General features: G+C 39.0%; 1 protein-coding gene across 1 annotated transcript; it reads right to left on the bottom strand.

The window, feature by feature from the left end:
* Positions 1-46,468: 46,468 nt before the first annotated feature.
* Positions 46,469-67,553, bottom strand: LOC127122090 (uncharacterized). The gene is made up of 3 exons (XM_051052496.1): positions 67,241-67,553; positions 64,254-67,123; positions 46,469-46,603 (listed from the first exon to the last, which is right to left on the bottom strand). The coding sequence occupies exons 1-3, from the start codon at positions 67,551-67,553 to the stop codon at positions 46,469-46,471; spliced, it is 3,318 nt and encodes a 1,105-aa protein (XP_050908453.1).
* Between the last annotated feature and the right edge of the window lie 4,536 nt (positions 67,554-72,089).

Here is a 72,089-nt window from a genome sequence, read left to right as displayed (position 1 = left end):
TTCAAAACAAAAAGAGTTAGTGACATATTTTTTTGTGCTTTTGGTTAGTAAACAAATAAGAAAAGAAATAATATACAATACAAGAATGCTTGGTGGTCTCAAACCATTCACACAAGTCCCAACCCTAGGGTTAAGGAACCAAGCATGTTATGATCCTTGAGGCAATGCACTCAGCAATGATATGATGCCATGAGGGATCTTAGGGTCCAAATTAGGGTCTTACAGATGCCCCTATTTAAGGTCATTCTAGCCGGAGATATGAAGGTTAAAATCTTCATCTCGACGGGGTAGAATAGGCTTAAATAATAACAAAGAGATGAATTTTGGTCCCTAAGAGACTTCATGATGCAAATGTATGTATGCAAAAACAATAAAATCTTCATGGTGAATAATTGCCATAAAGGAAAAGAAATCGGGAGAAACTGAAAAGTCCAATAGGAGTAATACACTCACTAAGGAGACAGAGACTCTGCGGGGAAATAAGGTAAGAATGCGTGAGCACGTCACGACTTGAAAGCTTGCTGGGAGACACGAAGGGATTCCACGAAAACAAATCGACGGGAAGACTCGAGCTGACACAAAGATGCATGTATTGGGGCATATGCCAATACAGCAAGACTACCCGCAAAGGATAACTTGGATAAAACATCCGGTCTCAGACGGGGATGTCCACAAAGGACTCAGCTGAGGAAGAAACAACGAGATATTATCGGTTACTGGGTAATAAACTCAAAGAGAGCCATGTTGTCCAAAACACCGGTTACTAGGTGAGAGAACAGTACGCTCAGGGAGAAAGATTATCTAAGACCGGTATAAGGGTGAAAGATATCAATCATCCGAAACACCTGAGGAGGACCTAAAAGGCACATCTCAACTAAGGAAAATCTGACTCCATAAGGGACAAAAACTCATAATAGGGAGTAGAAGGAAGGAACACCAGGGATACCGGTTACTGGGTATATAATAGGTGATCAACCAGGCGTGAATTCGGAACAAATCTGAGACACTCATCATCCGAAGGGAGGGCTGGAAAAGAAAACTCGACTTACAGGATAGGAATTCAACTCCGCAAGGAAATGCGAATCTTACTCGACTGTGGAAGTAAAAGACTTCAACTTAAGAGTGCGTGAGATATATTATCTATTACCGTCATAACGTAGACAACATACTCGCATGGAAGATTATCCATAATCGGTTACTGGGTTAATAAAGGATAAATTAACCACAAAGAAAGGACATCGGGATACCGGTTACCGAGTATAAAATGATGACCAATCAGAAGGCGAAACAACCATTACCAAACAAGGGTATATGAAAGATGACTCACCGAGGATAAATTGCCTAATAAAAGCAATTATCCAAGAGATATATCACCGGTTAATGGGTGAAATACTAGAAAATGAAGGAGTAGCAATACCGGATACTGGGTAAAGATAACCAACAACGAGGGGATTGCATCTACCGGCTTTTGGGTAGAAAACCACAGAAGTAGGACTTACAACTACCAGTTACTGGGTAGAAGGCCTTAGATGTCCGCTAGGGAAAAAGATGAACAATTACTGGTTACTGAGCAATTGAACAATTGAACCACAGGGAACTGAAGGGGAAAATAAGAGAAGAAGTCAATCCAGGGTCAAACTAGAAAGACACAATCAAACAAGACTGAACCCAATGAGGATATATCTCAGGGGAGTAATTCCATCCCGATACACAACTGGGGAGGAAACTGAAACAATAATCATCCACGAGGACATAACTCAGTGGGGAAGAAAGAAGAAAAGATAAACATTTTCCTGCTTATGGGGCTGACTCTATATGGAGAGAACAGGCACCAACATTCGCTTGGGGAAGAACATTTCACCAACAGCAGAAGATAACAAACAAAGATATATGGCAAAGAATGCAACATGAATATCTGAATGCTATGATTATGTGCGTATATGCATGATTTAGGTATGATTAATGCTGACAGACAGACATATCTAACACAAACAGGTCCAAGAATTTGCGAACGGACACCCGACATAACATCTCAACAAGAAGGGAAAAGCCTACTGGAGAACTCAGCTTGGGAACAACCCGAGCAGGATGAAAATAAATCATCGAGGATATCAGACCCTTCCCCATAGCTACGCCCGTTGAGGATACAAAGAAGATGTATTCAGGAGCAGTGAAAGAAAAGACCAAACAGAGAACTCAACTCCGGTGGGGATTATCTCTGGAAGAAGAAACACGAGAAGACGTCAGTCACAACTAGGGGCAGGCAAAGTCAAAGCTTCCAACTGCCGGGGATCTTCCATCAATTTTCTGGGGGTCAGGCTGCTGAATATCAATAAGATCCTCCGGAGAAGAAAACTCTACTAGGGAAGCTTATCAAGGAATGGGAAGGGTTTACGCACCCAAAACATCCTTAGTACTCTAAGGGAACCCTTTTTGCAATATGTGTTATAGGTTGGTATTTTGTGAAAATATTTGTACAAAATATTGGGGGGATGAGAAGAGAATAGATTATATTTACATATTTTATTTTTGAATGGATGAACCCATTGCCTACGTACCATCACAAAGGAGGATCAAAACCCCATAGTTCGGGGTAAAAATCTCAAAGATTGGTGAATTGATTTGATCAAAAGCCTTAAGGTATTTTCTTATCAAAGGGAGAAAACTCAACCTAAACCAACAATTCACCATGTGAGGATGGCTTCAACATACTAGTGAGGGGTTAACCCTATAATAAGTATGTGTAGCGGGGTAATCGTTACCATTACATATATTTACTAAATCTAAGGTAAACCATACAAGTCGAGTCGCCACCGCACTTCTATTTATCCAAAGGAATGGTTAGAAAGCGAACAAAAACCTAAAAGTTTTATCGAATCAAAAACTAGTAAAAGAGAGTCAGAGATCTGGGTAAGGGGGTTGGTTATGCAATGGGAAGGTGTTAGGCACCCAAAACATCCTAGGTACTCCTAGGGAGCCCTTTTCATACTTGTTGTAAGGTTTGTATTTTGTGAAAAATTATTGTGCAAACATGATTGAAGAGATGAGAAGAGAATATACAAGTTTATTTACATTTTGTGTTTGGATGGATAAACCCATTGCCTACGTACCATCTTAAAAAGATTAGGATCAAAACCTCGTAGTTCGGGGTAAAAATCTCAAAATGAGTGAGTGGATTGATTGGTCCAAAAGCCTTAAGGTTTTTTGTTATCCAAGGGAGAAAACTCAACCTAAAACCGCAAATCCACCATGTAAGGATAGCTTCAACATGCTAGTGAAGGGTTAACCCTATAATAAGCATGGAAGACTCATTGTCCATCACTAAGGATATAGGAGAGTATTACATCTACCTCAAGGATAACTCAAACCTAATAGCTAAAGGTTATGAAAAAGTGATTTAAGAAAGTGGCCATTGAAACCACAAAACCATTTGAATGGGTTATATTTACCAATGAAAAGTATTTGTAAAAATGGTCGAAGTTGACTTAGAAGTTCAATTCAACATAAGTATTATGAAAAGAGAGTTTGAAAATAAAAAGCATAAGGCTTAGGTTTCTAATGTTGAAAACAAGTGTTAGATGTTTGCACAAAAGTTTTGGTTTGGGTTAGAGTGGAGGGAAGAAGAAGAATGGCTAGAGTCCTAAACATGCAAAGAGGTGAGGAATAAGAAACAAAACCACAAATGGAGTTCCTCTCTTGAGATCATATTGATGATCCAAGTAGCTCCCATCCTTTGGAATAAGCAATCACATAAGCATACACTCAAGCAATCAACAATCAAATGAACTCTTGGAAAGCTCCTCAATGTATCTTGGATCCCTCTCCCTTAGACGTTCATGGTAATGGTTCCTCAATTGGCTCAATGTTAGAGTCCCTAGCACAAAGACAACACACATCAAAAGGTTCTATTAACAATCAAAGAATAAACAAGAGGGAGTTTAGAATATGGTCCTTTCAATGTTCATCTTCAAGTTTTAAGCATTCTAAAAGCATGAGGCCTAGTTGCTCTTTAACTCCATTAGCTTGGGTAAAGTCCTAAAATCTAAGTCCATTTTGTCCAATTCTTTGCATTTGGTTCCCAACAAACAAACAAACACAAGCACAAAAGATATATACATAATTATATGCTCAAGTGAGCAAAAGGCAAATGGCATTAGCATAAACATGTGCTCAAGTGAGCAAAGGGAAAAGCAATAGAATAAGATGTACAAGAATGGTAAATTACATAAAAGTAAAGTGCAAAAAGTAAATGTTAATGGTCAATGATTAGTGTTAGTAGTTAGTGTGCCATAAGGCAAATTTAGCGCTATGTTAAGTAATCGTAATTGGACTTATGTAGAAGTCACAACTATCTGAGGCCAGTCAATAATAATCTAGGCAACAAACACAAGTTAGAAGTCTTGATTAGTGAACCAAGTTCCAACAACTTGCCATGCCAAAAGAAAAAGAGAATTGATCTTGTATTGATTTAAGTCCTTTGCATGATTTAGAAAACAACCTATCCTTAATGTAAAGCCATTCACTTGATCAATTGATCAAGATGAATTAGATTTGAATCAAGGAAGATTAAGTCTCCCTAATCAATGCTAACTTATCAACCTTCAACTCATTGATCAAAAAGAAAAAGAAAAAAAAAGAAGAAGAAAGAGATGATTAATAAAAAAGGAAAATGGAAAGAATAAAGTGCATAAGGTGAAATAAAATGTACCAATCCATGTGTGTTGACCAAATGACATTGAAAGTCAAAGTCAAACCACGAGAAACCAGAAATGGGATGAAGATTGGAGGTCAAATAATAAGCAAAATATTTTTTTAATATCAAAATAAACATAAATTAAAAATAAAAGAAAGGTCAAACTTCAAAATTACTTCAAATCAACCTTGAAAGGTCCAAGTGATTTATCCCAAGTTCAACAATGTAAAACAAAGTTTGACAAAAAATTTCAGCATTTTTAAAAGTCAGAAACTATTTTTAACCAATTAAAAATAACCTAATTGAACTAAAATCTCAAATAAATCTCAAATGAATTAAAAAATTGATGTTAATATTTTTCATAGATCCATCATCATTCAAATAGGTTAGGAAAATATTTTTGTATTTTTTGAATATCAAAAACTATTTAAAATGAATTAAAAATAACCAGAAAAGAGAAAATTCACAAAAAATATCAAATGACAAAATAAAACATATTAAAAATCAAAATTAGAAACTAGAAATTATTTGGAGAAGAATGCAATTGGTCCCATATTTTTTGGATTAAAAATGAAGAAGTTATGAAGTTTTGAAAATAAAGGAAATAAAAGAAATTAAAACAGAAATTAGAAAATTCAAAAAAACAAGTAGCGTTTGATCAAGCCTCATTAATTGACGTGGCTGATCAAACGCTCCAGATGCGCGCTTCCATTGTAGGCTTTAGTCTACGTGTAACACAATGAATTATTAAAAGTCATAAGATCCAAAGGCTGGGATACAAACTAGAGATTATATCCAATGGTCCACAATCCATCTAGCAAAGGGACGGTGGTCAGAGCCACCGTCTTCTCCGGTGAACATGAAGATTCCGGTGACATTTGCAGGTTTCAAAAGCTTAACCAAAATACATGATCCATACATCATTGGAAAGCTGGGGTGATGTACATCACCCCTGTACCATTGGTTTCTCCTCTTGATCCTCATAGAGAGAGAAATCAGAGAGAGAAAATCATGGTGTTGATACTGAACTTCATGGATTTCAACAATTGAGCACTCAAAACAATTGCCTCTATGAAGAGGACTTCAGCCAACACAATATCCAAGCAAATAGGTCAAGAAATAGTGCGTTTCGAAGAAAAAACCAGTTGGAGAGAAACTTTGAATTGTGGTGATCTGAGCTTGCTTCCTTGCTTCCTTTGGCCAAACAGAAGTACTACGGACTATAGGATGAAGGTCTAGGATCTTTAGATCTAGAAAATCAACAAGATTTAGTTGAATTTCAGATCTGAAAAATTTGAATGAAAATGAAATAGTTCCTTTGGTAAGAGGTTTGGTTTTCAATTCAATAGCATTTCAGGTTGATTCATGGATCATTTCAAGTGAAGCAAGCAAGTGTATTTATAGTGGAAGCTGATGCAAGGAGGTGGAAAATCCGTGTGCATGGCAAGAGGATATTCATTGCATGGGCTTGCATGATCATGTAGAAGGCCCAAATCCAATTCCAAAAGCAATCTGAAGTATAATTGAGCTGAAATAGACGTGTAGTTGGCAATGCATAGGCTTGTGTAATGAGTTTCAACATGTTATGCACAATTATGCCTAAAACTTCTCCTCTTCGAAAATGCCATTTGCCAAATCCAAACATGAGCATTTGAGTAATGGTTGGAAAGGTCTTGATGTAAGGAACAAATGTTATGTTGGGCAAAAAACCATTTGAAGTGTGGAAATTAGTGGATTTTGAGTTTAAAGTGTAGGGTGCAAAGCATGCAAAGGTGAGGTTTCCAAATTTGGCCAATGTTCAAGCCCCTCTGTTTTAATGATGCAGGCCTCAAATGAAAAAACACCAACATCAAAGTTGTAGATCTTCTCAAGACAATCAAAATGGACTTACATTTTGCATCATTTGGATTTTTGATGAAAGAGTTATGGGCACTTGAAGTTGGACTTTTTTGCCTTTCAATGCATTTGGTCCAAAGTGACCTATAATGTTTTGCATTATCACATGTATTTCCTTTGAGATTTTGAAATTTTGTTCAACATAACATTTGACGTAGACATCTTAAGCTTTCCAATTCATTTGATTCCACCTCAAAATCATAAAAAATGAATGAGTTATGTTCTTGGGAAGTTAACCCAAAATTAGGGTTTCAGTCAAAATGAACTATAATGTCTTGGAATGGATGATGACCTTCCAAGCTTCAAATCAATTTTTGATGAGCATGAAATTTGTTATTATTGTCCTTAAGAAAATATTTGCTTTTGGGATCATCTCCATTTGACCAAGACATAAAAAGTTAGGTCTTAGTACATTTCAAAATGGTCAGATGAATTGACTGATCACCTTCTCAAGTCCATGACTCATATCTTGATGAATTGATGATTGAGGACACTCAAATAAGTTCAAATATGCATGAAATTATGAGTTAAAGAAGTTACCTTGATTGTATTTGATCATGGGCTGAGGTTGCTTCAAGAGCAAGGCACTGTGGATGATCAGTTGAACTAGGGTTTCCTTGAGGAGCAAACCTCAAACTCTTTGACTTGATTTGATAAAAATTGTTGAATTGAGATGCTAAATGTAGCGGTGTATTCGTCACTTTATGATTTATTGACTAAATCAAAAGCAAAGCATACAAAGATAGAGTCGCCACCGCACTTTTATTTATCCAAAGGAATGGCTAAAAAGCGAACAAAAGCCTAAGAAGTTTTACCCATAGAAAACTAATGAAAGGTCAGAGATATGGGTAAGGGGGTAATTATGCAAAGGGAAGGTGTTAGGCACCCAATGCATCCTAGGTACTCATAGGGAACCCTTTTCACAAATTGTTGCAAAAGATATTGTTTATGAACATATTTATTGTGCAAACATTGATTGGGAGGATGAGAAAAGAATATACAATTTTTATTATTTTTTGTGTTTGGATGGATAACCATTGCCTACGTACCTTTACAGGATCAAAACCTCGTAGTTCGGCTAAAAGATTTCCAAAAAGTAAGTGGAGTGATTTAAACAAAAGCCTTAAGGTCTTTCATTATCCACGGGAGAAAACTCAACCTATACAACCACAAGTCCACCATGTGAGAAAAGCTTCAACTTGCTAGTGAGGGACCATGCCCTATAATAAGCAAAGAAGTCTTACAATTCAATCACTAAGGACAAAAGGTGAGATTCACATCAACCACTAAGATAATTGAGATCTATGGCTAATGTATGAAAACTTATTAAGAATGGACAAAGCCACAAAAACAATTGAATGAGTGAAATTAACCATTTAGGTTTATTCACAAAAATGAATTCAAAGTATGATTAGAATTCAATTCAAAAGAAGTATTATGAAAATGAAGTTTGAAAATCAAAGGCTTAAGGCCTAGGTTTCTAATTTGAAAACAGGTGAAAATGTTTGCACAATATTTTTCTGGTTTGAGTTGACATGCAAATGGAGGTTTAAGGAACAAAAAGGGTGAGATGTTAAGGGATGTAAAACTTCTTAGATGTTCACCTCTTGAGATCATATGTAGATGATCCAAGTGATTCCTTTGGAAAAGGCAATAAGCAAATAACAAATAAACAACATAAATGGATACCGGATGCCAATCGATGGACTTACACCAATCTCACAAAACAAAGATGGATACCAGATGCCAATCAATGGACTTACACCATTCTCACAAAACAAAAATGGATACCGGATGCCAATCAATGGACTTACACTAGTCTCACAAAGCAAAGAAAACAAATGCAATAAGCAAGAGGAAACAACTTGCCAATAAATGGTCTTACACTCGACTCCAAGGAAATGGTATGCCAATCAATGGTCTTAGTCCCAACTCGTACACGATCATAGGAAACAACTGCCAATAAATGGACTTACAATTGACCCCTCAATGGACAAAACAAACAAGGAAACAGGTAACCAATCTATGGACTTACACCTGACTCCACAACAAATGATCATAGGAAACAGATAACCAATCAATGGCCTTACATCTGACACCTCACATACACAAACATGCTATGAAAAGCAAAAAGCAAGCACATGGAATGATGCAAGTAGATATGCAAAAGCAAACATGTAAGATGCACAATTAAGCAATCAAGCAATTAGTTAGCACACACTATACACAATCAAGAGGCTCAATCAAGGTTGGGCTTTAAACAAGCCAACTGGAATGGGGTGTTTTGAGCTCTTAACCCTAACATTGAGAGTTAGGGTGAAGCAGATGAAATGGAGATGAGGGGTGTGCCACATAGCTCTTATCCCTGGCCTGGGAGAGCTTTAATCAATAGAAAGTGTGGGAGTTCAGAATGAAGGAACTCTTCTCCACAAGTGATTGACTCTATAAGATCTTGGGTTCTTATTCACAATGCATCAACACATGGTGTGAGCAAAGTGAATGACACAACTGAATATCAGGGGATGGATTACACATCCCTTTTATCTGCCAATTGCCTCTTAAGAGGACTTTACCTGCTTGGCACAAATATTAAACAAACAAAAACATGGGCTCTTAAGGAGGGCTTCAGACAGGTGCCTGCCGAAGTAACATGACAGGTCTTCTAGACTACATGAAGATTAGGGTTATACCTAAGTGGTATGCCAACCACAAGCAAAAGCAAAGCAAAGTTCAAATGAACTTAAAGCAACTTAGGTACCTGTGTAAACAACTAAACAAATCAGTACAATACTCAGACAAACAGACAGTCAATAACAAACAGACAATCCCAATGTACAAAGTACAAGCCATGAGGCAAACTCAAGTGAGCTATCATCAACCTACAAAACAGCAAATTGTTAGCAATCAAAAGCAAATATCAACATTCAAATGATGAAGCAACATTAACCATGGAATTTGGATGCTTGAACCTGAAATTCAAAGCTCACATGTAAGTACAAATCACTAGGTCAAAGCCTAGGGTCAAAGGTGAAGAAAAAATTCAAAACAGGAGCTGAAATTCAACATAATGCAACTTTAAACACATATTAACATGTCCTAAAAAGGATCAAAGCAAAATCATCAAGCATGGCCATGTATCAAGCAAGAGAAGCCAAAGACAATTTCAAAGGTCATATATGATCATCATGAATGAAAATTCCAAATAAAAACAGAAATGATTCAAATAATTCTGGAAAATATCAGGAGCATTCAACACATCCAACATGATCATCATACAAAAAATCAGAAGCATCCAAGATCATTTGGTATGGAAATTAAATGGCACAAGTTGATCAACCAAATGTGTGACACAAAGTGTCACACCATGCAAACACATACATAAAACAGAAATGGTAAATGGGAAAAATACCAAATCAAGCCTACAACATCCAGCAATGTCCATTGGATTAAAATCCAGCATTTCATGATAGAAAGAGCAAGGCAAGGTCATAAATGCACACATGATCACATATTATAGCTCAAACAAAAATCCAGCCAAGCACAATTTCTGAAATTATCATGATAAAAAACTAGACATTCTAAGGAGCAAATAGAAAAAAACCAGGTATTTTTTGGATCAATTTTCAATTTGTTATGATTTTTACAAGTTAGCATACAAAATGAAATTCAAACATGAACAAGGCATGGCAAAGTGGAGGGAAAAGGTTAAAATAGAATGGATTTGAAAAAAGAGGCTTCGGCCAGAATCGAACCGAGGGAGAATTCAAAATGAAGCGCGCTACAAGAAACGCACGTGTTTTGCTCAAAAGCCCTAGTAAACCCAGGTCCGTCGCTAATTGGACGAATCCGTCGCTAATTCTGGAAAACAGCAAGATCTTCATCTTCTTCATGAAGATGAAGATGAACATCACATGAACCTCATCCAAATTTCCAGAAATGTCCAGAATTCAAAAAAAATTATATCACTCAAATCCTTATTCCATGTACATCATAGATCAACAAATATCTAGACTTAATTCATCATAACAAGTGAGAATCGAGCAAGAACATTTTTGGATGCAAAACTTCAATCATACATAACTTAGTGAATAATGCATCATTTCACATGAATTTTAGCTCAGAATCATCAGGAAAACAAGATCTACCAGAATATGTACATGAATTTCAAAATTAAGAGGTTCGAAAGTTGACCTCTTGAAGAACAGAATCTTGAAATTGCACGATCCTCAGCTCCAAATGATCCAAATCCAGTCCAGAATGCTTGTGATGATGTTTGATGAAGAAAAGGAAGCTTGAACACGTGTACATCTAGCTCAAAACAGAAATTCCATCTTCATCTTCATGAGCTTGCTATGCATAATTCTTGCACGAATTCAACAATCTAACACTTGATCTGCACTAAATCAAAGCTAGGGAACAAGAATATGAAGTAAAATTGCAATGCTATTTGAAGAAAATTTGAATTATGAATGGAAGCAAATTTTGGAGGGAGAGAGAATTTTTGGATCTAGAAATGTGAATTGTGATTAACCTCCTCCAATTCTGTTATGATTAGAGTATTTATATCCTTTCCTAATCACCTTGCTAATCCATGTTTAATTTGGTTAATGAAAATAAGGTGTTTTGCAAAATTTTGAAAATGCATGGTGCATGGGATAATTACACGTGAACAGTACCAATCCCTTGATCATTTTCACTTAAAATCCTTTTTTAAACTCAATGGCAATGGTAGAAAGTCCATACAATGCACCATTTTTGAATTTTGCAATTTCCCTCCAAAAAAGGCATGGATATGCAAGTGATTATGTGATAACAATTCATGCAATGTGACGATTGTTTTGGAAAGCTTATGTCATGACAAGAAAAATACAAGAAGAGCCACCAAAATTGGAGTTATGAATCAAAAGATATGGCCATTTGAAGTTCCATGTACACTTGGCAATGATTGGGTCATATCTCTTCAACCATTCATCAGATGCTCTTGATCATGGACTTTTGGAAATGTGAGAGGGAGATCTTCAACTTTCATGTTGGACAAAATTTCATTTGAAGCTTATTTGATATTGGAAAGTTGAGTTGAAGTTGGATCAAAAACTTGCCATTTTTGGAAAGTTGAAATTATAGGTCACTTTCCATTTTTGGAAACTTTTGACTTGACTTCAAATTCTTTAACCTTGATCTTTGAAATGATGAATAAGCATGATTTGGACATGAATGGGATGAAGAAACTCAATTTCCACACTCAAAACTCACAATTGACTTTTCAGTTGACAACATTGGTCCTTAGATGACCTGAAAATGTTCTGATGAATTTGGGGCCTTTGCCACTTGGGAACTTGCTCCAAAATGAACCTATAGCTCAAATAAGCTCCATAAAATGATCACATGATCCATATCTCATGAAAATACCATCTGCTCTTTGTACCATGAATTCATCTGATGCCTTGACTGTTTATTGCTTAAGCTGCAAGTAACAAAGGTTAATGACATATTTTTGTACATTTTTGGTTAGTGATTAAAAGAAAAGCAATGATATAAAAATGCAAGCCATGCTGGGTGATCAAGAACCACTCTCAAAGGATATCCCACCCATAGGGAAGGAAGCAAGGTGTCCAATGATCCTTGAGGCAATGCAATGGAATGATATGATGCCATGAGGGATCTTAGGGACAAAATTGGGGTCTTACAGATGCCCCTATTTAAGGTCATTCTAGCCGGAGAAGTGAAGATTAAAATCTTCATCTCGACGCGGTAGAATGGGCTTAAATAACAGTAATGAGACAAATTTTTGGTCCCTAAGAGACCTCATGATGCAAAATGTATGAATGCAAAGGAAACAAACTTTGTGGTGAATATGGGTCCACAAAGAAGAAAAGACGATCCATCGGAGTAATACACTCACCAGGAACAGAGACTCTAACAGGACTCTCATGGGGATAAGAACAAGAAAAAGAATGTGTGAGCAGGACACGACTCTGAATTAGGGGAAACTAACGTTGCGTGAGCAAGACACGACTGGACTGGAGACTTCACTAGGGAGTAAAGGACTCAAACTAGGGAAAAGAAGAAGTTTCTAAAGGGAACACATCCATTGGAAAGACTAAAGCTGACTCACACTATCCACAAAGGATACTTCGGATGAAAATCCGGACTCGGACTGGGGGAAAGATTCACACAGAACCTCCCTGCCGGGAAAAATTGCATATATTGGGGAAAACGCCAATACAGCAAAAGGGTAAAATCACAACAGTAACTCCACCGGGGAATGTCTAACAAAGACTCTCTAGGGGAAAATCTGCAAGATAAGGTGTTACCGGTTACTGGGTAACAAACTCAAAGAGACATGTGATTTGAACACCGGCTACTGGGTGAAAGAACAGCAAGCTCAGGAAGAATGAATATGTAAGACCGGTATAAGGGTGAGAGATATCAATCAACCAACATCTGAGAAAGACCTGAAAAAGGTACATCGACTCAGAAAAATCTGACTCCACAGAGGACCAAGGTCATAATAGGGAGCATAAAGGAAGGAACACCAGGGATACCGGTTACTAGGTATATAATAGGTGACCGACCAAAGCGTGAATTGGTATATATGCCAAAACACTCATCATCCGAAATGAGGGCTTGAAAAAGCAAATCGACTTACAAGATGGACATTCAACTCCGCGACGGGAAAACGAATCTTACTCAAGTGGGGAAGGACAAAAAGACTTCAGCCAAAGAGTGCATGAGATGTAATATCCATTACCGTCAGAACGTGGATAGTTCACTCGCATGAGATATATTATCTATTACCGTCAGAACGTAGATAATATACTCGAAAGGAAGAATCACCAGGGATACCGGTTACTGGGCATATAATAGGTGATCAACCGAGACGTGAATTGGTTTTACTGCCAAAACACTTATCATCCTGAAGAGAGCAAAACGCAAACTTGTTTATAGGATGGATATTCGATTCCACAAGGAATGCGAATCTTACTCTGCTGGAGAAAAAATCAAAAGATTTGACCCAAAGAGTGCATGAGATATATTATCTATTACCGTCAGAACGTAGATAATATGCTCGCATGGAAGGAACACCAGGGATACCGGTTACTGGGTATATAATAGGTGACCGACCGAAAACGTGACTTGGTTTTTACTGCGAAGACACTCATCATCTTGAAGGAAGCAAAACGCGCACTTATTAAAGGATGGATATTGGTTCTACAAAGAATACGAACCTTACTCAATTGGGGAAGATGAACAAAAGACTCCAACCAAAGAGCGCATGAGATATATTATTCATTACTGTCAGAACGTGAATAATATACTCGAAAAAGGAAGAGACACCAGAGATACCGGTTACTGGGTATATAATAGGTGACCAACCAAAAAGAGAAACAATCGTTACCAACAATAACAGGGTAGACGAAAGATAACTCACTGGGGATAGATTGCAAGCATACGACAATTATCCATGAGACATATCACCAGTTACTGGGAGATACGCTCAAAAAAAGGGGAAACAATGAACATTCGATTCCGTAAAAGGAAATACGAAACTTACTCGACTGGGGAAACACAAAAGGCTTCGGCTGAAGAGTGCATGAGATATATTATCCATTACCGTCAAAACGTGGATAGTATACTCGCATGGAAGATTATCCACAACCGGTTACTGGGTTAATAAAGGATAAATCGACCGAAAAGAAAGGCATCAGGATACCAAAACTAGGTATATAAAGATGACCGATCAAAGGGAGCAACAATCATTACCAACAAAAGGGTAGATGAAAGAGAACTCACCAGGGATACATTGATAAACATCAATGACCCGGGGAACAATATCACTGGCAAACGGTGAAAGGACCCGCTGAGGATAAAATTGCTAGCATACAGCAATTATCCACAAAAAGGCTTGCTGGGAAATACAATTGCTTACTCAGAGCAATTACCCAAAAGCAAGGAGGGAATATCAACATCGAATACTGGATATTGATAACCAAAAAGATGGGATTATATCTACAGAATACTGGGTAGAAAACCACGGACGAGTAACCGTCATCGGTTAGGATGAACAACAAGGTTAACTCTGCAAAGGGGAGAACAAAGGATTTACAACTACCGAATACTGGGTAGAAGACCAAAGATTCTGGCTGAGGAAACAATAGGTTTACCACTACCGACTACTGGGTAGAAAACCAAAGACTCAGCTGAGGATAAAATTGCTAGCATACGACAATTATCCACAAGAAAGCACGGACTCCACTAGGGAGACAACAACAATATAGGATTTACAACTACCGAATACTGGGTAGAAGACCGCAAAATCCACCATCAACCAGAATGGACCACAAAGGTTACCTCTGCTAAGGGGAAAGAGATAGGACTTACAAATACCGGCTACTGGGTAGAAGCCACAACTCTGATGAGGATACAAAAGATAGGGTTTACATCCAACGAATACGGGGTAGAATACCAAAGCCTCTGCGTGGGGAGTGAAAGGATCACAACTCCGCACGGGGAACAACAAATAGGGTTTATAACTACCAGCTACCGGGTAGAAAACCACAAACTCTGCTGGAGAGCAAGAAAATAGGATTTACAACTACAGAATACTGGGTAGAAAACCAACGACTCTTGCTGAGGAACAAAAAGTTCACAAATACAAATTCCACAAAAGGGAAAAAGGTATACAGGATTTACAACTACCGATTACTGGGTAGAAAACCGTAAAGATAGGACTTATAACTACCGGTTACTGGGTAGAAGGCCCAAACTCCGCTGGGGATAAAATGAACTATTGCCGGTTACTGGGCAATTTATTCATTTATTCCACAAGGAAGCACAAGAGACAGTTGCAAAAGGCCAATTCAGGATCAAACCAAAAAGGCAAACTGAATCAAGACTCGTCCTAATGAGGATATAACTCAATAAGGAAAACCCATCCCAATATATGTGTTGGGAGGAAACGGAAACAACCGTCATCCATGAGGATATATCTCAGTGGGGAACTGCAGAAGGAAAGACAGACACTTTCTGCTTATAGGGCTGACTCTATATTGAGAGATTAAACACCCGACATCTGCTTGGGGAGATCTACTGGAAAGATCTATATCACCAATCAGCAGGAGACAACAAACAAAAGATATATGGCAAAGAATGCAACATGAATATCTGAATGTTGAAAGTATGCATGAATATGCGTGATTTATGTCTGATGAATGCTGACAAAACAGACATTTCTAACACAAACAGGTCCAGGGACCAAAAGTACGGTACTACACTTCTAGAGGAAAAAGCAAGAAATCCAACTAGAAAGCCAATCTGCTGGAGATCTGAATGCTAAAAAGCAAAGATCTGCTGGGAAAAATCAGAGATATCAGAAAATCACAAAATCTCTGAGTGATGGATCATCAATCAACCCGACTGGGGAACATAAGTTCACAACAGGCAGAAACTGCCACGAAAGCAACTCTGTTGGGGAAATGGAGACATCACAAGATTTCTGCAAGGGGATCATCATCCTTAATTGAGAAACAGGAGTTCGCTGCACAAGCAAGAACTGCTGAAGAGAACAGAACTCACGAGTAGAATCTAGCCGCATAAGCAATTCTACCGGGAATACTGTCAGCAACTCCAATGGGATAAATCCACTGAGGGAAAATAGATCACACAAGTAGATTCTGCCACAAGCCACTCTACTGGGGATCAAAAGCATCAGGAAATCAACCAAATCTCTGCAGGGGAGAAAACCACTCACAGGTACAATCCACCACCACCAATCTACTGGGGATTTATCTGAGCCAGAGAAGGAGAGCTAGGGATCAACCACCAAAAACGGAACCTTCCAAAAGGAACCACAATTGCTGAGGAGGCAAGAATCACTGCTCTGCTGAAGGGAAAAGAGGTATAAACCTCAACAAGCACCCTAATGAGGAGAGGCAGCATAGATGAAGTACATCATACCAACAACTCCGATGGCGACTTTACTGAGGAGAGGACATTGTATCGGGATGTCAACCCACCAACTACTGAATCTTCCAAAAGGAAAGCAACCACGTTGGGGAGAGAATGCTGCAAGAGAGGAAACTGAAGTTTTCAACAAGCGCTCTGATCTGGGAACACAAGATCTCAACAAAAGCTCTGTTTGGGGAACAACCCCAACAACAATCTGGAGAAAGAGGATACAAACATGCCAGGAATATGAACAAATGTCTTACTCTGTTGGAAATCATGCCACCCTTGGGAGAGCACTGAGAAATTCTTAAGTATCCTTTTATCATTGTGAATGTTCACTTTTTTTAAAAATAATTTTGAAAAATTTGTTTGTTTAAAACAATGACATTTTATCAATTAAAACATGCAAAACATTTGTTGAATTGAAACAGATAAGAGTGCAAATAATTGGATAAAAGCTCAAATTTATTTGATGGAATGGTAGCCTGCAAATGGCAAGACTCCATAGATCTGTACAAATTTGAAATCGATGATATATATTGGAAGAGGGCTACATTGAACATAATGACCATTTCTCTACCAATTTGAATCTGATGTATTTGAAGCTTCAGTTGACGACGACTGAGCGAGAATCTCTGACGAAAAGACAGCTGCGGAACAGAAAGTCTTGTCAGGATGCAGTTACTTGCCAAATCCCTAATTTTTGCCTAGATTGCCCCAGGGTGAGGTACTCAATCTAGCGGGATGCAAATATTCTTTTTCTCAAGTCTCTAACTTTTGCCTGGATCGCCATTTTGGGTTCTCCACCGAGACACTCATTTTTGCCTAAGCCGCCCTTTCGGGTTTTCAACTTAGCGAGCTATTCTGTTTTTCTTTTTAGGCGAAGTATTTCTTGACTGCATCTGAATTCACAGGACGAGTGAAATCCTCCCCATCCATAGTTGTGAGCATCAAAGCACCGCCTGAAAAGGCTCTCTTGACAACATATAGACCTTCATATTTTGGAGTCCACTTGCCCCTGGAATCGGGCGCGAAAGACAAGACTTTCTTGAGCACAAGGTCACTTTCTCGAAACACACGAGGCTTGACCATCTTATCAAATGCTTTCTTCATTCTCTGTTGATATAACTGACCATGGCACATGGCAGTCAATCGCTTCTCTTCAATCAAATTCAGCTGGTCATAACGACTATGAATCCATTCAGCATCAGTCAACATGGCTTCCATCAAGACTCTCATTGATGGGATCTCCACCTCTACTGGGAGAACAGCCTCCATGCCGTAAACAAGAGAGAAAGGGGTTTCCCCTGTTGAAGTGCGGACAGACGTACGATAACCATGCAAAGCAAATGGCAACATCTCATGCCAATCTTTGTACGTGACTGTCATCTTCTGGATAATCTTCTTGATATTCTTGTTAGCAGCTTTAACAGCCCCATTCATGTTGGGTCTGTAAGGTGAGGAATTATGGTGTGCAATCTTGAACTCAGCGCACAACTCCTCCATCATCTTATTATTCAAATTAGATCCATTATCAGTATTGATCTTATCAGGCACACCATAACGGCATATCAGCTGATTCTTGACAAACTTCACGACCACCTGCCTGGTCACATTAGCATATGACGCGGCTTCAACCCATTTGGTGAAGTAGTCAATTGCTACGAGAATAAACCTGTGTACGTTGGACGCTTTCGGTTCAATCATGCCGATCATGTCGATTCCCCACATAGAGAAGGCCATGGTGATGAAATCACATTCAGAAGTGTCGGAGGAATATGAATCTTATCCGCATAAATCTGACACTTGTGGCATTTCTTCACATATTTGCAGCAGTCAGACTCCATTGTCAGCCAATAGTAGCCTGCTCTCAGCATCTTTCTAGCCATGGCATGTCCATTGGAATGAGTACCAAATGAACCCTCATGGACCTCAATCATTAACAGGTTTGCTTCGTGTCTATCCACGCATCTGAGCAAAACCATGTCAAAATTCCTCTATATACAACACTTCACCACTGAGGTAGAAACTGCCTGACAACCTTCTCAAAGTTTTCCTATCTTTCACAGATGCCCCAGGCGGGTAAACCTGGTTCTTGAGGAAATTCTTGATATCATAATACCAAGGCTTGTCATCATTCACTTCTTCAACTGCAAACACGTGAGCTGGTCTATCCAAGCGCATCACGGTAATATTGGGAACTTCATTCCAATATTTGACCACAATCATTGAAGCAAGCGTAGCAAGAGCATCTTCCATCCGATTATCCTCTCGAGGAATATGATGAAAGTCAACTTCTGTAAAGAACGTTGAAATCCCCCTCGCATAATCTCTGTACGGAATGAGACTGGGTTGATTCGTCTCCCACTCACCCTTGATTTGATTGACAACAAGGGCCGAATCACCATACACATCAAGATGCTTGATCCTCAGATCGATGCATTCTTCCAATCCCATAATGCAGGCTTCATACTCAGCCATATTATTCGTGCATTTGAAAGTTAGCCTTGCTGTAAATGGAATATGTGTGCCCTGAGGAGTAATGATTACTGCCCCAATTCCATTTCCGTACTGATTTACAGCGCCATCAAACACCATTGTCCATCTAGAACCAGGTTCCGGAGCTTCATCAAGTGTAGGCTCATCACAATCTTTCATTTTCAAATACAGAATCTCCTCATCTGGGAAGTCATACTGAACAGACTGATGATCTTCAATCGGCTGATGGGCCAAATGGTCAGCCAAGATACTACCTTTGATAGCTTTCTAAGCTCGATACTCGATATCATACTCAGATAACAACATCTGCCAACGGGCTATCCTCCCGGTTAAAGCAGGCTTCTCGAAGATATATTTGATTGGATCCATTCTGGATATCAACCAAGCTGTATGATTTATCATGTACTGGCGTAAACGCTTAGCAGCCCAAGCCAAAGCACAACACGTCTTCTCAAGCATAGAGTATCGAGACTCACAATCAATGACCTTCTTACTCAGGTAGTAGATAGCAGATTCTTTCTTTCCCGATTCGTCTTGCTGACCAAGGACACAACCCATGGAATCTTCAAGAACAATCAGATACATGATCAGAGGTCTTCCTTCTACAGGCGGAGACAAGATCGGAGGTTCAGACAGATACTCTTTGATACTGTCGAAAGCTTTCTGGAAATCCTCGGTCCAATCATGAGATTGATCTTTCCGGAGGAGCTTGAATATCGGTGCATATATGGCAGTCATGTGGGAAATAAATCTAGAAATATAGTTCAAGCAGCCAAGAAAACCTCGGACTTGCTTTTCGGTTTTGGGTGCAGGCATCTCTTGTATTGCTTTCACCTTTGCAGGATCAACCTCAATACCTCTCTCGCTGACAACAAAACCCAATAACTTGCCAGAACGGACTCCAAATGTACATTTGTTAGGATTCAGACAAAGTCTAACCTTCCTCAAACGCTGAAAAAGCTTCAACAAATGCTCAACATGTTCAACTTCCGTTCGTGACTTAGAAATCATGTCATCTACATAGACCTCTATCTCCTTGTGCATCATATCATGAAACAAGGTAGTCATAGCTCGTTGATACGTGGCTCCGGCGTTCTTCAGACCGAAGGGCATCACTCGATAACAGAATGTTCCCCGAAGGGCATCACTTGATTTGATTATATCCAGAAAATCCGTCCATAAATGAGAACACTTTGAATTTAGCTGTATTGTCTGCCAACATGTCAATGTGTGGTAAAGGGAAATCATCTTTCGGACTAGCTTTATTCAAATCTCTATAATCAACAAACATACGGACTTTTCCGTCTTTCTTAGGCACAGGCACAATATTGGCCACCCATTGAGGATATGTAGAAGTCACCAGAAACCCCGCATCAATTTGCTTCTGAACTTCCTCTTTGATCTTCACTGCCATATCTGGATGAGTTCTTCTGAGCTTCTGCTTCACAGGCACGCACTCAGGCTTCAAAGGCAGGAAATGTTGCACAATATCTGTAACTAGACCCGGCATATCTTCGTATGACCATGCAAAGATATCGGAATATTCTCGTAGCAAACTGATTAACCCCTTCTTGACAGACTCTTCAAGAAGTGCCCCAATCTTCACCAGTCGAACACAATCTTCAGACCCCAAGTTGACTGTTTCCAGATTCTCAAGATGCGGCTGAATGATCTTCTCTTCGTGCTCAAGAAGACGGGTAATCTCATCAGGAATCTTTTCAACATCATCTTCCTCTGCCTTAAATACAAGGAATTCAAAATTGGGAGATGGCGTTGGATCATTATGTTCAATGGGTTTTAGAATCAACCTGCATAACGATTTTGGATAATAAAAACTTTAGAATTTAAACAAATAAATCATTATGCAGATGAAACAATTGCTTTTATTCTTGTTTTTAGGGTTTTTTGTGATCACCGATTTCATGCAAAAAAACAAAAAGTGAAAACAATTGGAAAAACAAATGTTTAACATGAATTTATTGAATGAAATATCATTGTATATATGCTGCCAACAATGTCATCACTTCTCCTTTTGGCATGGGAGAAGGGTTTTTAAACAAAGTGAGCATATTACGCTGATCTATGAATGACTGTAGGAACATCTACAGCGACCCAATTGTGGCAGATCCCACCAGGGATGACAAAGTTGCCAGTATCCTCTGCATCCACTTCCAAGATAGCAGCAGCTTCCTCAGCTTGATCGGCATGGATGAAACCTACACTCTTGAACAACCCTTCTTTGTTGAAGACTCCATAAGAATAGCCAATGCCAGTCCGGGACTTATTATCTTCAAGCTCAATCATCTTTCCTAAACCAGCAACTGCATCATATTCGATGGCCAGTTTCGCATCACGATAGGAAGCAAATGAAGGAGACTTCTTCTCAATCGACTCAGCTATAGACAAAGCTTGGAAAGGTGTTCCAACTTCATCCTCAGCATCAATATATGAGAAAGAAGACAAGTGGCTAACCAGGAGAGCCTTTTCTCCCCCTACCACGACCAGTTTCTTGTTCTTAACGAATTTCAGCTTCTGGTGTAGGGTGGATGTCACGACACCAGCCTCGTGAATCCATGGTCTACCAAGGAGACAGCTATAAGATGGGTGGATATCCATAACCTGAAAGGTAACTTGGAAATCACTTGGTCCAATCTTGATTGGGAGATCAACTTCCCCAATCACAGTCTTACGTGACCCATCGAAAGCTTTCACAACAATACCACTCTGTCTCATAGGAGGCCCTTGATATGACAATCTCAAAAGAGTGGTCTTCGGAAATACATTCAGAGATGACCCAGTGTCCACCAGCACGTTGGACATGGCGTCGTTCTTGCAATTCATGGATATATGTAAAGCCATGTTATGGTCTCTTCCCTCCTCAGGGAGATCAGCGTCACAGAAACTCAAAGTGTTGCAAGCAATGATGTTTGCAACAATACTGTCAAACTGTTCAATTGTGACGTCGTGATCAACATAAGCCACGTCCAAAACTCTCTGCAGAGCCTCCCTATGGGGTTCTAAATTTAGAAGCAAAGATAGCACGGAGATCTTGGATGGCGTTTGTAGAAGCTGGTCTACAACATTGTACTCACTCTTCTTGATGAGCCTCAGCATCTTATCACAGTCTTAATTTACAGTGCCACTCGGGCCAACAGAAGAAGTAGGAGTCTTTTGTACAGAGGAGGGTTTAGCAACAGCAAGTGTCGGGTTCAGAGGATTAACAACATTCCCCATCGGACGCTCAACAGAGTCAGCCTTAGCCTGAGGCTTTGGCACTGAAAACACACGACCACTACGGGTCAACCCGCTCACATCAGCAATATTCACAACAGAGGATGAAGGAAATGACACTTCTTTCCCATCTTCCACAGCAACAGGGTTATAGCGGAAGGGAACTGCTCTATATGAAGAATAAGGCACATGGCCTGCAGGCTTAATCACGAAAGAAGGAGAGACCTTTTGCTTTCTACCATCATAACGGATGACAACAGGCTCAGGAATTTTGAACACAGGGGAAATCACATTCACCTCTGGTTCATCTTCATCAACATTTCTGTTTTGAAGAATCTCAATGGTACCATCATCAAGCAACTCTTGCAGCTCTCTGCGCACTTGGCGACAACCCAGACGATTGACAGAGCAGATACGACATTTGTCATGGTCGTGCTCCATATGACTGTAATCACACAGTAGACGATGCAACTCAACCAATGACTGTCAAATATGGCTTACATATTTGACTTTATATTTGCCAGGGTAACCCTGGACCATGTTAACCGACTTCCCATGCTCGGGCAATGGGTTCTTCGTAACATTGGGGCCTGAGTCCTCAAAGCTCAAAATGCCGCATCTCATAAGGTCTTGCACCTTAGTCTTCAACGGATAGCAGTTTTCTACATTGTGACCGGAAGCACCGGAATGGTAAACACAATGTTGATCAGGCTTATACCACCACTAAGGGTTAGCAGGTACAGTCGGAGGATCCCTAGGAGTAATCAATTTCCGCTCTATTAAAGAGGGATACAGCTCTGCATATGATACAGGAATCAGATCGAAAGTGATCTTCTTCCTTTCATAACTCGGACCAGCTGGATTACTGTTGCGAGGCTGGTAAGCCTGTTGCTGAGGACGATGTTGCTGTTGATACTGTTGAGATTGTTGCTGATTATGATGCTGATTGTCACGAAAGACAGGTGCTATGTGAGCCACCTGATGCTGATTGCTGGCATGATGCACAGGCTTCCTCTTGGCAGAGGGTCTTCTGGATTTAGCATGGGATTTCACAGCATGTGCCTCCCCATCTTTCTTCTTAGCAAACGCCCCATACCGCTTGCTAGAAGAGCCTTCATCCTTGGAGAACCGTCCTTCCCGGACTCCTTCCTCCAATCGCATCCCCATATTCACCATCTCGGTGAAATCAGAGGGAGCACTAGCGATCATCCGCACATAATAAAATGAGCTCAAAGTCTTCAGGAAGGTTTTGGTCATTTCCTTCACTTCCAGCGGAGGAGTAATCTGAGCTGCCAGCTCTCGCCACCTCTGGGCGTACTCTTTAAATGTATCTTTGTCCTTCTGGGACATGGCTCTGAGTTGATCATGGTTAGGAGCCATATCCATATTATATTTGTACTGCTTGACGAAAGCTTCGCCAAGATCATTGAAGGAATGGATGTTTGCACTATCTAGGCTCATATACCACCGCAGAGCTGCACCAGACAAACTATCCTGAAAATAATGAATCAGCAGCTGATCATTATCTGTTTGAGTAGACATTTTCCTGGCATACATAAACAGGTGACTGAGTGGGCAGGTGTTCCCCTTGTACTTCTCAAAGTCAGGGACTTTGAATTTGACGGATATCTTAACACCGGGAACCAAACATAATTCGGCTGCAGATTTGCCGAACAAATCCTTCCCTCTAAGGGTCTTCAATTCCTTGCAGACTTTAAGAAATTGGTCGTTCATTGCATCCATCTTCTCATTAACATCTGGGCCCTCAGACGGCTCAGAATGATAGATGGTGTCGTCTACCCTGGGAACGGTATGCACGACAGGAGGAGGCATTGCAAGGACCGGGCTAGATGCCGGCATGGAAGCAAAGGTAGGAGATGGAAGATCAGGCATAAAAACTGGAGGCATACCCCACGGAAACCCGCCTGGCATGGCTGGCATGAAATGGGCACTGGCAGCTGGCACTGTCGAGGAAGCAACCTCGGATATAACAGTCCTCTGGGGAGGAGTTGCAGGTGGTGAAGACGGTTGATTCTGGGCAGATAGAATCTGCTCCATCAGAGCGCTCAGTCTGGCAACTTCTTCCTTCAGCTCTCGGTTCTCTTGTTCGAGTTGATCCATCACTCTTGCAGAGTTGGCTCGGGTTTAGTATTGATGAGTCAGCTTGTCTTTAAAATAAATGAAGAGCACAGAGTTAGGCCACAGATAAGAAGACCAGAACAACACCTGCTTATGCAAAATGATGCATGCAATGCTCGTGCAGATGATTTATTTTTATTTTTGAAGGAACTTTTAGGGTATTATTTGCAAATTTTTGAATATTTATCATTTTAATCGCATATGGAAAATATCTCATCAAATATATTTGAGCAAAGAAGTACAGCATTGTCAAATATTATTAGAGAGAAGGAAAATAAACATCCTATGTATTCCTAGAAACTCGGGATGCCGGAAGATAAGCTGCACGAAGCTTCTTGATCTCTCTCTCATATGCTGCTTCCATATCCGCCTTATCTTTGGTGAGTCTGTCATACCTCCTTTTCCAGATCTTGGAAGACTGAGGAAGTAGAGAAGTCCAAGTATCATCAGGATCATCAATGACCTGATGCTCGAGAAACTCGATCAGAGCATCCTTCTCCTTAAGCTGTTGAAGCAACTCTTCTATTTCACGGATCCAGGCACGTGAAAGGTCTTCTTCTCTCAACTCCTCTACGCCTTGGTTAGGGAGGGTTGAAGGCCCAGCCACAACCAACGGTGTAGGTCTCGGATAATCATAATGCATGAGATACTCGGATGCTCTCTTCCTTACCCAAGTCGTGTATGGCTCCAAAGCTATGCAGTTCTTCGGACCCAATTCACTTCTACCCTTCTTGTGAATCTTGCGCCAAGCGCGGACCATCCTGGCTTTCAGGCCTTGGGGATCTTTACCCTCCTGAAAGAACACACCTTCTAACAGAATGTTATTAGGTTTATCCTTTAGGGGAAACCCAAGCTGACGTCGTGCTAACACAGGGTTGTAGCTAATCCCACCACATGTACCAAGAAGAGGCACATTGGAGAACTCACCACAAGAATCAATAATCTGGACACCGTCATATACACGATCATACCAAGAGATATCATCATTATGAGCCTCCTAGACCACCGTAGACATCCCTTGTTCTCCTTGAAAGCGACCATCTGAGGTAAGTGAGAAATAAACCACTTATACAACAGAGGCAAATAGCACACAATAGCGCCACCACCCTTTGCATTCCTCGGGTGCAAAGAGAAATAGGCATCACCCAACAGAGTCGGAACGGGATTAAGAACAGAAAATATCCTAATGGCGTTCACATCCACAAATTTGTCGATGTTGGGGAACAATACCAGTCCATAGATGAGAAGCACGAATATGGCCTCAAAGGCATCCTCACTCATGGCCTTCCCATACACGGTAGCTTGAGTGATGAGGAACTCGGAAGGGAGACCTTGAATTCCACCTTTGGCAGTCATATGCGCTTTAACCAAGGATTCATCTATGTGCAACAAGTCTGCGATCTCTCGACAAGTCGGAATACTCTCCAAGCCACTGAACGGCACCTGATCCAGAATCGGAATACCCATAAGATGCGCATACTCCTCAAGGGTAGGCAATAGCTGAAAGTCTGGAAAAGAGAAGCAGTGATACAGAGGATCATAGAACTGCGCCAAAGTATTCATCAACCCTTCGTCAACCTGAGTAGTCAGCAGAGGCAAAAGCTTCCCATAACGAGCTTTGAAACCCAAGGGATCTAATACATAAGATGTCAGATTCGTTAACTCTTTCAGATCGGGTTGTCTAAAGCTGTACTTCTTTGTATGCCTTTTTGGTCTTTCCATACCTGAAAATTTTGCAAATAAACCCCTTAAGTTCCTTGAAAATTTTCTTTTTATCTGATGATATGGATGCAAATGAATGCATGAATGCATGAATGCAACAATCACACTCAAGGATCAAGCAAAGCACACCAGACAAAGGTCATGGGAAAGCTCATAGCATTCTTAATATCAATCATCCATTTTGGTGGATTATGGTTTTCACCTTATCGACACCCAAGTTCCATTGATATTAACGATACATGAACCGGCTCAATCATTCTTAATATCAATCATCCATTTTGGTGGATTATGGTTTTCACCTTATCGACACCCAAGTTCCATTGATATTAAGGATGTCTGAACGACTCGACCATGAATCACGGGTTTGTTGCGAGTCACGAGCATGGAGTATCGGTTAAGAACCACCCAAAGGGAGTGTACTATGGTTTAAACCTGCCGAACATGTTCTACCAGAGGTTCCCATAGTCATCATCCCATCTTTCGAATATTATCGGAGGAACGCATACTCGTATTCCAAAAATATTCTCAAGAGAGACTCTTATGAGTGTAGTATCGCGTAACAATCGCATCAGATCTTACATCTGAACGACCTCTGCACTACGTTCTAAAAATAGGCCAAGATGGGCTTGGTAAACTAAGGTCCTTGGCTTCTACGGCACATATTGAAAGAATAATGCCTAACCACAAATAACTTGTGTGACATCATTAATCCAACATGACCTCCACCAAGTGAATGGACTCGCAAGTCAACTTGCTAAGGAATAACTCCACACAAGTCGATGAGACTATGCCATTCTCCTATCATAATATGCACTCGAGTTCGGGTATAGAACTCATCTCACAGAGATCACCAAACAAGCAAGCAATTGATATATCTAGCAAATCAAGCATTACAAACAATACAGTAATCCCAAATTGTACAAAAATATGTCATAAACAATATATCACAATAATTGTGAAAAGTTGGCAAACCCACTAGGAAGATATTCCCCAGTGGAGTCGCCACTTTTCTGTAGCGGTGTATTCGTCACTTTATGATTTATTGACTAAATCAAAAGCAAAGCATACAAAGATAGAGTCGCCACCGCACTTTTATTTATCCAAAGGAATGGCTAAAAAGCGAACAAAAGCCTAAGAAGTTTTACACATAGAAAACTAATGAAAGGTCAGAGATCTGGGTAAGGGGGTAATTATGCAAAGGGAAGGTGTTAGGCACCCAATGCATCCTAGGTACTCCTAGGGAACCCTTTTCACAAATTGTTGCAAAAGATATTGTTTATGAACATATTTATTGTGCAAACATTGATTGGGAGGATGAGAAAATAATATACAATTTTTATTATTTTTTGTGTTTGGATGGATAACCATTGCCTACGTACCTTTACAGGATCAAAACCTCGTAGTTCGGCTAAAAGATTTCCAAAAAGTAAGTGGATTGATTTAAACAAAAGCCTTAAGGTCTTTCATTATCCACGGGAGAAAACTCAACCTATACAACCACAAGTCCACCATGTGAGAAAAGCTTCAACTTGCTAGTGAGGGACCATGCCCTATAATAAGTGTCGCGGCGGGATTTTTCACAAGATTAAGTATTGATTGAACTTAACCCGTTTGAAAAATATTTTAAATGCAAGAGTCGCCACCGTCTTTTATTTTATCCAAAAAGAGGAAGGGAAAAATAACGATAAATCCCTTTAGAGTTACGGGTTCGGGGGTTGGTTATGCAAAGGGAAGGTATTAGCACCCTCTACATCTGTGGTACTCCACAAGAACCTTTTTGCTTATGTTTATGTGAATGCTTTGCTTTTTTCGCTTTGATCGTTTGATTGGGGAGATGAGAAAAGAACTTGATTTTATTGCTTTTGGACTCGATAAAGTCGTAGACTTCATGCCTACGTATCTCCAAGGCGCAATGGAGAAATCAGAATCCACGTAGTTCTCCCAAAAGAAAAGGAGAAAGTCTGTTTTGTTGATTTTAGATTGGCGTGTCTTGCCATCTCTTGCTCGACCTAGGCGGGAGGCTTCGAGACTGACACGTCCTTTTGAAAATGTTTTTAAACTGAAAAGCCAAAGCTGGCAAAAGTTTTGAATGAGCCTAAACCCTGAAACAATAAATAAATGGGCTCATTATAAGGAAGCCCAAGAGTAAGCTTGTGAGTGTGTGAAAAGGGTTTCTTAAACGGCGACCGTTGGAATCGCATCGGGTTTCTCTTTTTTGGATTTTTCGATTTTTTAACATAAAACGTGAACAATACAATTAAACACACAATACAGAACATAAAAAATGCGAGAAAGTAAATTATTACAACACAGTTAGCTATGAATAGTTAGTATTACGAATAGTTAGTGGAGTTAATCGAGCTGAAACTGAAACGAAACGGTTAGTAACAATATAACAAATATAAAAAAACAATATAAATATTTACTTTAGACAAAATAAACATTTGATATAAATAAACATTTAATTAAAATAAACATTTAAACAAATAATAATTTAACTAACATTTAAATAAAACATATATGCAAAATAGTAATAAAAGATAAACAATATTTAGTAAACAAAAGTAATATATATATATATAATATATATATATATATATATATATATATATATATATATATATATATATATATATATATATATATATATATATATATAGACAAATAATATATAATAGACAAAAAATATATATATATATATATATATATATATATATATATATATATATATAGACAAATAATATATAATATACAAAGAATAATATATATATATATATATATATATATATATATATATATATTTATTTAGATATATAATAGACAAAAATAATATATATATATATATAAATATATATATATATATATATATATATATATATTTAGATAAATAATATATTAAAACACATGTCGGCAAGCCGTAACTTTGCCGATTTCAGAGATAAGTGAAGAATATTACCTTGTGTGAAGAGGATGAACTTCTGATCGTCCAAATGATCGACCGAAAGCTGGAAACCGTCACCGACGCAGTGCTGGCTGCCTTCGTGAGTACCTGACTTCAACGTCGCTTTTGATCGGTGAAACGACGCCGGAATGAAATGAACCTTGGATATTTGTGACCTGGACTGAACGAACTTCAAAGATATGAAATCAGTTTTGTGTTTCGGTGAATAATCGGGACGATTTTGGATTACCGAAAATGAAGAACAAGTGAAATACCGTAATGCTTTTGGAAAAATATTTCTTTTCAATTCTTTGTTTCTCTCACCACACGTTTTTTCCTTACTGATCCACCTTCTTCCTTTTTCTTACTAACAACATCTATATATATATATTTAGATTACTTAAACAATAGGAAACCTAAAAAATATCTAACATAAATTAATAATATATATTTAGATTACTTAAACAATAGGAAACCTAAAAAATATCTAACATAAATTAATAATATATATTTAGATTACTTAAACAATAGGAAACCTAAAAAAATATCTAACATAAATTAATAATATAATTTAGATTACTTAAACAATAGGAAACCTAAAAAAATATCTAACATAAATTAATAATATAATTTATATATTATATAATAATAATAATAATAAACTAATATAATATTAATCCTAATTAAATAAACTAGTTAACAACTAAACACAATTAATATTAAGCACAAATAATATTAAACGGCACACGATTAAAATACGATAAAATCGAGCGACACGAACGCGATAAAAATGATGACAATTTGCACAGCAAAACAGACAAATTGATAAAACCAATAAACCAGTAAACCGGTAAACCAGTAAAATCAACAACACGACTTAAACAGACTCGATTAAATCACACGGCACAACACGTAATTAAATAAACAACCCTAGCCAATAATAAAATCAACACGACATCACGAAAACGCTGACAAACACAATCACAAATAATCGGACAATACGAAAACTCTAATATATTCAAAATACAGTCAAAATACCGACAAACAAACAATTAAATAGATAAAAACGCACAAAACCTAATCGAAGCGATGCCACGCACAAAAGAGATAAGCGAGATAAATACGAGGCAACGATATCGGCCAGGTTTTGCTAAAACAACGAAATACAACACGGTAAGCAACGAAAACACACAAAACCTAATCAAACCAGTTGTCACGCGAAGTTTAAGAAATTGAGATGAATACGAGACAACGAGATTAATCAAGATGTGGTCAACAAAGCCAAAGTCAAATTTTGGGGTGCGGCAGATTCCCCTATTTAATTAACTTAGGCCAGATAGCCGGAGGCTATCGAATGGCGTAAGGTAATTAAATATGACAAACGCCACAAAATTTGACCGCAAATGCATGTATGCATGATGCAAAAGACAGACAGACACAGAGACACAGGAGTGCAAACTCTACTGGGGAAGGACATACACCGACTCAATGCATGAAGGTAAACACTGAGAACACTCAGCTGGGGAAGATTCACTACCTATTCATAGATGGAAAATAGGAGGAAAAGAGATATCGACTCAATGCATGACGATACATCACTATCTCATAGATGAAAGTGGGAAAAGATCAATATAACAAGAGTACTGATGTGACAGTACATTACCAACTCAAAGATGGAGGTAACAGAAAAGATGAATACCAACTCAAGGATGAAGGTATAACAAGGGCATAATAAGAATCGAACCGTGTTAACTCACGGTTGACAGCTCACTACTCACTCATTGATGAGGTAAACAGGACATGCCAACTCAAAGTTGAAGGCAAGCTTCAAAAGATTGATAATAACACTGCTAGGGAAATCAAATTCCAACTCATTGATGATGGTGTAGATGAAGAATCAGATCTAAGGATCATTGTGCAGACTTACAGTTGAATGCACACTACCAACTCATTGATGAGGTAGACAGAGAAATGCCGACTCAAAGTTGAAGGCAACCACCGATTCATTGACAAAGGTGTTTAAAAGAATTTAGAACATATTCTCCTGGAGATGTTTATCATTACCGACTCAAAGATGACGGTGGAAGGACAAAATGTACCTAACTCATAGATGAAGGTACTCCATCAACTCAAAGACGAAGATGGAATCAGAAGTTATCTGTGCAGACTCAAAGATGAAAGCACACTATCAGTTCAACAAGGATCAAACATACCCTACTCATAGATGAAGGTACTCCATCAACTCAAAGACGAAGATGGAATCACAGGAGAATGTGCGAACTCAAAGATGAATGCATACTACCAGCTCATAGATGAGGGCTCACTATGTACCTAAATCATAGATGAAGTACTCCATCAACTCAAAGACGGAGATGGAAACATAAGAAAATTGTGCTGACTCAAAGACGAAAGCACGTTACCAGCTCAAAGATGAAGGTAATAGGATAAAGTGTACCTAACTCATAGATGAAGGCATTCCATCAACTCAAAGACGAAGATGGAATCAAAAGAAACCTGTGCAAGCTCAAAGATGAATGCACACTACCAGCTCATAGATGACGGTACTTCACCAACTCAAAGACGAAGGTGGAATCAAAAGAAATCTTGCTAACTCAAAGATGAATGCATATTACCAGCTCAAAGTTGCAGGTACTTCACCAACTCAAAGACGAAGGTGGAATCAAAAGGAATCTGTGCTAAACTCAAAGACGAAAGCACGCTACCAGCTCAAAGTTGCAGGTAGAACCATGGAACTTTCTGTGAGGATGTTATCAACTCATAGATGGAGATAGTAATTAATTTATCCGAGGGATAACAAAGGTTACCACTCATGGATGTAGGTAACTCAAGTTTGTAATGGATACCAACTCAAAGATGAAGGTATAAAGGACTTGGACACAATATCTGTCATGTCTGTTTTACTGAATGAGAGTCACAAAGACTATATTGTTGCCTTCTTTCACTGGCAATTTCTGAGCTTTATCTGGAGACACGAGGTTCAAACTAGGATAGAACTAGAATGAAACGGTCAAACAAGACTTCAACTGAAGAGGAATGAACTCATCAGGATTTACAACTAAAACAACCATCTTCCACGAGGCATAGATCTCTGTGGGGAACATGACCAATAAAAGGTATTTTGCTGCTTATGAGGATACTCTATATGGAGAGATTGACTCAACCCACAATATAAACAAGGAAACAAGGTGCATATGAATGCAAGCATGATATGTCATAGATATGCATGAATATTTAGTAATGAATGCATGATGGACAGACAAAACTAGGAATAACTGAAAATGTTAACAGCTGCATAAGGACTTGCTGGAGATTTGCATTAAGACTTGCTGGGGAGTAGTACAAAGACTTGCTGGGGAATTGGTACAAGAGCACCATATCCAGGTTTCTTTAAAAGTCTGTCTCTGCTGAGGATTCCGTAGAAGAATGGAGATGCCTTCTACTTCAAAAATGCAGGAGATTCCCTGTGGTTCTTGAATTTGTGAGGTATAAGAGGATTGGACCTTTCTAAGGACTCCGCTGGGGATACAAGGTGTTATCCTCTGGAAATAAGATGATATTGTAAGAGAAGTCCTGCAATTCTTAAATTTGCTGATAATGCAGAAGGGATTATTCTTCTGGAAGACTCTGCTGGGGATAAAGTCCGCTGGGGATAGGTGGTATCTTTCCAGGGAATAAGAATATAGGGGAAATCTATCCTTGATTTTTTTGCTTTAATTATCATGGAGACTTTCTGTATCTGAAGACTGTGCAGGGGATTATGGTGTCTGATATCTGGTTACGAGATCTTTCCTCTAGGAGACTCTGCCGGGGAACAGTGATGTCTGACCTTTGAATATAAATGAGAATTTAGGAGAAATCCTGCAATTCTTGAATTTGCTTAAAATGCATAACACACTCTTCTTTTACTACAAAACATTACTGAGGAGGAGACATATCCTTCTATTGAATGGACAGAGAATAACAGGAGATTCCCTGTAGTTTATGAATATCAACTTTCTTCACTCGCTGAGGGATGGAGACATCTGTATTACTCCTGCTCAGGGAAATCAAATCTTCCTTCTCATCCTCTGCTGGGGACATTGCTGATCCCGCTTTAATAAATTATTGGGGAAATACCTGTAGTAATCCCATAGGCCAAATCTGTAACTTAAAACCTGGATCAAAGTCTTCATGATCAATTAACCGGGGAGTCTTCATGATCAATTAAACTGGGGAGTCTTCATGCCCCAAGTGAAGGGAATAAACTTCTTGAAATATTTCTTGCATGATCTCTTGAGGAAAACTAGGAAGCATAGCTGGGGATATCCAGAATCACAACCTCTGCTGGAGAAATATTACTGCTAAGACACCTGTGGAGATTTTTTCATCATATACATATAAGGATAGTAATATGAACATGTCTAATTGGAATCACATGATTTCAGAATTACTGGGACCACATGTCTCAATCCTTTTATTGATGTCCACAAATCAAAATAAATAATCTTTATATTTTTCAAAAACTGTTTTTAATTCAAAACTTTTGTTTCAAAACATATCTGTCAAAGTAAAAGAACTTTCGTAAATTGAAATGAAAATTAAGAGTGCCAAGAAATATAGAAAGGCTCAAATTGATTTGATAGGATGGTAATCAGCCAACAGCGTGATTCCATAGATCTTTACAAATTGGAAAATGGTAATTTCGTGGAAAAAGGGTACGTTGAACTACAATGACATCATTCTCTCTTCCACTTTTGACCTGTATTGCAGCCTTGAGAAAGTTGGAGAACTGTTGAAAATATTTTGATACTTCAATGATCTTATCTCTGTTATGCAGTTACTTGCCTGAAATCCCTAACTTTTGCCTAGATTGCCCTTTCGGGTTTTCAATCTACCGGGATAATATTCTCTTTGTTTTTTATGTCTCTAATTTCTGCTTGGACCGCCCTTTCAGGTTTTCAGTCCACCGAGACGCTCATTTTTGCCTAAGCCGCCCTTTCGGGTTTTCAACTTAGCGAGCTGTTCTTTTCATTTTTTAGGCGAAGTATTTCTTGACTGCATCTGTATTCACGGGACGTGGAAGCTCTTCACCATCCATGTTTGTAAGAATTAAAGCACCGCCTGAGAAGGCTTTCTTGACAACATAGGGTCCTTCATAGTTAGGAGTCCACTTGCCCCTAGAATCATTGTGAAATAGTATCATCTTCTTGAGAACAAGGTCACCCTCTTTGAATTCTCTCGGCTTAACCTTCCTATCAAATGCCTGCTTCATTCTCTTTTGATATAACTGTCCATGGCACAAGGCAGTCATTCTTTTTTCTTCAATCAAATTCAACTGATCGTATCTGCTTTGACACCATTCAGCCTCTGACAATTGAGTTTCCATTAGTATCCTCATTGATGGAATTTCAACCTCTATCAGTAACACAGCTTCCATACCATATACAAGTGAAAATGGGGTTGCCCCAGTTGAAGTACGGACTGATGTTCTATATCCGTGTAGTACAAAAGGCAGCATTTCATGCCAATCTTTGTAGGTAACAACCATCTTTTGAATGATCTTCTTGATATTCTTATTTGCAGCTTCAACTGCCCCATTCATCTTGGGACGGTAAGGAGAAGAGTTGTGATGCTCGATCCTGAAACTTTCACATAATTCATCCATCATTTTGTTGTTCAGATTGGAGCCATTGTCAGTGATGATCTTGTTTGGAATGCCATATCGGCAAATGAGATTATTTTTTATGAATCTGACCACCACTTGCTTTGTCACCTTTGCATACGAAGCTGCTTCCACCCATTTGGTGAAGTAATCAATTGCCACGAGAATGAAATGGTGTCCGTTGGAAGCTTTGGGTTTAATCATACCGATCATGTCAATGCCCCACATTGAGAATGGCCAAGGAGCAGAAATCACATTCAAAAAGGTTGGTGGTACATGAACCTTATCAGCGTAGATCTGACATTTGTGACACTTCTTTACAAATTTGCAGCAATCTGATTCCATGGTCAACCAGTAGTAACCAGCTCTCAACATCTTTCTTGACATAGAGTGGCCGTTTGCATGAGTACCAAAGGACCCTTCGTGAACTTCTTTCATCAACATTTCTGCTTCCTTTTTGTCAACACATCTGAGTAAGACCATGTCATAATTCCTCTTATAGAGCACATTCTGATTAAGGAAGAAACTGCCTGACAATCTTCTCAAAGTCTTTTTATCTTTTTCTGTTGCTCCAAGAGGATACTCCTGAGTCTGAAGGAAATGCTTGATATCGTGGTACCATGGTTTATCATCAAAACTGGCCTCAGCTGTAAACACATGTGCTGGTCTATCAAGTCGCTTGATCACAATTCTGGGTACTTCGTTTGGAAAACCCACTTGATACATTGAAGACAACGTAGCTAGAGCATCCGCCATATGATTCTCATCCCGAGGAATGTGATGCAATTCAACCTTGGTGAAGAAATTCAACAATCTTATTGCATAGTCTTTGTATGGGATCAAGCCAGGGTGGCGTGTTTCCCATTCTCCTTTGATCTGATTGATAACTAACGCTGAGTCACCATAAACAGTAAGATTTTTGATGCGGAGGTCAATGGCTTCTTCAAGACCCATGATACAGGCTTCATATTCAGCAATGTTGTTTGTACATTCAAAACAAATTCTTGCCGTGAAAGGAATATGAGAACCTTCTGGAGCGATAATGACTGCACCTACTCCATGTCCATAAGCGTTGGAAGCTCCATCAAATACTAAACCCCATTGAGAATCGGGTTCAGGTCCTTCTTCAGGAAGTGGCTCTTCACAATCTCTGGATTTTAGGAACATGACATCTTCATCAGGAAACTCATCCTCATTATCATTGTGATCTTCAACGGGTTGGTGAGCAAGGTACTCGGCTAACACACTGCTCTTGATAGCTTTCTGGGTATGATACTCAATGTCGTATTCTGATAACAGCATCTGCCATCTTGCAATCTTACCAGTGAGTGCAGGCTTCTCAAAAATGTACTTGATTGGATCCATTTCGGATATCAACCAAGTGGTGTGACTTAACATATACTGCCTCAATCTCTTAGCAGCCCAAGCCAATGCACAACATGTCTTCTCGAGTAAGGGGTATCGTGATTCACAGTCAGTAAATTTCTTGCATAAGTAGTAAATGGCATGCTCTTTCTTTCCAGTTTCGTCTTGTTGACCCAGAATACAGCCCATAGAATTCTCAAGCACTGTCAAATACATAACCAACGGTCTTCCAGCAACAGGTGGTAACAAGATAGGAGGCTCCATGAGGTACTCTTTGATATTGTCAAATGCTTTCTGACAATCCTCTGTCCAAACACAATTCTGACTCTTTCTCAGCAATTTGAAGATAGGTTCACAAGTGGCAGTCATGTGAGAAATAAACCGGGATATGTAATTCAATCGTCCTAGAAAACCTCTCACTTGCCTTTCTGTTTTTGGTGCGGGCATCTCTTGGATAGCTTTTACTTTATCTGGATCAACTTCAATGCCCTTTTGGCCGACAATGAAGCCCAAGAGTTTACCTGACCTGACGCCAAATGTGCATTTGTTCGGATTGAGGCGAAGACGGAACTTCCTCAATCGTTGAAACAGCTTCAATAGATCTACTAAGTGACCTTCTTCTGAACGAGACTTCGCGATCATGTCATCCACATAAACCTCAATCTCTTTGTGCATCATGTCGTGAAAGAGCGTTGTCATGGCTCGCTGGTAAGTAGCACCTGCGTTCTTCAACCCAAACGACATCACTAGATAACAGAATGTTCCCCATGGTGTTATGAATGTAGTTTTTTCCATGTTTTCGGGAGCCATTTTGATCTGGTTATACCCGGAGAATCCGTCCATGAAAGAGAATATGTCAAACTTTGTTGTATTGTCTACCAACATGTCAATGTGAGGCAGGGGGAAATCATCCTTTGGGCTTGCTCTATTTAAGTCACGATAGTCGACACACATTCGTACCTTCTCGTCCTTCTTAGGAACTGGCACAATATTTGCTATCCACTCTGCATACACTGAAGTGGCAAGAAAACCAGCATCTATTTGCTTCAGAACTTCTTCTTTAATTTTGACGGCCATATCTGGATGTGTTCTTCTTAATTTTTGTTTGACCGGTGGACATTCTGGCTTCAAAGGTAGCTTGTGCTCTACGATGTCAGTGTCGAGACCAGGCATATCTTGATAAGACCAAGCAAACACATCTACATACTCTTTCAACAGGCTGATCAATTGCTCCTTGACCTGTGGGGATAACAATGCTCCAATTTTGACTTCTTTCACATTTTCTTTCGAACCCAAGTTGACTGTTTCCAAAGGCTCCTTGTATGGATGAATAGTGTTGTAGGTGTTTAATTGGCTGCATCATATGGTAAAACACTAGCTGGATTCTAATGTCTTGACTGATGTCATGACATGGTGTGTATGTGTGACTGCATTGTAGGTTAGAATATCTAAATGTATTCTAATGTCTTGACTGATGTCATGACACACTTGAGTATTTACTGCAGGATTAGCTAATACAGGATTTATTGAATGTCAAACTGGAGACTGTGACATTCATCCCTGTCAGCAGCTACTGAGGAATAGAACAGTTGATGTTCTGTTAGAGCTCAGTATTCATTTGCAGTCTGGTTATCAAGGAAGAACCAGACCTGGCATAAGGCCTACTGTATGAATGTCAAACTGGATGTTATGACATTCATCATGGACAGTATATACTGAATAATAGATAGAGTGGGGTTCTGCTACACTTCAGTATGTTTCTTAGTTTGTTCTCCAAGAGGATAACAGAACTGACTTAAGGCTAAATGTGTAAATGTCAAATTGGATGCGTTGACATGTATTAATGTAAGCTGTTAAAATAGAATGGACAGTTTGGTCCTGTACAGTTCAGCAAACTTGTACACTCTGTTTTCAGGAAAAACAGACTTAGCATATGGTCCTTGATGTCAAGCTGAATGTTGTAACATTCATTCCTGACAGCATATGCTAGATTGTAGGTTGTTTAGTTTTTCTGTTTCAGCATTTTTCTCAGGCTAAAATCCAGGAAACCAACAACCAAGCTACAATTAAGGAACCTAACAAATAGCCTATTTGTTAGCACACTAATATGTGGAAATTAGTTAGAATCCTATGTAGCATTATTTGTGGAGGTCTTGAGATATTTTAGGAACTAAATATGGAGATATTTTAGGAACTAAATATGGAGATATTTTAGGAACTAAAAGATTGAAGACCTTGTTTGTAGCAGAAAGTTTCTGCTGATGTTGTAACAGCAAAGGAGAAGTTTGCTGCGATTTCTGAAGGCCCAAATCCACTTGGGTGATTAGGTTATAAATAGCATATTGTAACCTAGTTTTTGTAAGCCTCCTAGAATGAAAATTTAGGGGTGTGTGTGAGGTAAACCTCCCAACCTGTGGGATGGTTACCATGTGTTTCTCAGTGTTCAAAGCTGAGAGTATTTGTAACTCAAAGCCTTTAGGCAAGAGTGATTATGTTCTTGAACAAAGCTGTGAAGCAAGTTCAAGTTGTTTTCTCAGTGTTCAAAGCTGAGATTATTTGTAACTCAAAGCCTGTAGGCAAGAGTGATTATGTTCTTGAACGAAGCTGTGAAGCAAGTTCAAGTTGTTTAGCATTACATTGTAATTGTGGTGATAGGAATGGAAATTGGAGGTTTCTATCTAGGAGTTCCTAGGTATAGATTGCATTGGGTAGGGATTAAGTGATAAGTTGTAAACGGGTGAGTTTAGCTTTGAATTGATACTACTAATAGTGGATCTTCTTCCTGGCTTGGTATGCCCCTAGACGTAGGTGATGTTGCACCGAACTGGGTTAACAATTACCTGTGTTTTTACCTTCTGCATGTTATAATTATGTCTGTTATAAAATAAGGTAAACCTATAATGCTGTAACAGATGATGTTCAAACCAATGTTGAGACATCATGCTGATAACTGTGGAAGAAAACAACAGAAGTGAGTGCTAGGTTTGATTTCTGTTGAGTCTTTCTTCCTGATGCACAGAACCAGGTGTTCATACATTCTAGGGTGACATAGAATGAGATGTCGTGACATCTGTGAACCTGTGCATATTAGTACAGTGGTTAATAACTATCTTGCTGTATTAGTTGCAATGTTAGATCAGATGTCATGACGTGGAGTATAACATCTGAATTCTGACTACACCAGAATTTCAATTGGTATCAGAGCAGGCATCCTGTTCTGCTTCTGGATGAGATCCATGGGTGATATTTTCTGGTATCTTGCAAGAAGTTATGTTGGAACCAGTGGAAGGTTCTGAAAGTTTCCTGAATGGTCCCTTGAAGTAGGTGGATGGACTGTTCATGACAGGAATAATGTGTACCTGTATCTGGAGGTTGGCAATTGGCCTTTGGATGGGACATTTGTGCCAGTATTGAGTCACGTTCAAACTTGGTATGGACTTTGAGGCTGATCTGGTGAAAAGTGTGTTCTTAGGTTGAGTGGTATTATGATTTCCGCTGCATAATACCTGGCAAAACTCAAACTCTGATGTAGTTTCCCCTCATGTGGATGAAAGGCTGTTGTGTTCAAGATTTCATCATAACCTCTGAAGATGTCAAAGCTACTTGAGTCCCCTCAAGTCCACTCATCATGATGTTCTCACGTCAGGATGGTAAGAATCACCTGATCACTGATTCTTTTACACTCTTGGGTAGTGTATATGAAGACCTTGAAGTCTTTCAAGGAGGGTGTGTTCCAAGGAGGTGGAACCAATGTTCTATGTGATGGTAGAACATGTTGTTCAACAAGTATGCGGCTGCTGGTTGAAGAACAGATGTTTTTAGGTGTCAAACAAAGGGATACTCTTGTTTGGAACCTACTCCTGACCTGGAAGAGGAGACATCTGTGTGGGCTAAGTTGACAAGGGTAGGGTCAACTGTGTGTATGCTCAAGAAGGTCTCATGTAGAGGTCTGGTCTCTAGAAGTGGAGCTGGGTGAGATGTGACATTAAGCAATTTCCTGCTTCTTGTCCTACTCCTGTAGATTGATCAAGGATGGATGGCTGGTCTCTGGAGTACTATGGAGTGTTGGAAGACAAGTCCTCTGGATGTTAGCAGTCAACAATGGGGTAACCTGACTGCTACTTCTTTTCAGAGGATTGGGACCATGAATCTTGCTATTCAAGCACCACGATCAGAAGTGGCAGTTCTTTCAAGGAGTGAGAATATGAAGATTCATAGGTTGGTTGATGTAGTATGCTCTGGCAATGCATATCTGCTATTGACTGGTGTTCCTCTAGTACTTATGGTCAGCTAAAGACTGATTGGTATGGTAGGAGTATGCGTAGGTATAACTCATAGAGTTAGTTACCACTGGTAGGGATGGAGTATGTCATGTTGAGACATGTCTGTACAATGCATGGATATTGGTATGAAGTTTCCATGATTGTTAATTTGAGGGGGAGTTTTGGTTAACCTCCTCACATTTGGTCAGCCTTGGGTCTGGTTGGCTGTTGACCTGTGTCACATGGGTTCTGGTAGTTGTGTGACACAATTTGCAAGGAAGAATTCATCTCTCTCATTCCTAAGGGTGAATTTAATCTGGGAAGACTTTCAAAATGTCTAGGTGCTTGCAAGCAGAAGATGTTGACACAAGAAGAGTACTTTCGAAGTATTCTTATGGTGGAAGTATCTGAAAGGAAAATTGGGAAAGGATTTAAGATCAATGTCTACTTGTGCCAAGTACAAGTGTTTAATTGATTATCCTTGGAGCTCAAGATCACGGATGTTCTTAAAGATGTTGGAACATCACTTCTTCAAGACCCTGTGCAGAATCACAGGAAGGATAGTACATTGGCTTATGATCTATCTCTTTGGTGGCAGCAAAAGCATATGATCTCTGAAAAGGTTTCCTGGCAAGAAACATGATTCAGCCTTGGTATGTACAAGAAGAAGAAGACATCATAGTCTTGATGGTGGTTACTTAGATCAGTTTATTTCTGATCTAGGTAAGGAAGTGCATTAGCTTATGCACACTGTGGAGTCAAGAACTAGTGGCAGCAGTCTTGACATCATAGAAACAGCCTTGCCTTAGGATGTGGAATCCTTGGTAGAGCTGAAGGGTTAGTTTATACCTGGTCCTTCTGAAGACTCATACATCAGAGTGTCTGATGTCTTTGGAGAAGAAGCAGGGATTCATCAAGGTGTGAGCTTGGATGACTTAACTGCAAACCTGCAGGATGGAGGTTGTTTACTCAAACTTGGTTCCACAATCAAGTCTATGAGAACTTTGAACTCTGTTCTGTGAAGGGAGGAAGTTCTTTCAAGTGGCAGAAGAAGGAGCTGAATTCAACAGCTAGATGTCAAAACATAATGTTGTGACATTTGGTTCAACATCAGATTCTTGGTTGGTGAGTTGGCACATCAACTTGAGATAGAAAGGTCTACAGGGTTGCAGATTGGATACTTCAAAAAGCTTGAAGTTCTAGTCTCACTTGGAAGGTCAGGATATCTTTGGGAGAAGTCTGATAAACTTTGGGAGGTCAAAAAGCAGCATTTGACCTTTTCATATGAGGATTCATGAAGGAGGTAATCAACCAGTGGCAATTGGTCTACCTCAGAAGTGAGTTCGAAGAATCAAGATAATCAACATATGGCAGCTGATTATGCTTGAGGAAAGTCTGAGACAAATTACTCTTGAGTAGAAAAGTAGTAAGTTAAAGACTAAAGGAGGTGCTTTCTATTCATCCCTTGGAGCTTGTGGTAGGAGTTCTGAGCTATCTATGGAAGATTATCTCGTGTAATGGGATGAAAATGTATATTTCCCAATGAATGGCTGGGTTCTTCTTGATCAACCCGATGACTCAGTGATATCTGAAGACTATCAGATGGTGTGCCTTGTCTTGTTGTGAAGGATGTCCCAGCTGATGTTAGAACATCCAGTGAAGAGGTCTTCTGTTCTGGTTAGAAGAGAGATTGACACAGAGTGTGAATGTGTTCAGCTAAGAGGGTTGAACAGAGGGTGTGCTCTTGAAGACACGAAGATGCATCTTATGTTTTCCATTCATCAAGTGGTTTGGATTCTCTTTGAATCAGGAAGTATGTGAAGGTCCAACCTTGGGATGTTGGATATGATCATGTGTGATCTCCCAGTTTTAAGAGGAGAGTGGGTTGTTCATGACAGGGGGAGAAGAAGTACCCTTGTGCATTGTACATTTGTGTGTCTTACTAGTTGCATCCATAACTAGTAATTCTGATTGTTGCAAAGATTTAGGGGGGGGAGAAGTACCCTTGTGCACGTGTGTATTACTAGTAGCCATAACTAGTAATCGTTTTTGCTTCTGTTGCTGATTAAACTACTATTATGTGGTTTAAACTGCTGATAGAACAAAAAGGACAGAGTATCCACAAGATGTCATATGTGATGTCTTAACATAAGATATCTTATGTGCCTGCTGGAGTTCAAGAAAGTGTTCATGCAGGAGTGGATCAAGATGTCAGACTCAAAGTCATGGAATCTGATATGGGTGTACCTACATGTAGCGGTGTATTCGTCGCTATATGATCTATCGATTAGATCATAAGCAAGAGATACAATGAAATTTCGAGTCGCCACCGCACTTTTATTTATCCAAAGGATTGGCTAAAAAGCGAACAAAAGCCTAAGAAGTTTTACACGTAGAAAACTAATAAAAAGATCAGAGAGTCTGGGTAAGGGGTAAATTACGCAATGGGAAGGTGTTAGGCACCCACTACGTCCTAGGTACTCCTAGGGAGCCCTTTTCACACTTGTTGTAAAAATTGTTATTTGTTATGACATAAGTATTGTGCAAACATGATTGGGATGATGAGAAAAGAATATACATTTTTTATTATTGGGTTTGAACGGATGAACCCGCTGCCTACGTACCTTCCATCAAAGGTAAGGATCAAAACGCCGTAGTTCGGCTAAAAGATTTCCAAAAGTTGGTGGATTCAATTTTAAACAATAGCACTGAGGCTTTTCATTATCAATGGGAGAACACTCGACCAAGGAACAACATCCACCATGCGAGGATAGCTTCGACGTACTAGAGGGGTTAGCCCTGTTTTCAGTACGGAAGTCTTACTGTCGACTCACTAAGGATAGGCAAGATTTACATCAACCACAATGATAATTGAAGCCTATGGCTAATGCATGAAAAGATTAATAATGGACAAAGCCAAAACAAGTGAATGAGTGAAGGTAATTGATTGTGATTATGAAAGGAGTCAAAGTATGATTAAGATTGATTTGAAAGAAGTATTATGAAAATGGAGTTTGAAAAAAGTCAAGGACTTGGGTCCAGGTTTTTGGTTAGAAAACATGAAGATGTTTGCACAATATCTATGTCAAGTTTGAAATCAAAGTGTGAAAAGGTTTAGGACATAATGAGGATGAATGGATGAAGATGGATTGTAAAACTTCTTAGAAGGTTCACTTCTTGAAATCATATAGAGGATGATTCAAGTGTGTCCTTTGGAATAGCAATGGATAATAATAGACAAACAAAGAAAGTCAACAAAAGCGGATATCGGATGCCAATCACTGGGCTTATACCAATCTCCTAAAATAAAACTGGATATCAGATGCCACTCAATGGTCTTACACTAATCTCCTCAAACAAAGAAATAAAAGGTGGATACCGGATACCAATAGATGGATTTACACCAGTCTCCTAAAACAGAAATGGGTATCAGAGGCCACTCAATGGACTTACACTAATCTCCTAAAACAAAACAAAGATGAGAAATGGAAATCAACTGCCAATCTATCTGGACTTAGGTTAACTCCACAGATGCTCATAGGAATACCAATGCCACATTACAGGGACTTACAATGGATCCTCACATACAAGAACAAAAGCAACAAATGATCACAGGAAAGCAAATGCCAACTTACAGGGACTTATAATTGCAACCTCACATACAAGAACAAAAGCAACAAATGATCACAGGAAAGCAAATGCCAACTTACAGGGACTTATAATTGCAACCTCACATACAAACAAAGCAACAGAAGATATGAGTGACCAATGAGGTCTTACACTCTATCCTTCCATATCACAGGAGCAAAGGCCAAAGAAATGGACTTACAATTGTCCTCAATGGGCAAACAACAAATGACAATATCACAAAGACAAATGAGATGATTGTGCATTAATGAGCAATTAATGATGATGATAAATGCATGAAGCATACAAGCAAACATGTGCATATGAAGCAATCAATCAATCAATAAATATCAAACAGCACACTCTATATCCAAACAAGGAGGCTCACACAAGAGGGTTAGGCACTGAGGCCAACTGGAATAGGGTCAAAGAGTTGCTCTTAACCTTGCCATTGAGAGGCTAAGGTGAAGCAGATGAAAGGATATGAGGGGTGTGCCTCATTGCTCTTATCCCTGATCAGGGAGAGGATTTAAATATCAGAAAGTGTGGGAGTTCAGAAAGTAGGAACTCTCTCCACATTATTGACTCGATAGATCTTGGGTTTTGATCTCAATGCTACAACCATGTAATGGGAGCAAGGAGAAGACTCACTGAATAGTAGGGGATAGGTTGCTTATCCCTTTGATCTACCAATTTCCTTACTTGAAGGACTTTTCCTGCTTGGGACAAAATTAAACACACACAAGCATTGCCTCTTAAGGAGGACTTCAGACAGTTTGCCCGGCCAAATAACAGGCCGGGTCTCCAGACTACATGAAGAAAAGTAATTATACATCAAAAGCAAATTGCTAAATAGCAAAGCAAGCAAGTTCAAAGAACTTAAGCAACTAAAAGGGTACCTGAAATAGTCCAACTAATCAGCAAACAGTTCAACAGTTTAAATCAAAAGGAAATGAATCAAACAGTTAAATCAGAGGGACCAATGTGCAAGCACGAGGCACAAGGCTTATGAGCCAAACAACCTACAAAACAAAGGTTAGCACATGATATATAATCAAGCTCAATCAAATTTGTATGATCTTTGAGGCATTGTTGCTTAACCTGAAACAAATGAACTCAACATAAGCCAAGAGACCACTAGGGCAAGCCTAGAGTCAAAAATAAAAGGGAAGGTCAAAACAGCAAACAATAGTCAACCAAAGTCAAGTTCAAACATTTAAGAAGCAAGCACAATTGGTTTCAAACTCATATCATGCATCATCATCATTTTATAGACCAAAGAAGTCAAAACATGGCAAAAGGGAGCACATAGAGGTCAACAGCAAGACCAAGCTCAAAAGCAAACATAATCAATTCCAAAAATTTTGAAATAATTCATACTCAATCACAATCCATAACATAGCATGCATATGAAATTTCAGCTCAATTGGATCATGGGAAGATGGTCAATTAGAATCAAGAAGTCAACACAATTTCAAGTGTGCACAAAGAAGTCAACAAAACATGTGTCATCTTCAAAAATTCATAACTAAATGAAAACAGATGAGAAACGGATGGGATTAACACCAATGCAAAGATCAAGATGTCTAGTATGCACATGTAAAATTTCATGATCATCCAATAATGTATGAGAATTTCACAAAGGATTTGGCAAGATGTGTCACACAAAGTCAACAATTGACTAGGCAGAGAAGAAAAATCTCAAACAAATAGGAAATGGCACAAATAATTCCAGGAAAAATCACACATAAACTAGACATATGAGAGAAGGCTCATGCAAAATTTCAGATTAATTGAAGGTCAGGAAGCATGTCAATAAAAATCCTGAACTTGCATAACATTGGTTTGACACAAATTGTTACACCCTACTTCCAAAATTCATATCTCACACACCACACATGATAAATGCACAAACTTTACACCAAAATGAACATGAATGAGTGTAGATTAACCACAAAAAATTTCAGGGTCATTGGATGCATCATCATTATTTCACAAAAGAAATGGCAAAGGGTACAATTTTTGGTCACATGACAAGAAACCTAATACCATTTAAAATCCAGCCAACCAAAAATTCAGCAAAAATCATGGTTAAATAATAGACATTCATGTGAAAATGATGGAAAAAATTTCATGAATTTTGGATTTGAAACGAGTGAGAAATGAATTTGGTAAGTTGATGCACAAATTGGAACAAACATGAACCACATAACATGAATTAGTAGGTCAAACAAGGTTGACCAATGGCATTTTGGTAATAAGGCGCATCACTAATCAAAACGCACAGCTTTGGATGGACACGGGAAATGTTATCATTGGTCACTTTTGAATGGAACAGTACAGAGGGCCAATCACGTTTCAAGTTTCTGGGTTCAAAAACCCTTAGGGTTTATGCAGCAGCAAACCACCTCATGTTATCACCAACATCAAAAACAAAATCCAAACAAAAATGCATCAGCAGCATGGCAATGGAAATGGTGATATTATGCAACGAAAATAACAACAATAACCAACACACACGCATACATGAACTGGATTTCTGGAAAAAAAATATTAGGGTTCATCACAACAGTAGCAACAACTTCATCACCTTCATGAACTCGAAATTTCCAACATGCCTAGAACAACAAATCAAGCATATCAATCTATTCAGCAAATCAAATACAACAAGATTCCAAAAAGCATTTGCATCAAATCGAGCTCATATGGAAGAATCACACCAAACATCAAATGAACATCAATCTTTAAACACAAATTATTCACTCAATACTTAATCATTTTATGTAAATCAAAGCTCAAAATGCTCAGCATGTAAAGATCTATTGGACATATATCATGGATTAGAGAATGAAGAGAGTCGAAATCTTACTTGGTTATGAAGAAATTTGTAAAACAGTGGTTCTTTGAGTGATGCAGCTCGAAACAGATGAAGATAATGCTTTGAAATGATGAATCCTTGAGGTAGGTTAGCTCAATGATGCTTGGAAACCTTCACAGCTCGAATTGCCATTGTTGTATGCTTGTAAAAACAGAACTCAAGAGGGGGTTCCAGCTGGGATTTAATGGTTGTAAACAACTCACAAAGATGGTCAGGTCATGGAACCATGAAAGCTAGCTCGAGGGTTTTGGAGTTTTGAGCAGAATTTCCCAAATCGTGCCAATTCCAAAATGAGAGAATGAGAGTGTTTTTCTGTGCTTGGAGGCTGCAGCTCTAGGGTTCTGAAATGCAGAAAATGTCTTTAAATATGTCTGTTTAAAGTTGGTAATCCATGTGCTAAACTTGGTTAGTTCAAATGGGAACATTTGCATTTTTGCTAATTGTGAACCAAAGGTGGATATGGAGGTATGGTCCGCCCGAGTTGGGCCTTTGGACAGGCTGCAAATATCATTTAAAACAGATCCCAATTGGTCACAAGTGTTAAAAATTGCTTAATCCAAAAGTCAACTTTTTGCTCACTTGAATTTAATAAAGTCCACTCCAAAAATGGCATTTTGATTGGCAAAGTTTTGGTTCATGAAATTTATATTTTTGGAAAGAGGAGATGAAATGTGGTTTGTAGGAAAAAACCCCACTAAATTTGGCCTTGTGGTTCATGAGATATGGCTTGTTGAAGTTCAAAAAATGGTGAAAATGAAATGATCATATCTTCCAAACCATACATGGGATTTGGGAGTTCTTGGACTTTTTGAAAATGGGAGAACAAGATCTTCAACTTTAATGTTGGGAAAAAATTCATTTGAAGCTTGTATCATGATGTAAGTTTAAGATCAAGAAGTTTCCATTTTTGGCAGTTGAAATTACAGGTCCACTTTCTATTTTGGGAAATTTCTGATTTTGCTTCAAATTCTTCCATGATGAGGTTTGGCATGATATATGAGGCTTGTATAAACATGAATGAACTCCTTCAACTCAATTCCATCCATCAAATCATTGATTAAATCCACAGTTGACCAAGTTTGACTTTCTGTTGACTTTTCTAGGGTTTTGCATGATTGAACCACTTCTGATGAATTCCAAACCCTAATTCCTTGAGACCTTGACTTCAAATGATGTCCCAAGTTGTATGAACTCTTGATTATTGATCATGGTGCCCAAATTCTGCATGAATGGCCACCATCCATTGCTTTGACTGACTGTTGCTGATTTTGACCTAATTGCTGATGATTGTTTCAGCTGCAAGTAACAAAGTTAAACTGACAATATTTTTGTATTTTTTGGTGATAAACATATGAAAAGCAAAGATATACAAATGCAAAGCATGCTTGGTGATCAAGAAACAACTCACAAGGCAATCTACCCACTAGGAGGGACGCTAAGGCATGCAATGATCCTTGAGGCCATGATATGATATGATATGGGCCATGAGGGATCTTAGGGCCAAAATTGGGGTCTTACAGATGCCCCTATTTAAGGTCATTCTAGCCGGAGAAGTGAAGTTTAGAAATCTTCATCTCGACGCGGTAGAATGGGCTTAAATAACAGTAATGAGACAAATTTTGGTCCCTAAGAGACCTCATGATGCAAATGTATGTATGCAAAAGACACAAACTCTGTGGGGAATATGATTCACACAGAAGAAACGACGATCCATCGGAGTATTACACTCACCAGGAACAGAGACTCTAACAAGACTCTAGTTGGGGATAAACAAAACTGACACAGCGTGAATAAGACACGACTCTGATTAGGGAATACAGAAAACAGACTGGAGACCTCACTGGGGAAAAGAATTTCAAAGGAAAATAAATCCAATGGAGAAACACAAGCTGACTCCTGTGGAGAAGCAACAAGAAAACTTCACTGAGGAAGCACCAGAGAAAATGAGGTGTCACCGGCATAAGGGTAACAAAAATCAGGAAAATCTGACTCCACAGGGGGACCGAGGTCATAATAGGGAGCAGAAAGGAGGGAACACCAAGGATACCGGTTACTGGGTATATAATAGGTGACCGACCAAAGCGTGAATTGGTTTTCACTTCCAAAACACTCATCATCCTGAAGAGAGCGAAAGCAAACTTGTTTATAGGATGGATATTCGATTCTACAAAGAATACGAATCTTACTCTGAGGGGAAAGCAACAAAGGATTAATCCAAGAGTGCATGAGACATATTATTCATTACCGGCAGACCGTGAATAATATACTCGAAAGGAAAATTATCCTGAACCGGGTTGTAGGTTGTTTATAGGATAAAATCCGAAGCCGTGAATTGGTTTTCACTTCCAAAACACTCATCACCCTGAAGAAAGCTAGAACAGCAGACTTGTTTATAGGATGGACATTCTATTCCACAGGGAATGCGAATCTTACTCGACTGGGGAATATCAACAAAGGACTCCAACCAAAGAGCGCATGAGACATATTATTCATTACCGGCAGACCGTGAATAATACACTCGCATGGCAAGAAACACCAGGGATACCGGTTACTGGGTATATAATAGGTGATCTACCGAAAACGTGAATTGGATTTCACTTCCAAAACACTCATCATCCGAAAGGAGGGCTTGAAAAAGCAAATCGACTTACAGGATGGGCATTCGAATCCACAACGGGAAAACGAATCTTACTCAACTGGGGACACAAACCCAAAGAGTGCATGAGATATAATATCCATTACCGGCAGACCGTGGATAAGATACTCGCATGAGATATATTATCTATTACCGTCAGAACGTAGATAATAAACTCGCATGGTAAGAAACACCAGAGATACCAGTTACTGGGTATATAATAGGTGATCTACCGAAAACGTGAATTGGTTTTCACTTCCAAAACACTCATCATCCAAAACACAAACTGGTTAAAGGATGGATATTCGATTCTACAAAGAATACGAATCTTGCTCAGTTGGGGAAAATCAACAAAGGATTCCAACTAAAGAGCGCATGAGATATATTATTCATTACCGGCAGACCGTGAATAATATACTCGCAAGGAAAAGACACCAGAGATACCGGTTACTGGGTATATAATAGGTGACTAACCAAAAAGAGAGACAATCGATACCAAGCATCCGGGTAAACGAAAGACAACTCAAAGGGATAAATTGCAAGCATCCGGCAATTATCCAACAACAAAGAAATATTCGACTCCGTAAAGGGAAATAACGAATCTTACTCGAACAGGGAAACGCAAAAAGGCTTCGACTGAAGAGTGCATGAGATATATTATTCATTACCGGCAGACCGTGAATAATATACTCGCATGGAAGATTATCCACAACCGGTTACTGGGTTAATAAAGGATAAATCAACCGAAAAGAAAGGCATCGGGATACCAAACTAGGTATATAATGATGACCAATCAAAGGGAGCAACAGACATTACCAACAAAAGGGTGAATGAAAGGCGATCTGCTGAGGATAATTTGCAAGCATCCGGCAATTATCCACAGGGACTATCTGGGGATGCATTGGTATACAACCAATGATCTGGGGAACAAATCACTAACACAAGGTGAAACGACCCGCTGGGGATAAAATTGCTAGCATACGGCAATTATCCACAAAAGACTTGCTGGGGATATACGTGCTGATCTGAGCAACTTATACAAGCAAAGGAAAATCAACATCAAGAACTAGATGAAGATAACCACAAAATTAGGGTTTACATCTACCGAATATGGGGTAGAAGACCAACAACTCCGCGTGGGGATAGAACAAATCACAAATCCGCACGGGAAACCAAGATAGGGTTTATAACAAACCGCAAACTGCTGAAGAGCAGGAAAATAGGATTTACAACTACCGGTATGAGGGTAGAAAACCAAAACTCTGGCTGGAGAATAAAAGGTGTATAACCACAAATTCTGTCAAGAAAGCCAAGAAAAGATAGGACTTATAACTACCGGTTATGAGGGTAGAGGCCCAAAAACATTCCGCTGGGGAACAACCCACTGGGAAGCACAAGACATTTGACAAAAGCCGATTCGGGAACAATCCGAAAAGACAGACTGAATAAAGACACGTCCTAATGAGGATATAACTCAAATAGGAAAATCTATCCCAATATATGTGTTGGGAGGAAACGGAAGAAACCGTCATCCACGAGGATATATCTCAGTGGGGAACTGCAGAAGGAAAGACAGCATTTTCTGCTTATGGGCTGACTCTATATGGCGAGATTTTATAACACCCAACATCTGCTTGGGGAGATCTGTAAAGAGATCTATATCACCATAGCAGGAGACACGACAAACAAAAGATATATGGCAAGAAATGCAACATGAATATCTGAATGTTTATGAATATGCATGAATATGCGTGATTTATGTTTGATGAATGCTGACAAAACAGACAATTCTAACACAAACAGGTTCGGGAAACAAACATTCGGTATTATACTTCCAGGGGAAAAACCAGCTGGAAAGCCAATCTGCGGAGATCTACATGCTGTAAAGCAAAGATCTGCGGGTACTGCTGAAGAAGCAGAGAATCAGAAATATCAGGAAACAACCCAATCAGGGTACAGAAAGTCACAACGGGCAAACCAGCCACCAAGACGAATCTGTCGGGGAACAAGAGAAAACCCAAGATATCTGCATGGGATCCCAGTGTCAACTGAGAAACAAAAGTGCGTTGCACAAGCACGAACTGCTGTAGAAGCAAATCCACAAAACTCCACTGGGGAACAACCCACCGAGGGAGAATGATATCATCCAAATAGAATCTAACTGCATAAGCAACTCTACTGGGGAAAACTGTCGGTTACTCTCTTGGGGAACGAACCACTGAGGGAGGACAGATCAAACAAGTAGATTCTGCAACGATCCACTCCACTTGGGGAGAATATACGTAGCAAACTGATCACAACAAGTAGATTCTGCAATATAAGCCACTCTACTGGGGACCACAAACAGTCAGGGAATCAATCCGTTCACTGGAGGCTAGAGTCATCATCCAAACATGTTGGGGATTGAAAGAGTATTCAACAGGCGAAAACTGCCACAACAAACATTCTGCAGACTGTGCTAAGGAAAAGATGGATGTAATACTGGGATGTCAACCCAAATCAACCACTGAGTAGGAAAATAAATCCTGCTCTGCTGAAGAGAAAAACTCTGGTGGAGAGATAGCAATAATTCCACAGACGACTTTGCCGGGGAAAAGGTAAAGTACCGGGTATCAAACCGCTGACTTACCGAGTCTTCAAAAAGAAAACGATCGTGCTGAGGGAACAGACAATTCCGCTGGCAACTGCACTGGGAAGAGTGATAACAACTCTGCTCGCGACTCCGATGAGGATATCAATCGCAGCTCTACTCGCGACTGCGCTGAGGGGAATATCAACCAACAGTTATACTCATGACTGCTGAGGAGACAAATAAAGTCTGGGGTATACGACCCACTGGAGAAAGTGACGGGGCACCAAGATGACAAACCATCAACCGCCGAAACTTCACAAGAAAACACCCATGCTGGGGGAAAACTGCTGCTGGAGAAAACGAAATCTTCAACAACACTCTGCTTGCGACTGTACTGGGGAACAACCCCACCAACAACTTTGTTTGAGGAACAACCCCAACAAAGATCTGAAGAAAGAAAATACCACCAAACCAGGAAGATAAACGAATGTCTTACCTGTTGGAAATCATGCCACCCTCGGGAGAGCACTGAGATATTCTTGAGTATCCTTTCAATCTTGTGAATGTTCACTTTGTTTAAAACAACAAATTTTGAAAAATTTATTTGTTTAAAACAATGATATTTTATCAATTTAAAACATGCAAAACATTTGTTGAATTGAAACAAATAAGAGTGCAAATAATTGGATAAAAAGCTCAAATTGATTTGATGGAATGGTAGTCTGCAAATGGCAAGACTCCATAGATCTGTACAAATTTGAAATCAGTGATATATATTGGAAGAGGGCTACATTGAACATAATGATCCTTTCTCTACCAATTTGAATCTCGATGTATCCGAAGCTTCGGTTGACGACGAATCGAGAATCTTCTGACGAAATGACGACTGATGAACAGAAAGTCTTGTCAGGATGCAGTTACTTGCCAAATCCCTAATTTTTGCCTAGATTGCCCCAGGGTGAGGTACTCAATCTAGCGGGATGCAAATATTCTCCTTTTTTTTTTTTTTCTTTTTTTTTCTTTTTTTTTTTTAGTCTCTAATTTTTGCCTGGATTACCCTTACGGGTTCTCCACCGAGACGCTCATTTTTGCCTAAGCCGCCCTTTCGGGTTTTCAATTTAGCGAGCTATTCTGTTTTTTATTTATTTGTTTTTTCATTTGCATATACTTTTTTTTAGGCAAAGTATCTCTTAACTGCATCTGAATTCACAGGACGAGTGAAATCCTCCCCATCCATTGTTGTAAGCATCAAAGCACCGCCTGAAAAGGCTCTCTTAACAACATATGGACCCTCGTAGTTTGGAGTCCACTTGCCCTTGGAATCGGGTGCGAAAGACAAAACTTTCTTGAGCACAAGGTCACCTTCTCGGAACACACGAGGCTTGACCTTCTTATCGAATGATTTCTTCATTCTTTGCTGATATAGCTGACCATGGCACATGGCAGTTAATCGCTTCTCTTCAATTAAATTCAATTGGTCATAACGACTCTGAATCCATTCAGCATCAGTCAACTAGGGACTTTGAGGGTATACTTTTCTTTTTTCCCTTGGAAAAATTTTGAAAAAATTTTCCTGGTTTTTGATTTTTTCATTTTTTTTTTTTTTTTTATTGCATTTGCAATGCCCCAGTTTAACTGGTTTGCTGATTCTCATGATACAGCTGAATGAGCTTCTCTGGTGCTCAAGAAGGCGGGTAATCTCATCAGGAATCCCCTTCAACATCATCTTCCTCTGCCTCAGATACAAGGACTTCAAGATTAGGAGATGGCGTTGGATCATTATGTTCAATGGGTTTAGAAATCCCTGCATAATGATTCTGGATAATGAAAAGCTTTTGAATTTTAAACAAGCAAATCATTTATGCAGATGAAAAAATGTTGTTTTTGTTTTTCAGGGTTTTTTGTGATCACTGATTTCATGCAAAAGCAAAAAGTGAAAACAAATGGAAAAACAAATGTTTGACAATGCATTAATCGAATGAAAACATCATTGTATTAAATGCTGCCAACAAAGTCATCACTTTTCCTTTTGGCATGGGAGAAGGGTTTCAAACAAAGTGAACAAATCACGCTGATTTATGAATGACCGTAGGAACATCCACAGCGACCCAATTGTGGCAGACACCACCAGGTATGATGAAATTGTTCAGGTCTTCTTCAGGTTGATCGTCATGGATGAGTCCTCCACTTGCGAACAAACCTTGCTCCTTAAGTGCCCCAGAACAGTAGCCAATGCCAGCCCGGGATTGGTTAACCAGGAATAAATCCATCAACAGTACTTAGTCTGGCAAATTCTCCCTCTGAGTTCACAGCTCTCTTGCTCAGGATGATCCATCAATCTGGCAGAGATGGCTCTGGTATAATACCGGCAAAGTGCGTCTTCAAAATAAATGAAGATCGCAGGGTCAGACCACAGGACGGGAGACCGGAACAAAACACCTGCTTATGCAAATGATGCATGAAGTGTTTATGCATATGCTTGTTTTTATATCAAAGGAACCCGAGGGTTTTATTTGCAAACTTTGAAATATTTAAGCATTTTGATCATATATGAGAATATCTCATCAGATATATCAGGTGAAAAAATTTTCCCGGTTTTTTCATGTTTTGAAAATTTTTGCAAATAAACTCCTTTGAGTTCCTTGAAAATTTTTTTGATGACATGGATGCGGATGAATGCATGAATGTATGAATGCAACAAACACACTCAAGGATCAAGCAAAGCACGCCAAACAAAGGTCGTGGGAAAGCTCATTGTATCCCTAATATCAATCATCCATTTTGGTGGATTTAGGTTTTCACCTTATCGACACCCAAGTTCCATTGATATTAACGGTACATGAACCGGCTCTAACATTCTTAATATCAACCAGCCGCTTTGGTGGATTTTAGGTTTTACACCTGATCCGGGATCCATTGATATTAACAATGTTTGAACGACTCAACCACGAATCATGGGCTTGTTGAGAGTCACGAGCATGGAGTCTCGGTTAAGAACCACCCAAAGGGAGTGTACTAGGGTTTAAACCTGCCAGACATGTTCTATCAGAGGTTCCCATAGTCATCGTTCCATCTTTCGAATATTATCGGAGGAACGAATACTCGTATTCCAAGAATATTCTCAAGAGAAACTCTTATGAGTGTAGTATCGCGTAACAATCGTATCAGAACTGACATCTGAACGACCTCCGCACTACGGTCCTAAAAATAGGCCAAGATGGGTTTGGTAAACTAAGGTCCTTGGCTTCTGCGGAACATGATTGAAAGAATAATGCCTAACCACAAATAACTTGTGTGACATTATTAATCCAACATGACCTCCACCAAGTGAATGGACTCGCAAGTCAACTGGCTAAGGAATACTCCACACCAGTCAACAAGACTATGCCATTCTCCTATCCTAGAGTGCACTCGAGTTCGGGTACAGAACTCATCTCACAGATCACCAAAGCAAACAGCAATTGTATATCAAGCAATTCAAACATTACAATCAATACAGTGATCCCAAATTGTACAAAAATATGTCATATAACAGATAATAATATAGCACAACAAGGGTGAAAAGTAGGCAATACCACCAAGGATTCAGGTTTGCTTCCCCAGTGGAGTCGCCACTTTTCTGTAGCGGTGTATTCGTCGCTATATGATCTATCGATTAGATCATAAGCAAGAGATACAATGAAATTTCGAGTCGCCACCGCACTTTTATTTATCCAAAGGATTGGCTAAAAAGCGAACAAAAGCCTAAGAAGTTTTACACGTAGAAAACTAATAAAAAGATCAGAGAGTCTGGGTAAGGGGTAAATTACGCAATGGGAAGGTGTTAGGCACCCACTACGTCATAGGTACTCCTAGGGAGCCCTTTTCACACTTGTTGTAAAAATTGTTATTTGTTATGACATAAGTATTGTGCAAACATGATTGGGATGATGAGAAAAGAATATACATTTTTTATTATTGGGTTTGAACGGATGAACCCGCTGCCTACGTACCTTCCATCAAAGGTAAGGATCAAAACGCCGTAGTTCGGCTAAAAGATTTCCAAAAGTTGGTGGATTCAATTTTAAACAATAGCACTGAGGCTTTTCATTATCAATGGGAGAACACTCGACCAAGGAACAACATCCACCATGCGAGGATAGCTTCGACGTACTAGAGGGGTTAGCCCTGTTTTCAGTACGGAAGTCTTACTGTCGACTCACTAAGGATAGGCATGATTTACATCAACCACAATGATAATTGAAGCCTATGGCTAATGCATGAAAAGATTAATAATGGACAAAGCCAAAACAAGTGAATGAGTGAAGTTAATTGATTGTGATTATGAAAGGAGTCAAAGTATGATTAAGATTGATTTGAAAGAAGTATTATGAAAATGGAGTTTGAAAAAAGTCAAGGACTTGGGTCCAGGTTTTTGGTTAGAAAACATGAAGATGTTTGCACAATATCTATGTCAAGTTTGAAATCAAAGTGTGAAAAGGTTTAGGACATAATGAGGATGAATGGATGAAGATGGATTGTAAAACTTCTTAGAAGGTTCACTTCTTGAAATCATATAGAGGATGATTCAAGTGTGTCCTTTGGAATAGCAATGGATAATAATAGACAAACAAAGAAAGTCAACAAAAGCGGATATCGGATGCCAATCACTGGGCTTATACCAATCTCCTAAAATAAAACTGGATATCAGATGCCACTCAATGGTCTTACACTAATCTCCTCAAACAAAGAATTTAAAGGTGGATACCGGATACCAATAGATGGATTTACACCAGTCTCCTAAAACAGAAATGGATATCAGAGGCCACTCAATGGACTTACACTAATCTCCTAAAACAAAACAAAGATGAGAAATGGAAATCAACTGCCAAACTATCTGGACTTAGGTTAACTCCACAGATGCTCATAGGAATACCAATGCCACATTACAGGGACTTACAATGGATCCTCACATACAAGAACAAAAGCAACAAATGATCACAGGAAAGCAAATGCCAACTTACAGGGACTTATAATTGCAACCTCACATACAAGAACAAAAGCAACAAATGATCACAGGAAAGCAAATGCCAACTTACAGGGACTTATAATTGCAACCTCACATACAAACAAAGCAACAGAAGATATGAGTGACCAATGAGGTCTTACACTCTATCCTTCCATATCACAGGAGCAAAGGCCAAAGAAATGGACTTACAATTGTCCTCAATGGGCAAACAACAAATGACAATATCACAAAGACAAATGAGATGATTGTGCATTAATGAGCAATTAATGATGATGATAAATGCATGGAGCATACAAGCAAACATGTGCATATGAAGCAATCAATCAATCAATGAATATCAAACAGCACACTCTATATCCAAACAAGGAGGCTCACACAAGAGGGTTAGGCACTGAGGCCAACTGGAATAGGGTCAAAGAGTTGCTCTTAACCTTGCCATTGAGAGGCTAAGGTGAAGCAGATGAAAGGATATGAGGGGTGTGCCTCATTGCTCTTATCCCTGATCAGGGAGAGCATTTAAATATCAGAAAGTGTGGGAGTTCAGAAAGTAGGAACTCTCTCCACATTATTGACTCGATAGATCTTGGGTTTTGATCTCAATGCTACAACCATGTAATGGGAGCAAGGAGAAGACTCACTGAATAGTAGGGGATAGGTTGCTTATCCCTTTGATCTACCAATTGCCTTACTTGAAGGACTTTTCCTGCTTGGGACAAAATTAAACACACACAAGCATTGCCTCTTAAGGAGGACTTCAGACAGTTTGCCCGGCCAAATAACAGGCCGGGTCTCCAGACTACATGAAGAAAAGTAATTATACCTCAAAAGCAAATTGCTAAATAGCAAAGCAAGCAAGTTCAAAGAACTTAAGCAACTAAAAGGGTACCTGAAATAGTCCAACTAATCAGCAAACAGTTCAACAGTTTAAATCAAAAGGAGATGAATCAAACAGTTAAATCAGAGGGACCAATGTGCAAGCACAAGGCACAAGGCTTATGAGCCAAACAACCTACAAAACAAAGGTTAGCACATGATATATAATCAAGCTCAATCAAATTTGTATGATCTTTGAGGCATTGTTGCTTAACCTGAAACAAATGAACTCAACATAAGCCAAGAGACCACTAGGGCAAGCCTAGAGTCAAAAATAAAAGGGAAGGTCAAAACAGCAAACAATAGTCAACCAAAGTCAAGTTCAAACATTTAAGAAGCAAGCACAATTGGTTTCAAACTCATATCATGCATCATCATCATTTTATAGACCAAAGAAGTCAAAACATGGCAAAAGGGAGCACATAGAGGTCAACAGCAAGACCAAACTCAAAAGCAAACATAATCAATTCCAAAAATTATGAAATAATTCATACTCAATCACAATCCATAACATAGCATGCATATGAAATTTCAGCTCAATTGGATCATGGGAAGATGGTCAATTAGAATCAAGAAGTCAACACAATTTCAAGTGTGCACAAAGAAGTCAACAAAACATGTGTCATCTTCAAAAATTCATAACTAAATGAAAACAGATGAGAAATGGATGGGATTAACACCAATGCAAAGCTCAAGATGTCTAGTATGCACATGTAAAATTTCATGATCATCCAATAATGTATGAGAATTTCACAAAGGATTTGGCAAGATGTGTCACACAAAGTCAACAATTGACTAGGCAGAGAAGAAAAATCTCAAACAAACAGGAAATGGCACAAATATTTCCAGGAAAAGTCACACATAAACTAGACATATGAGAGAAGGCTCATGCAAAATTTCAGATTAATTGAAGGTCAGGAAGCATGTCAATAAAAATCATGAACTTGCATAACATTGGTGTGACACAAATTGTCACACCCTACTTCCAAAATTCATATCTCACACACCACACATGATAAATGCACAAACTTTACACCAAAATGAACATGAATGAGTGTAGATTAACCACAAAAAATTTCAGGGTCATTGGATGCATCATCATTATTTCACAAAAGAAATGGCAAAGGGTACAATTTTTGGTCACATGACAAGAAACCTAATACCATTTAAAATCCAGCCAACCAAAAATTCAGCAAAAATCATGGTTAAATAATAGACATTCATGTGAAAATGATGGAAAAAATTTCATGAATTTTGGATTTGAAACGAGTGAGAAATGAATTTGGTAAGTTGATGCACAAATTGGAACAAACATGAACCACATAACATGAATTAGTAGGTCAAACAAGGTTGACCAATGGCATTTTGGTAATAAGGCGCATCACTAATCAAAACGCACAGCTTTGGATGGACACGGGAAATGTTATCATTGGTCACTTTTGAATGGAACAGTACAGAGGGCCAATCACGTTTCAAGTTTCTGGGTTCAAAAACCCTTAGGGTTTATGCAGCAGCAAACCACCTCATGTTATCACCAACATCAAAAACAAAATCCAAACAAAAATGCATCAGCAGCATGGCAATGGAAATGGTGATATTATGCAACGAAAATAACAACAATAACCAACACACACGCATACATGAACTGGATTTCTGGAAAAAAAATATTAGGGTTCATCACAACAGTAGCAACAACTTCATCACCTTCATGAACTCGAAATTTCTAACATGCCTAGAACAACAAATCAAGCATATCAATCTATTCAGCAAATCAAATACAACAAGATTCCAAAAAGCATTTGCATCAAATCGAGCTCATATGGAAGAATCACACCAAACATCAAATGAACATCAATCTTTAAACACAAATTATTCACTCAATACTTAATCATTTTATGTAAATCAAAGCTCAAAATGCTCAGCATGTAAAGATCTATTGGACATATAGCATGGATTAGAGAATGAAGAGAGTCGAAATCTTACTTGGTTATGAAGAAATTTGTAAAACAGTGGTTCTTTGAGTGATGCAGCTCGAAACAGATGAAGATAATGCTTTGAAATGATGAATCCTTGAGGTAGGTTAGCTCAATGATGCTTGGAAACCTTCACAGCTCGAATTGCCATTGTTGTATGCTTGTAAAAACAGAACTCAAGAGGGGGTTCCAGCTGGGATTTAATGGTTGTAAACAACTTACAAAGATGGTCAGGTCATGGAACCATGAAAGCTAGCTCGAGGGTTTTGGAGTTTTGAGCAGAATTTCCCAAATCGTGCCAATTCCAAAATGAGAGAATGAGAGTGTTTTTCTGTGCTTGGAGGCTGCAGCTCTAGGGTTCTGAAATGCAGAAAATGTCTTTAAATATGTCTGTTTAAAGTTGGTAATCCATGTGCTAAACTTGGTTAGTTCAAATGGGAACATTTGCATTTTTGCTAATTGTGAACCAAAGGTGCATATGGAGGTATGGTCTGCCCGAGTTGGGCCTTTGGACAGGCTGCAAATATCATTTAAAACAGATCCCAATTGGTCACAAGTGTTAAAAATTGCTTAATCCAAAAGTCAACTTTTTGCTCACTTGAATTTAATAAAGTCCACTCCAAAAATGGCATTTTGATTGGCAAAGTTTTGGTTCATGAAATTTATATTTTTGGAAAGAGGAGATGAAATGTGGTTTGTAGGAAAAAACCCCACTAAATTTGGCCTTGTGGTTCATGAGATATGGCTTGTTGAAGTTCAAAAAATGGTGAAAATGAAATGATCATATCTTGCAAACCATACATGGGATTTGGGAGTTCTTGGACTTTTTGAAAATGGGAGAACAAGATCTTCAACTTTCATGTTGGGCAAAAATTCATTTGAAGCTTGTATCATGATGTAAGTTTAAGATCAAGAAGTTTCCATTTTTGGCAGTTGAAATTACAGGTCCACTTTCTATTTTGGGAAATTTCTGATTTTGCTTCAAATTCTTCCATGATGAGGTTTGGCATGATATATGAGGCTTGTATAAACATGAATGAACTCCTTCAACTCAATTCCATCCATCAAATCATTGATTAAATCCACAGTTGACCAAGTTTGACTTTCTGTTGACTTTTCTAGGGTTTTGCATGATTGAACCACTTCTGATGAATTCCAAACCCTAATTCCTTGAGACCTTGACTTCAAATGATGTCCCAAGTTGTATGAACTCTTTATTATTGATCATGGTGCCCAAATTCTGCAAGAATGGCCACCATCCATTGCTTTGACTGACTGTTGCTGATTTTGACCTAATTGCTGATGATTGCTTCAGCTGCAAGTAACAAAGTTAAACTGACAATATTTTTGTATTTTTTGGTGATAAACATATGAAAAGCAAAGATATACAAATGCAAAGCATGCTTGGTGATCAAGAAACAACTCACAAGGCAATCTACCCACTAGGAGGGACGCTAAGGCATGCAATGATCCTTGAGGCCATGATATGATATGATATGGGCCATGAGGGATCTTAGGGCCAAAATTGGGGTCTTACACTACAGTAAAGCAAAAGTGGGTGATTACTTGATCAAAGCTGTGAAGCAAGATCAAGGGGGTGCTAACTTGGTTGAAACTGTGAAGTAAAACCAAGTTTGTAAGTCTGTCAGTTGTTTTCTGTTTATGTTGTTGTCTTTGGCAACATTTTTGACAAAAAGGGGGAGTAACAGGTGATACCCCAGACAACAGACTGGTCCAACAGATTTTTCTGTTAAAACAGACATTCATGACACCTCCCCTGCAGCTGATGTGTGTTGAAGTTTTTATTTAACTTCTACTCCTCTGTATGTGTGCTGCCTTGTGAAGTTTTTATTTAACTTCCATGTATGTGAGTGTGCTGCCACTCTGAGTGTATTAGCTAGGTTTATTTCCTGCTAGATGTGTGATTCCGCTGCTATGAACTCTGTTATGGGGATCAAAGTGTTTTAGCCAAAAATTTGCCAAAGGGGGAGTTTGTAGGTGTTTAATTGGCTGCATTATATGGTAAAACACTAGCTGGATTCTAATGTCTTGACTGATGTCATGACATGGTGTGTATGTGTGACTGCATTGTAGGTTAGAATATCTAACTGTACTCTAATGTCTTGACTGATGTCATGACACACTTGAGTAGTTACTGCAGGATTAGCTAATACAGGATTTATTGAATGTCAAACTGGAGACTGTGACATTCATCCCTGTCAGCAGCTACTGAGGAATAGAACAGTTGATGTTCTGTTAGAGCTCAGTATTCATTTGCAGTCTGGTTATCAAGGAAGAACCAGACCTGGCATAAGGCCTACTGTATGAATGTCAAACTGGATGTTATGACATTCATCATGGACAGTATATACTGAATAATAGACAGAGTGGGGTTCTGCTACACTTCAGTATGTTTCTTAGTTTGTTCTCCAAGAGGATAACAGAACTGACTTAAGGCTAAATGTGTAAATGTCAAATTGGATGCGTTGACATGTATTAATGTAAGCTGTTAAAATAGAATGGACAGTTTGGTCCTGTACAGTTCAGCAAACTTGTACACTCTGTTTTCAGGAAAAACAGACTTAGCATATGGTCCTTGATGTCAAGCTGAATGTTGTAACATTCATTCCTGACAGCATATGCTAGATTGTAGGTTGTTTAGTTTTTCTGTTTCAGCATTTTTCTCAGGCTAAAATCCAGGAAACCAACAACCAAGCTACAATTAAGGAACCTAACAAATAGCCTATTTGTTAGCACACTAATATGTGGAAATTAGTTAGAATCCTATGTAGCATTATTTGTGGAGGTCTTGAGATATTTTAGGAACTAAATATGGAGATATTTTAGGAACTAAATATGGAGATATTTTAGGAACTAAATATGGAGATATTTTAGGAACTAAATATGGAGATATTTTAGGAACTAAAAGATTGAAGACCTTGTTTGTAGCAGAAAGTTTCTGCTGATGTTGTAACAGCAAAGGAGAAGTTTGCTGCGATTTCTGAAGGCCCAAATCCACTTGGGTGATTAGGTTATAAATAGCATATTGTAACCTAGTTTTTGTAAGCCTCCCAGAATGAAAATTTAGGGGTGTGTGTGAGGTAAACCTCCCAACCTGTGGGATGGTTACCATGTGTTTCTCAGTGTTCAAAGCTGAGAGTATTTGTAACTCAAAGCCTGTAGGCAAGAGTGATTATGTTCTTGAACAAAGCTGTGAAGCAATTTCAAGTTGTTTTCTCAGTGTTCAAAGCTGAGATTATTTGTAACTCAAAGCCTGTAGGCAAGAGTGATTATGTTCTTGAACGAAGTTGTGAAGCAAGTTCAAGTTGTTTAGCATTACATTGTAATTGTGGTGATAGGAATGGAAATTGGAGGTTTCTATCTAGGAGTTCCTAGGTATAGATTGCATTGGGTAGGGATTAAGTGATAAGTTGTAAACGGGTGAGTTTAGCTTTGAATTGATACTACTAATAGTGGATCTTCTTCCTTGCTTGGTATGCCCCTAGACGTAGGTGATGTTGCACCGAACTGGGTTAACAATTACCTGTGTTTTTACGTTCTGCATGTTATAATTGTGTCTGTTATAAAATAAGGTAAACCTGTAATGCTGTAACAGATGATGTTCAAACCAATGTTGAGACATCATGCTGATAACTGTGGAAGAAAACCACAGAAGTGAGTGCTAGGTTTGATTTCTGTTGAGTCTTTCTTCCTGATGCACAGAACCAGGTGTTCATACATTCTAGGGTGACATAGAATGAGATGTCGTGACATCTGTGAACCTGTGCATATTAGTACAGTGTTTAATAACTATCTTGCTGTATTAGTTGCAATGTTAGATCAGATGTCATGACGTGGAGTATAACATCTGAATTCTGACTACACCAGAATTTCAAGTGTCTTCTTCATTTTCAAACTGGCGGGCGACCTCTTCTGGAATCTCATCCCACTCTTCCTCTTCAGCTTCGAATACAGAATGTTCAAAGTTGGGAGAGGGCATGATGTCATTGTGTTCAACGGGTTTAAGTAACCTGTACAAACAATTGTTTTTAGAGGACTGACCATGACATGCAAAAATGTGTTCTTTTTAAGGTTTTTTTGTGTTACCATTTTCCGAAAAAGCTGAAAAGATAAAAGGACACAAGTGTATAGGAACACAAAAGATCTTTTTCATGGATAGTACGTTTTTGACAAAAGTGCCCATTTTACAAAATTAATGCTTCGCGCTTTGGGCTAAAGCGGAAGATTTTTGAAAACTGAAAAGCTTAATTACTTTGATATGTGGACACGATGTGGGATGTCAACTGCGGTCCAGTTCTTCATAACTACTCCTGGTGTCACAAATCTGGGGCCTTCGTCTTCTGTCTTTTTCTCAAAAGTATCCTCTTTAACTGCTACCATGTTGATAAACCCACCGCTGTGAAAGATATCTTTGAAAGGTCGCACCACTGAAGTCTGCACTTGTTTTCCATCAACAAACCCTAATCCTGCATGGTTAACGTTTTCTGGCAACTCTATCACCTTGGCCCACATTTCTGTAGGACCTGTCTTGACAATCTGCTGGGCGTCTTTGAATGACGCGATTGAACCTTCACTTTTCTTGTAATCATCGATGGTCAGGGCCTGAAATGGAGTTTGAACAGCCGTCTCGTCTACTTCTATCACACTAAACGATGAAAGGTGGCTAATCAGCATAGCCTGCTCCCCATTAACCATCACTATTTGCCCATTCTTGACAAACTTTAACTTTTGGTGTAACGTGGATGTAATGGCACCCGCCTCATGAATCCATGGGCGTCCGAGCAGACAGCTATAAGCTGGCACTATGTCCATAACCTGGAAAGTGATCTGGAATACGTGTGGTCCAATACCAATAGGCAAATCAACTTCTCCAATGACTGTTTTTCTTGATCCATCGAACGCTTTCACAATAATTCCACTGTGCCGCATTTGCCCCCCTTTATACTTTAGCTTCAACAAGGTAGACTTGGGCATGACATTCAGAGATGAACCGGTGTCAATTAGGATATTAGACAAAGAATCCCCTTGACAATTGGCTGAGATATTGAGAGCGAAGTTGTGATTCTTTCCTTCTTCTGGCAGTTCTTCATCACAAAAGCCTAAGCCATTGCACGAAGTGATGCTGCCTACAACATTGTTGAACTGCTCTACTGTTATATCCTGTTCTACAAAGGCTTGATCAAGCACCTTCAGTAGTGCTTCTCTGTGGACAGCTGGGTTCAATAATAAGGACAGGATCGAGATTTTTGACGGTGTCTGTAGCAACTGATCTACAACTTTGTAGTGACTGAGCTTGATAATTCTGAGTAGTTCATATGTTTCTTTGTTAAGGGTTGAATTGCTTGTTTGCCCTTCTGCTTCTCTTGTCACTGGTACCACGACTACTGGATCTTTCTCAACATTTCTACTTGGGATAACCGGCGGAGCGAACACGCGGCCACTGCGCGTCATTCGGCTATTTGCTGCGATATTGGTAATTGAGGCTAAGGTTTTAATCTCGACCTCTTTACCGTTCTCAATAATAGTTGCTGCATAGCGGTAGGGGACCGCTTTATCTGAAGTGTAAGGCATTGGGCCCGGAGGGCAAATCACCACTGGCTCCCTCGGATGATAAGCTATCTCTACTTTCTCTGGAATGTTGAAGCAAGGAATGATGACATTCACCTCTTGTTCTTGTGATTCTGGAGAACTCACTTGTCTAGAAATCTGAATCAAACCCTGATCAAGGACGCCTTGCAAATCATCTTGAATCTTTCTACAACCTCTTGAATTGACTGAACATGTACCACAGATCTGGTGGTCATGTTGGAATAGACCATGAGCACATAAAACAGAATGAATTTCAACCAAAGACTGTCGAATCTCCTCCATCTTCGTAACACGTTGTTCATTGAGACAAACTTCTATATTGTTCACTGATGAAGGACCATGACTTGGCATTGGATTGTCCTTCACATTGGGACCCATGTTCTTGAAGGTCGGGATACCTGCTCTTGTCAACTTCTGTACTTCCAACTTTAAAGCAAAACAGTTGTCTAAGTCATGACCTGGAGCATTCTGATGAAAGGGACAAGATACCTCTGGCTTGTACCACCAAGGTAGCACTTCTGGTACAGGAGGTCGTGGTCGTGGTTGCACAAGGTTTTTAGCGATCAAAGCTGGATACAATTCTGCATATGACATCGGAATTGGATCAAAATTGGTTCTTCTTTGTTGCTGTGGTGGACGTTGTTGTAACTGATGTTGATGTTGTTGAGGTTGATGTTGTTGCTGATACTGAGTATTCTGTTGGAAGCGGTTGGTACGTTGCTGAGGGTATTGGACTTGAACTGGAGCGGAAGTGATTACTGGAGTCACGGCTGCTATATGTTGGTGTTGGGAATGGTAAGGATAATTGATACTTCTTGGATGATTATAGGACACAGCATTAGTTTCTTGTTCCTTCTTTTTCATAAAACCGCCGTACCTCTTTGCCCCGCTTGAAGATGAACTTCCTTCTCTAACTAGACGCCCTTCTCGAACTGCTTCCTCTAAACGGACTCCCATGTTTACCATGTCAGTAAAGTCTGTAGGAGTGCTTGCAATCATCCTCTCGTAATAAAAAGTATCAAGAGTCTTTAAGAACACTTTCGTCATCTCCTTTTCTTCCATAGGTGGAACAACCTGTGCTGCAATTTCGCGCCACCTTTGCGCGTATTCACGAAATGTCTCCTTTTCTCTTTGTTGCATGGACCTCAACTGATCTCGGTCTGGCATATTATCAAGGTTGTATTTGTAATGTTTGATAAAGGCCTCGCCTAAATCGTTTAAAGTCTTGATCTGAGAACTGTCTAATCCCATATACCAGCGTAAAGCTGCACCGGTAAGGCTGTCTTGAAAACAATGAATGAGCATCCTTTGGTCGTTGGTGTACATTGACATCTTTCGCACGTACATAACCAAATGGGTCTGTGGACAAGAACTTCCTTTGTACTTTTCCAATTCTGGTAGTTTAAATTTTGCTGGCATCCTTACGTCTGGAACCAAACACATATCATTTACATCTCTGCCAAACAGTTCTTTCCCACGAAGAGCTTTTATCTCTTTTTGTAATTCCGCAAACTGATCCTGGAATTCATCCATTCTATCATTGAGACCAGGATCCTCACTTGGGGTAGGGCCGTGATAGACAGGTTCTCCTAGGTGAGGAGTATAGTGAACAACGGGAGCCACATTAGTGAAGACAGGAGCATTTGGTGGAACGAACTCTTATTGATATCTATCTTGATTAAGATCCCTGGGTATTTCCCAAGGACGGGATGCTGTGATGGTAACAGAAGTGACTGGGACATCGTGGATTTCTGAAGCGATGACTGTAGTGACAGGTGCTGCTGTTGTCTGATTCTGAATTTGAGGTTGATTCTGTGCTGAAGTCTGTCCTGAATTATGAACTTGAGCCCTAGCCTGGGCTTCCTCTGCTTGTAGACGGGCGGTTAACATTTGGTTGCGCATCTCTGCTGCCTGTGCTTGTGCCTGGATCTGTGCATCTTGTGCTTCGGCAACCTGAGCTTGTGCTGTTTGAAGTTGAGCAGCTTGGGCTGCTTGGTTTGCTATCAATGTCTCGACCATAGCAGAAAGACAGTCAACCTGAGCTTTCAATTCTCGGTTCTCGTTATCTGTTATCTCCATTCTTCTTTTGTAGTTGGCTCTTGTGTTGTAATTATGCGTCAGCTTGAAATGGATCTGCTTGCGGGAAGCAACTGTTAGAAGACTGGACCAAGACAGACAACCTGTATGCACGTGATGCATGGATATGCAAAATGAATGATTTTCCAAGGAACTCTAAGTGAAGGAAAAGATAGAATTGCAAACATTTTTGATAACAAAACAAAATTTTTCATTTTAAGCATTTTTATCAAAATATACAAAATTATCAACCCAAAATACAACCAAGAAAACCATTTAAGGACATGTGTCATCAGGACGAGCATAAACAAGTAGGAGTTGTCCTTCAAGTCTCTCAATTCTTTCTTCATAGGCCTTCTGCATAAAAGCTTTCTCCTTCACCAAACTGTCTACAAGACCTTTCCATGCACCTGAGGACTGTGGAATCTGGGAGTAATCTGTTGTGCCTGAGGAAAATAAATCCTCTTGCACCCTTGGACGTTTACCTGCACGATCTTCTCCACTCTGCTCCTTTAACTGTCTCTGAAGTTCTTCATTTTCCATTTCGAGCACCTGGGCCTTATCCTTCCAAGCGTCTCTCTCTTTCTTGACCCTCTCCAAGGTGGCTTGGAGTTCTTCTTTGTCATTTAGCGGAAGGTAGGGGGTCTTCAACGGAGCGGGTTTGATAGGATCATGATGTGGGTATGGGATTTTCAACTGTATAGCTCTGGCTCTGATCCACTGGAGGTACGGCTCATAGGAGGTACAATCTTTCTTACCCAATTCAAGTCTCCCTTTGCGACAAACACGATGCCAAGCTCTTACTACTCTCTCTTTCATGGTAGGGTCCTCCTCGGTATCCCTCAAGAAAATACCTTCTAAAATAATGTTAGGAGGCTTGTCCTTCATAGGGTAACCGAGTTGTCTCCTAGCAAGTACTGGATTATAAGAAATGATTCCCTTTGTGCCCATGAGGGGCACATTGGGGAACTCCCCGCAACTATCAATGATCTTCGCATCGTCTAAAACTCTACTATACCATGCAATATCTGACTGGGTAAGAGACATAATCCTCTGTGACCACTGAAGTCCTGACTTGCGATCCCAAAAAGTAGCTGACTTAGGAAGATGAGAGACAAACCATTTGTAGAGTAACAGTATACAGCAAACTATGGTTCCTCCTCCTTTCAAAGTACAATAATGGATGGAATGATAGGTGTCTCCGAGCAAAGTTGGAACAGGATTACCACTTAGGAAGATGCATATAGCATATGAATCCACAAAACCTTCAATATTAGGAAATAGTAACAAACCGTAGATCAACAAGGCGAACAGATGCTCCACAATAATATCACAACCTTGACTGGCAAAATAAGAAACCTTCCCCATTAAGAACTTGGCAGTGAAACCTGGAAGTCCTCCTTTGGTGGTGAAGTTATTCTTGAATTCTGACTTCTTCATGTACAACACTTTTGCAAGAGAACTGTGCTCGGGTAACTTTTCTAAACCAGAGAAAGGTACTGTATCAGCAACTGGGATGTGAAGCAACTGGGCATACTCTTCCAATGTAGGCATGAGTTGATAGTCTGGAAATGTGAAACAGTGATAAACTGGATCATAGAACTGTACTAATGTCTGTAATAACCCTTCTTCCATCCTAAGTGTCAATAAAGATATAAGTGCCCCATATCTGTCTCTGAAACCAATAGGATCTGCGATCGAAGAAACCAGTTTCTTTAGTTCATCTATCTTTGGATTGATGAGATTGTACTTTTTCACACTTCTCCGTCCAAAATCCATGTTTCCTGCAATATTTGCAATCCTCACTTTAAGTTCCTTGGAAAAAGGTTGAAATGATGGGAATGAATGCATGTCATGCATGAATGCAACAAACACAAACATGGTCAAACAATACAAGGTTCAAAGTTCATCACCAGCATGAAGTTTAGGACAAAGCCCCCAGATAAGTTCTAAGGTTCACCTGCCAAATGGGTTCTAAAAGTTCCCAAGGTTATGGATCCTTCTTCGGATAATACCGGGTTAAGCAACTGCTCGCTTTCCAATATTATTCTCAAAAGAATCTCGCTTGAGTGTGATATCGCGTATCAACCAAACCAGACTTTTGGTCCGAAGTGGTCACCGCATCACATCCTAAGTAAGGCCAAGATGGGGTAAAGGTAAACTAAGGTCCTTGGCTTCACGGGCCAGTCGAAAGCAACAATGCCTCACAAATGACTTGTTTTAGCACTATCACCCTTAAAGAGGCCTCCACCAAGCAGACAAAGGCTCAAGTCAAATCGGTAAGGATTGTCTCCTATCAAGTCAACCTGAATTATCATCCATCCTATCTCAAATGTGCCCCAAATCCGGGTATATGATTTATCACAAGTATCCCCCAAAACCCAAAATAACAAACATTACAAACAATACAATTTAGCAAATATTCACAAAGCAAACAGATAAACAAGCAAAGATAGGCTAAACCCTCAAATAAGTTTAAGCATATTTCCCCAGCAGAGTCGCCATTCTGTCGCGGCGGGATTTTTCACGAGATTAAGTATTGATTGAACTTAACCCGTTTGAAAAATATTTTAAATGCAAGAGTCGCCACCGTCTTTTATTTTATCCAAAAAGAGGAAGGGAAAAATAACGATAAATCCCTTTAGAGTTACGGGTTCGGGGGTTGGTTATGCAAAGGGAAGCTATTAGCACCCTCTACATCTGTGGTACTCCACAGGAACCTTTTTGCTTATGTTTATGTGAATGCTTTGCTTTTTTCGCTTTGATCGTTTGACTGGGGAGATGAGAAAAGAACTTGATTTTATTGCTTTTGGACTCGATAAAGTCGTAGACTTCATGCCTACGTATCTCCAAGGCGCAATGGAGAAATCAGAATCCACGTAGTTCTCCCAAAAGAAAAGGGGAAAGTCTGTTTTGTTGATTTTAGATTGGCGTGTCTTGCCATCTCTTGCTCGACCTAGGCGGGAGGCTTCGAGACTGACACGTCCTTTTGAAAATGTTTTTAAACTGAAAAGCCAAAGCTGGCAAAAGTTTTGAATGAGCCTAAACCCTGAAACAATAAATAAATGGGCTCATTATAAGGAAGCCCAAGAGTAAGCTTGTGAGTGTGTGAAAAGGGTTTCTTAAACGGCGACCGTTGAAATCGCATCGGGTTTCTCTTTTTTGGATTTTTCGATTTTTTAACATAAAACGTGAACAATACGATTAAACACACAATACAGAACATAAAAAATGCGAAAAAAGTAAATTATTACAACACAGTTAGCTATGAATAGTTAGTATTACGAATAGTTAGTGGAGTTAATCGAGTTGAAACTGAAACGAAACGGTTAGTAACAACATAAACAAATATAAAAAAACAATATAAACATTTACTTTAGACAAAATAAACATTTGATATAAATAAACATTTAATTAAAATAAACATTTAAACAAATAATTAATTTAACTAACATTTAAATAAAACATATATGCAAAATAGTAATAAAAGATAAACAATATTTAGTAAACAAAAGTAATATATATATATATATATATATATATATATATATATATATATATATATATATATATATATATATATATATATATATATATTTATATATATTTATATATTTATATTTTAGACAATAAATATATAGTAGAAAAAAATAATATATATGTACATTTAGACAAATAATATATAATAGACAAAAATAATATATATATATATATATATAATTAATATATAATAGACAAAGATAATATATATATATATATATATATATATATATATATATTTATTTATTTATTTATTTAGATATATAATATATATATATATATATATATATATATATATATATATATATATATATATATATATATATATATATATATATATATATATTTAGATAAATAATATATTAAAACACATGTCGGCAAGCCGGAACTTTGCCGATTTCAGAGATAAGTGAAGAATATTACCTTGTGTGAAGAGGATGAACTTTTGATCGTCCAAATGATCGACCGAAAGCTGGAAACCGTCACCGACGCAGTGCTGGCTGCCTTCGTGAGTACCTGACTTCAACGTCGCTTTTGATCGGTGAAACGACGCCGGAATGAAATGAACCTTGGATATTTGTGACCTGGACTCAACGAACTTCAAAGATATGAAATCGGTTTTGTGTTTCGGTGAATAATCGGGACGATTTTGGGTTACCGAAAATGAAGAACAAGTGAAATACGGTAATGCTTTTGGAAAAATATTTCTTTTCAATTCTCTGTTTCTCTCACCACACGTTTTTTCCTTACTGATCCACCTTCCTCCTTTTTCTTACTAACAACATCTATATATATATATATATATATATATATTTAGATTACTTAAACAATAGGAAACCTAAAAAATATCTAACATAAATTAATAATATATATTTAGATTACTTAAACAATAGGAAACCTAAAAAATATCTAACATAAATTAATAATATATATTTAGAT

The sequence above is a fragment of the Lathyrus oleraceus genome, chromosome 2 (assembly GCF_024323335.1).
Source record: "Lathyrus oleraceus cultivar Zhongwan6 chromosome 2, CAAS_Psat_ZW6_1.0, whole genome shotgun sequence".
Lineage (NCBI taxonomy): Eukaryota > Viridiplantae > Streptophyta > Magnoliopsida > Fabales > Fabaceae > Lathyrus > Lathyrus oleraceus.
This window is presented reverse-complemented; position numbering and strand designations above follow the sequence as displayed.

Coding starts and splice junctions, on each gene's coding strand:
- LOC127122090 (XM_051052496.1), bottom strand. CDS start 67,553: ATGGTCGAGACATTGATAGCAAACCAAGCAGCCCAAGCTGCTCAACTT. Junction 67,124..67,240: donor TGTTACCATCACAGCATCCC/GTCCTTGGGAAA, acceptor CTCCTCACCTAG/GAGAACCTGTCTATCACGGC. Junction 46,604..64,253: donor CCAGATTTGTGACACCAGGA/GTAGTTATGAAG, acceptor TTGTTGTTCTAG/GCATGTTGGAAATTTCGAGT.